At 43.5% G+C, this 60948-nt stretch overlaps 5 protein-coding genes and 1 long non-coding RNA gene across 9 annotated transcripts in view; 3 read left to right on the plus strand and 3 right to left on the minus strand.

Moving 5' to 3' along the window:
- LOC306779028 (uncharacterized protein) overlaps positions 1 to 1593 on the plus strand; it is an 8287-nt gene extending 6694 nt beyond the window's left edge. Inside the window, exons 10-12 of the mRNA XM_079270768.1 lie at positions 253 to 340; positions 457 to 713; positions 984 to 1593. Of these exons, the coding sequence (XP_079126894.1) occupies positions 253 to 340; positions 457 to 713; positions 984 to 1397 (759 nt within the window). The 3' untranslated portion in view covers positions 1398 to 1593. The remainder of the gene's footprint in view (positions 1 to 252; positions 341 to 456; positions 714 to 983) is intronic.
- Positions 1594 to 2715: 1122 nt separating this feature from the next.
- Positions 2716 to 9085, plus strand: LOC306779141 (uncharacterized protein). Of its 3 annotated transcripts, none has more exons than XM_079270932.1 (6): positions 2716 to 2799; positions 3302 to 3687; positions 4915 to 5056; positions 6087 to 6206; positions 6552 to 6642; positions 6953 to 9085. In XM_079270932.1, exons 1-6 carry the CDS (start codon positions 2748 to 2750, stop codon positions 7149 to 7151), a joined length of 990 nt encoding a protein of 329 aa, XP_079127058.1. In that variant the 5' UTR covers positions 2716 to 2747; the 3' UTR covers positions 7152 to 9085. The 3 variants fall into 3 exon arrangements, with proteins under 3 accessions (XP_079127058.1, XP_079127059.1, XP_079127060.1); XM_079270933.1 differs by having other exon boundaries at positions 6956 to 9085; XM_079270934.1 differs by having other exon boundaries at positions 3302 to 3615.
- Positions 9086 to 20827: 11742 nt separating this feature from the next.
- aqp3a (aquaporin 3a) lies at positions 20828 to 26228 on the minus strand. Its single transcript, XM_079270462.1, has 6 exons — positions 26107 to 26228; positions 23127 to 23253; positions 22825 to 22962; positions 22539 to 22654; positions 22206 to 22423; positions 20828 to 22075 (listed from the first exon to the last, which is right to left on the minus strand). Exons 1-6 carry the CDS (start codon positions 26212 to 26214, stop codon positions 21874 to 21876), a joined length of 909 nt encoding a protein of 302 aa, XP_079126588.1. The 5' UTR covers positions 26215 to 26228; the 3' UTR covers positions 20828 to 21873.
- Positions 26229 to 31974: 5746 nt separating this feature from the next.
- On the minus strand, positions 31975 to 47201 carry nol6 (nucleolar protein 6 (RNA-associated)). Its single transcript, XM_079269496.1, has 26 exons — positions 47061 to 47201; positions 46511 to 46705; positions 46245 to 46361; positions 45944 to 46123; positions 44649 to 44817; positions 44350 to 44484; positions 44064 to 44227; positions 43830 to 43950; positions 43616 to 43674; positions 43419 to 43520; positions 43199 to 43314; positions 42694 to 42871; positions 41921 to 42043; positions 41370 to 41518; positions 38287 to 38362; positions 37784 to 37924; positions 37497 to 37614; positions 37062 to 37216; positions 36710 to 36873; positions 36311 to 36463; positions 36109 to 36206; positions 35839 to 35963; positions 33533 to 33622; positions 33214 to 33414; positions 32453 to 32554; positions 31975 to 32306 (listed from the first exon to the last, which is right to left on the minus strand). Exons 1-26 carry the CDS (start codon positions 47097 to 47099, stop codon positions 32157 to 32159), a joined length of 3420 nt encoding a protein of 1139 aa, XP_079125622.1. The 5' UTR covers positions 47100 to 47201; the 3' UTR covers positions 31975 to 32156.
- A 2343-nt stretch (positions 47202 to 49544) lies between these two features.
- LOC306779174 lies at positions 49545 to 51942 on the minus strand. Its single transcript, XR_013772096.1, has 4 exons — positions 51813 to 51942; positions 50792 to 51041; positions 50423 to 50629; positions 49545 to 50328 (listed from the first exon to the last, which is right to left on the minus strand). It is a non-coding gene; the product is annotated as an uncharacterized lncRNA (long non-coding RNA).
- On the plus strand, positions 51313 to 55041 carry wdr54 (WD repeat domain 54). Of its 2 annotated transcripts, none has more exons than XM_079270974.1 (9): positions 51313 to 51942; positions 52387 to 52449; positions 52666 to 52732; positions 53224 to 53298; positions 53384 to 53511; positions 53645 to 53745; positions 54018 to 54180; positions 54410 to 54484; positions 54626 to 55041. In XM_079270974.1, exons 1-9 carry the CDS (start codon positions 51718 to 51720, stop codon positions 54755 to 54757), a joined length of 1029 nt encoding a protein of 342 aa, XP_079127100.1. In that variant the 5' UTR covers positions 51313 to 51717; the 3' UTR covers positions 54758 to 55041. The 2 variants fall into 2 exon arrangements, with proteins under 2 accessions (XP_079127100.1, XP_079127101.1); XM_079270975.1 differs by having other exon boundaries at positions 53242 to 53298.
- Positions 55042 to 60948: the final 5907 nt, after the last annotated feature.

A 60948-nucleotide genomic window follows, 5' to 3' on the forward strand; every position in this document is an offset into this window, starting at 1 on the left:
TGAGAGTATTACATTAGAGAGTGGAGAGAGCATTCAGTATTGCCCAGCCCCCCTCTTAAACTATAGTCTGGAAGGATTCATTTTGGGATGTTAGAGTTCCCTTTTTTTGGTGATAACCGACGAGGATGGCTTAATCCACAGTTTAACAGCATGATGACAATATTTTCTCCTCAACTTTGAATTTGAGTCGTATGAGTAGCTGCATTGATATGAACTAGTGTTTGTTTGTTTTTGTTGTTCTGGTTTCCACAGTCTGGTTCAGTGGATAAAAAGATGAGCACTTTCTCCAAAGGACAGGTCCAAATGTCTGCTACCATAAACACAAACGTTTGCTCTCCAGGTAAAGTCACTCTACTGCATACAGTATACGTGTAATGTATCATTTTGTTATTGTATTGTGACATTTTTTATTTAAAAAAAACTGCATATCCAGATGTTATGATTTGTTTTGTATAGGTGACAATGTGGCTGTTGTTGCCAAAATCCACAATTCCTCTTCCAAACAAATGAAGCCCAAATACAGTTTACAGCAGAAAATAGTGTACCGTGCCAATGCCTCCACTAATATCAGTGACCAAAGTCTGTGCAAAATGGTTGGGGAGATAATTGCACCGAATTCAGAGGAATCCGTCTCCTGCCAGTTAACGGTTCCTGACGATGTCATCCCAACTCTCCATGATTGTGAAATCCTCACAGTTGAACATTACTTTAAGGTATGTAATTATGTAACAGTGATGTCACATCAACAGAGAAATTGAGTATTTGCATTTGTTTGCAAATATTGGCAGTTATGTATTTGTTGCACAGACTATTCTTGTCTTAAATCCCACGCTTCAACAACCGTTAGAATTATAAAACACCATAACCACACAACAGCATATATGATTACAGTACAAACAGTAAAATATCAGACGGCACGGCCAATTTAATTAATACTTGTAGTATTAACATAAATGGTAGTTTAATATGCTTCTCTTTCTCAGGTGTATTTGGACATCAGTTTTGCCATTGACCCGGAGGTGGTGTTTCCCCTGGTCATAGTTCCTTCTGGTTTGGCACCCCTTCAGCCTGGTGGAGCTGGGGGTCCTTACCCAGCTGGGGCTGTTGGGGCCCCAAGTTACAGCGACTTCCCTCCCCCCGCCTTCCCGATTGGTCCTTATCCTGTACCTGCAGGTTCAGGTGCTTATGGGTACCCAGCACCAGATCCCACTCAATATGCAAACATATCAAGTGGATATAATAGTCAGTGGCCTGAACAGGCTGCTCCATACGGGCTTCCAACTGCAGCGTCATCCTCAGTGCAGCCTCAAGCCCCTACTGCTCCTCCTCTGTTTCAACAGGGAGAAGAAGCTCCACCGTATATGTCCCCTTTCTCCCCTTCTCAGGACACTCGGTAGGACTGGGTCAGATCACAAAAGCTGAGCTTCTAAAGGAACAGATAATCTTGACTTAAACAATACTGACAGATGATGAGGGCATTTGAGCTATTCATATTGTAACGTATTTGCTGTTTTCGAATGTAAAAAACTGCATGCTGTATTTCTGCTGCATGAAGTATAAATTACATATCTGTGCCCCTCAGTCATTTCACTTTCATTCATTCATGTCAATGCCTTTTACCTCAACTTGTTCTCTTCTATATGCAATCTCTAAGTTGGCCAGGTGCACGGGATATGGCTTTCCAGGGTTTTCAGTCGTGGTGCAGGCAAAAAGGGAACTTCAGTTCTTTGTCCCCCTGTCCATAAAAGCCTTACATGGCAAGCTAGCCAGAGCCTAACCCCTGTAACGCCGATTTGTGTTCTTTATTTTTATCTCAACTATACACTAAAGGTGTGTTGTACGATGGGCAGTGTGCAATTTATTTATTGGCTGGTGGCAGTCTGTGCATGTACTGTAGGTACTGTGTGCATGTGGACTGGCGACAGTCTGTGTATGTAGCCTGCACTATGTTATTTCTGTATTTTTTTAACAGGAGACACTGTATGTTTCCAAGACAAATTTCCTTCGGGACAATACATTCTATCTTATCTTTGTTGGCTGTGAAATGTTTGTTATTTCAATATTTAATGTAATGTGTTAATAATCAGAATAAAAATAAATGTTATTTGAGACTACGGTTTGAATCATTTTAAGTCCACTGAATATGTTTTATGTGTTTAAGGTCTTTCACATACCTTCCGGTGCATCATGACAGAGAAAAACATCATGTGACCACGCAGGCCCCAAAAGCTGTCCCATTTCTCACAGTAACGAGTGGGCTGTCCTATTCAGCTTGGAACACTGTTTTCTCCTTATAACTGATTTATGCTCTTTAAATCGAATTGGTAGTCCATGGAGCTGCAGCACACTGGTTGCAAACGCATTGCCTTTCATGTGATAGTGGTAAACAAGGGAATGTCTATTTAGCTGTGAACAAATGAACACAGCGTAAACAGTGACCACCGTGTAACAGGTGGAGAGTAGAAAGTCGAAAACAGCCAAAGTCATCCCTAACATTAAGCAATCGCTTTGATCCCTGGACAATAACAATAAATAGCATTTCAACGGAAATCTACATTTTGAACCATGTCCCAATGAAGAGTCATGAGGAGGAATGCGCGGATCCTCCATTCACTCGATCCCACTGACGGACGCGCAGTGGGAGGTTCCATGAACCACCAAGTTCCAGCCCACTTGCACTTGTTGCTCCACAGATGCAGGCTGGATTGCCACGGGAGACCCCCAAAGTATCAGTGCCTGTCCTCGCCATGGGGGAAAGGCTGCAGTGTGTCTATTTGCTTGTCTTCGTCATTTTCCAAGGTAATTTGAAAGCTGTTTTAAAGATTTGAAAGATGAGAAGACAGCGATTCGAAGCCAAGGAAAACGGCCGCTCGCGTATTCAGATGAACGTTTTTGGACGTTAGCTGTCCCAATAGCTGCATATTGTTCGTCGTATCTTTAGTCAGTTAGCCGAAAGACCCTTTCCACGTTAACGTTACATTGATAAATAACAAGCCTAACCCGTGGAGCCGATCCGGCTTTCACCAGAATAGCTATTTGCGTAAAGGGAGACAGGCTACGTACGTTGGAGAAGTTGTGTTGCGATAGAGGTACATTGCTTTTTTTCTATTTCTGTTGTATGCCGATTAGTAGGACACTTACCAGCTACTTGTCAAACTTTACTCTTCTGACTTGCGTGCTTTTTAATAAAACAAATGAAACGCAATTAATTGTAGAAGCTCCCTCCTCAAATAACAACAATGGCTGAGAGGATTATAACAGCTCGAACAATGCCTTTTTTCCCCCCGTGTCCCCTCCACAGAGTCGTCTGGCTTAAAGATTCAGAACAAGCTGCTGGCTAAATGTCTGCAGGTGCACGGAGGGACTTTGGGAGGCAGAGTGTCTCTGGGTGATTGCAGCCCATATTCCGCCTCGCAGGAATGGCGTTGGCTCCCAGAGAGCCAGGCCCTCAGCAATCACCACACTGGGGAGTGTCTGACCGCACCGAGAGAGCAGTATGAAGGCGTCCACCTGCAGCCCTGCATCTTCAGGGCCGAAAGTGACAACACTGATGATGCCGGCAGAGAGGCAAGCAGCCAGGCATGGTTCTGTTCCAAGAAGGGCCACCTCACTTTGGTAGGGAGGGGGCTGCACCTTAGTGCAACACAAGAATCCACTTTGGTCTTCCTTTCGAAGGAACACAAGCAGGTAATAATGTTTTAGAGCAGCGGTTCCCAAACTTTTTAGGCCACGCACCCCCTTCTACATCCCGACCGGGTTCACGCACCCCCCCCCCCCCCCCCCCCCACACACACACCTTAAAAAAAAAAAAAGCAACAGAGCCGCATAAAAATTGGACTAATGAGAGAACAGTTTGCTCGCGCGTGGCGTTTGTTTACAAGATAAAAAACACAAACTCTTCCTGCACCGTGCCTTCGAAAAGGTAACGGACGTAACGTTACGCAGGTACCGGACGATTGGCCAGATTGGCCACATCTGTAGGCTCGTCTACTTGCAGAGAGTAAAACTCACTCTTCTTCACGCGACCGACTAATGTAGCCAGGATGTCTTCGGACAAAGCATCGATGCGCGCGACAGTGTTGTTGGACACCGGGATCACGTCCAACTTTTTCGCTTCTCTCTCTCCAATCATACATTCCACCATCTCTTTAACATTTTTCCCTCTCCTTCTCCCTATTACGCGGTCAGAATACTACCACAACACGCCGCCTGTCTCCGGCAGAAATGCGCTCATCCACGCACGGGAACAACACCGAGTTGTAATATATAGCTCCATAACACCCCGCCACTCTCGGCTCATACCTCCCCAGCAACGAGGCACAATACCTCCAGAATGTCCCCCGGGTGAAATCCGGGACTTGGTGTTATGGTTCCGAGTGGCCGGCGCTCACCCGTTGGCGCCGGGACGCGAGGTCTCCAGCCGCCCCCGCCGCGAGGCACCCGATCGCCAGGTCTTCAGCCCTCGGAACAGGCCGCGGGTCAACAACTCGTGGGTGGCGGAGTAGAGGCGAGGCAGATCACAGAAAAATAATAAAGACTAGAGTACAGCAAAGATATGTTGATGAGAAGCGTATTTGTACGTCAAACACAAACGTAATCAGGGAGAAAATACGTTCATGGTAAAACGTAATTGAGAATGCATTTTAGTTTTGGGGGAACGTAATTTTTAGGAGATGGGACTGCACCGCCATTACACTTTTCCTCTCGCGCACCCCCTAGAGGCAGCTCGCGCACCCCCAGGGGTGCGCGCACCCCACTTTGGGAATCCCTGTTTTAGAGGAACGGAAGGTGTTTCTCTGATAGTACCTTTAATCAGATTACTTCTAAAAACTAGGGGGGGGGGGGGGGGGAGAAGCATATTGCAGCATATTTTTTACTTAAAAAGAGTATAAAATGGCTAATGTTCTTTCCAAGCCTGGCAGCAGGTGGCGGACGCTTGACAACCAGACACTGTGCAATGGGAGAGACAACCAACACCAACCTCACCACAATCTGGGGAAATCGTTGGAACCTGGGATTTTTCCAAGTGGCGTCTCTGATATAAAGGCTGACTCATGTAAGGACCTTTAAAAGTTTCTCACTAGCAGTAGTTTACTAAATCTTCCCACAGTATGTGACTAATAAAAGCAACATAAATTTCCTTTAAGGACCACCCCCCCCCCCCCCCCCCCCCCCCGCCCGCCTTAAATTACAAATGTTATTGCCAACAGTGTAAATACTTGACATTATTGTGACCCATATTTCAATCACATGAGTTTTTCGATTGATTTCCTAATTTCCAGTCAGATAGTTGGATCAGGTCATGCTAGTGAAGTATACTTTTTTTTTTTTTTAAATCTTTGTTAATATCATGGTAGACCTGAGTTATAAAAAAATAACCATAGACTGCTGAAATCTAAGCATTAAAGCAAAAAAGTGTTTCCTCAACAAGCTATGTTGTCAGAAAACAAGAGCAAACGTGGACATCATGAAAAGGATAATGAATGAATTTGTCGGGCATGGAAAAGATTGAATGTTTTGATTTCTTTAAATGCATCGACAGGGAGTCTCTACAGGACGTGTACCCCTCTTCCCATTGTGATGTGTTATGTTAGTCAAGAGTATTTTGAAACCCTTGCAAGTTGTTCACACCATAGCAAAACTGACATGTATTGCACAATGATTTGCATTAAATATTGATGTGTGCAAACTGTAGTCTGTGGGCTAAAATGTACAAAACCCAAAATGCTCACGCATTTCAAAAGTGCATGTGATATATTAGATGTTGTTTACCTGATGTTAGATTAGATTGCAATATGCCTGCTTTTATCGTGATGATTGAATTTATTTAAGTGCACTTTTGACAAATCAATATGTTCCTCCTCCGGGAAGGCAGCCAACCACTCTGTGAATCAGCATCCCCGCAATGCTGACTCGTGCTGTTTTTATATCAGGCTGGTCCTGTTTCTACTGATTTCCATCTTACTGCTAAAGATGGACAAACAACTATCACTTCCTTCATCAGAAGGGCAAATAAATCAGACCCGTGAGGTTTAGTGTTGATCATTGCTTCTCGTTGAGTTGGTCCTTTCTTTTTCTACATCTAGTTGACGGTATGATGGCAGTTGAAGTCACACAAAGATATCCTGTGATGGATGTGCCTCTTCTGTCCCCGAGCACCAAATCCCCTTCAGATCCCACCATGGTTTTCTTCAGTATGGACTATGGTACGTTTGGTAGACTGAACTCAATAATCTAACTTCTGTATGTTAATTGTTTGAAGTGGAAATATTTAATTCCAAAATACTGAAGGAGTAGACATAACAGCTCTCAGTTATTCAGTGAAGATGTATTTACCTTTCCACCACTAGGTGGAGATGGGTGAATGTGAAACTGTGTTGCAATGTTTGCACAGGAATTTCAATGGGCATTTATTTGAAGGTTCAGAGTCTTGACAGAGGTGTAACAAGTGCTTGAACAAGAATCACAACTTAGAAAGAGGTAAATATGAGTTGAAATGTGGGTTGTGTAAAATGAATGATGTGTTGCTTGGTCTGTGTGCATGTGTACAGGGATGGGCTGGAAGATAACCATGCTGGTACTTAGCTCGTTGGCTCTGGTTCTAGGGACTGTGATTCTTATCCTCAATGTTTACTCCAACAGGTGAGTGCTAAACACACACACACACACACAATACACAGAAAATAACATATATTTGATCTATTTAAGTCTATCTAATGTGCAGTTGTCACCCTGCTCAGATTTGTATTGAATGCGGGTCTTCAACGTGCATTTTATATAGAATTTGAGAGACCCACATTTAATAAACGTCTGCTTTGATGATTCTTTTTTTTTAAAGAACATAGAGACAATGAAGCAAACATTGGGGCAAAAACATTTCAAAGAGCTTTGGTACAAAGCAAACTGTTGTACCTCCACCCACTTTCTGCCCTTTTCTGTCTAACTCTGCCAGAAGGAAGAAGGTGGTGTGTGTTTTGAAGTCATACACTCCGAGGCCCGAGGTGAGCGTTCCTGAGTCCCCGGTGTCCAGTGAAAGAGCCCCGCTGACAGAGCATGCCATGCGCCTCCCGCATTCCTCCCCCACTTTACAGCGAGGAGAAATCCTGATCGAGTGGAAGGACGGCAGTGTTACTCCACTGTACGAGGCCTGAAGGTTGTGCTGTTTCGGCATTTCTGGACACTGCGTGTTTCCTTGTGCAAGGTTCAAGTATGCGTGTTGTGTTCTGAATCTATCTGAAGGGGAGGAAAACAAAAGGCAAAATAAAAGCGTACCTGCTCTGTTGGCATCAAAATGATACGAGGCAAACTGTGTGGTTTTCATAAAATGTAGAGGTCATGGATCCGAATCAGACCGGTTCTGTTTGACTTAGCTACCACAGGAAGATAAAAGCTGTTGTGAAGCTGCCAGAGTAGAACAAAGTGTGTGAGTTGGACTATAAGCTTTTAAAAGTCTTGTCTTCTGGTGTTTGAGTTTAAAGGGATTTCTTGTTTGATCAAAGGGCTGTTAAAGCATTCAGACATCTTTTTCTAGGCTTACTTTAAGTACAATTCAAGGGCAAAGTAGTTTAGGGCTTTAGTTGGATAAATACTTAGGGAACTAATCTTTGTTTTTAGTTTTTTTACCTCTGCCTATATGAAGATCTGACCATCTAGCCCCAGTTTAATGTTGAACACTGTTGAGCTGTGGGATGAGCTCAGGTGAGCCATTACATATTTACTTGTCTTAACATGCCGAACAAGAAATCCAAACACACCTTGGCTCCTGAGACGCACCCTTAATTAATATTGGGATTATTTGAGGAAAATATAATTACCGTACTTTTCGGACTGCAAGCCGCTACTTTTTACCTCACGCTTTGAGGCGTTTGCTCAAGGACCCAAATGTTTTTTGTGTGCGTGTTTTTGAGTGAGAGAAATAAATGTTTTGTAGAACAAGTTTTGTAGAACTGGAAAAAAATAAAAGGAAAAAAATTAGTCTGCATTTGGGTCATTGAACACACCACATCATGAACCGGGGCAAATCCGCCCTTGAGCTTGTGTTGTCCTCCTCATTGCGCTGTCCCCTTAATCTCATAGTATCCCAGCCTTTCAGAACCCATTGGTGATGATGGATTCTTTCACACTGTTCCGCGCTGTTAGGATCCACTGGCAGACTTCAGAAAAAGCTGATCTTCTCTGCTCATAGCTCTGAATAGCATTTATGGCTAACTGGCTTAGCCAGTTGCTGCTAGCACAACAGCTATTCAGAGCTATGAGCAACAACAGTTATTGACTCATTGCTTTGCGTTTGGTAGCCGTGAGAGACCTTAGTCTGTAATGCAAGTATGTCTGCATGAAAAGATGTACAAAGATATATTATATATTTGTGAATGCTAATCGCGGTTAGCATTTCCCCATTGGCCGTAATGTTAAAATTATCTTAGAAGCTAGCAACATGTTATGATGTTCATAGAAGAAGACAACTTTAGTACTGTTAAAAGCATCTTGCTGTTCAACGGGGACACCTGCGGCTTATAGACCAGTGCGGCTTATCTGTGTACACATTCTTTTTTCTTTTCTTTTTTTAACTCAGCTGGCGCGGCCTATATCCCGGTGCGCTCTATAGTCCGGAAAGTACGGTACAGATGTTTCGCAACTTTGTGGTGGTGTGTTGCAAGCAACACTGTTAGATGTAAGATGTTTCAGAAGGAAATCTGTGCACGTAGCAAATTTCAAAAGTCTGACACAGTATAATTCAGTACTGTTACATAAACATTTATTCATTTGAATTGTGAAAAGAGACCTTGCTTATAACATTGATTTGAGCTTGACAGTTCATTCTCAGCCTTGGAAACAGCAGTTGACGAAAAACAATCTCCACTCAAGGTCCACTTGAGCTTTTTAACCTCGCCACACATTCTTCATCAGCAGATGAAGTTTGCACAGTTGACATGGACCTAAAGATGTTTAAACCTTTCCATCAGTCTGTGTTCACTGTGAAGATGATGAGGTTGAAAGCTGCAGAACCAGCTTTTGACTGGAGATTCTTTTGTCAACTATCGTTGACCGTTTGTGTTTGTATGTGTCAACCTGGTGGACCATTCATTTGAGGTAAATGTTGGGGTTTTTTTTACTAAAAAGTATTTTACAATGTGAAATAGCTAATAAAATGGGATATATAAATGGTATATGCAATTGGCTTGTGCTTTTTATGACTACATAGTGACATGATGTATCATCTGAAGCGTATGTTTTTCAATGTTTAGTGTACATCAGGCAGCCCTCCTCCATAGTTTAATGTGTGAGGGAGAAAGGGAATGGTTGCTGACTACAGCACCATTTATAGTAATTACTTCAGACAGTCTGTCGGGATTCAGTAATCACAGAAATGTTTTGATGTTGACGGTGATGAGGCTTCTAGAGAACATGGCCTTCCCTGTGGCACGGAAACTTCCCAGCAGGAGGAGTCTGTTTACAACGGAGAACCAAAGGCTGTTTTACTGTTTTTTGGGAGAGGCCGAGGTGTTGTAGTTGGGTAGGTAAATTTAATCTCTCCTTCATTTTAACAATAATGAGCAGATATGTGTTTGGACAAAACACAGCCAGAAGGAAATAATGTCCATGTAAACCTGCGTATATGTGCTTTTAATGGACATGTTTGTGCACCAAACCTAGAGCTGACACCCCGTCTGCCCTGCTGGTAGTGTTTATCCTAATGAGAGGGCACAAAGTTTAATGAACAAAACACAGCACCCTAAAATGGCATGGCACCCCACACCCTTCTAAACCACATACACATGCCTGATGTTGTTTTCTTTCTCTTTTTTTTGTTGCAAACAAATCCTTTAGCTTCCAAAATAATTGGCATTGAACTGTGTGTAAACTACATCGCAAGAACATTAGGTTTACTTTTTACTTATGTTTTGTTGTAGACCTGCCACACAGATAACAATGCAGTTTATATTTGGGTGTGAATGTTTTCTTTCATGTTTTGGGTCGGTACTCCCGCACAGGATATGAAATACAACACTGCTTATGAAGGTAAAGTGCTGATTTCAGCTTTATAATTCTTGTGTTGGGTGAATAGTGTTGGGATCGTACGCCCAACCTGTGGTTATCTAATGTGGCTCATGTGATCACCCTGAAGCACCTTTACAGATGAAAGTCAGCACTTTAACCACATTGTCAATGTCATTTCTAATCCAGTGTGCTGGAGCCAAAACTATTAGTAACTGTATCGCTATCCAAATACGTATAGGCTTGCACAGGTGTGTCTGCTTGCAGGTGAGCCAGAAGACAGTGGTAGAGACACCTGTATGAAAAAGAGGTGTGTTGTAAAAAAAAAAAGATTCCTGTCAGAGATGTGTTTTTACTTGGTTTTTCAGCAGCAAAAACAAAATATGGCTCAGTGAGTTGGGTCGTTAGAATGAACATCTGCATAAAGAGATGGAGGTGCCTACCTCCTTTCCACAAAATACACATTGAATAATACATTGTCTGTACCTTTTTTGTGCATGTGTGTGAGTGTGTGTGTGTATATGTCATTGTGTTGACTGTCAAAGGTCTGAGCTGTTGCATGCTCCATATGATTTCCATTTTCAGATACCTCTGCTGTCCATATCAGCTTGTTGTATTATATGTGTATCTGGACCATGCAGTTCAAACAAGTATTGCTCAACGTGTGTGACAGAGTATTTAATGAAGTGGCTGTAATGTTATTGATATTACTGTATGTGTGGTTTGTTCACTGCTCTTGGATCCACTCTGTTGAATTTTCCAAGAATGATTGTAAATGGATAGGAATCCCCAAGTTATTCAAAGTCGGTGTATTAAATATGCTGATGTTGAGCCTTCTGTTATTTGGATTCACTGCAGCTTCACAGTAAAAGCTGCTGTTTTCACACACGCACATGGTACGAGCTCTTCCCTCAGGTGTTACCAGCCTGAACCAGACACTCCATACAACTGTGTGAGATACATTTTACTGCTCTGTGAACTATAGGGTGAAAGTTGTGAGAACTTACCAGAGCAATTCACCTCTTTTCTTTGCGTCTTTTGTTCTTTCTATATGTATCAGTTTTGAAAGGGAGAAGACTGCTGATGTTTCCACATCAGCTTGTTTTCTCTGTGAAAGTGTGTTATGCAATGCTGAAACATAGCCAGGTGCAAAGACTTTGATGACACTCTGGCATGAGCAAGCTGGCACAGATGGTGATTTTACAGGTATACCCAGCACCAGCTCCTATGAAAAGGAATATGTTCTGTTTTGGAAAGAAAGGGATTTTTCTTTCTTCCCACAAAGCCTTCATGGGATGATTCATACTGGCTTATCCTACGACAAGTGGCGACTGGTCATTAGGGGCAGTCAGAGTGAACTGTGCATACATATTATGTTATTATGAATTCTCAAAGCTTACTTTCTGCTATTATGTAATATCTATGAATATAGCATCTTCCTAAAGTGCATATCATTTGTGTTGGGATTTAATGTTGCCATCATGTTACCCAGTATGTTGCTGCTTCAGACTGCGTTCTCCTGGTTTGTGGTGTCCACAGTACGGTGGCCTGTGTGGCATACAGCGGCCGCGGGCTGTGGGGCTAGCCCCTCTCTCACAATGCAATGTGTATTGTTTGTGGGAAAGTCTGAATACGCATGCTGAGAGTGCGTCTGTATTGAATGTAGATCACGCAAATGTGATGTCTAGTGGGGCTGACAGCCCGTAGCCCCTTTATTGCGTCATTTCAAATTTGATTGGCTATCTGTCGGCGCACACACTAGCTTGGAATTGATGCATCAACAGTTGAACTAGCTTGTCATTTTGTAACTTGTGAAATTGCTTTTTTTTCTCTCTCTCTCGCGCTCTCGCGCTCTCTCTTGTTTTTTTTAGCACCGACTGTTGCAACTGCAAAAACAAGATTTTCAGTGGTCAGGAAGGCTCAATGAGTTGGGTCGTTACATGTGTATTGAATGTGTTGATGTAGCTGTTTGTTATTTGGATAACTCCAGCTGCTGTTATCACACATGGCCGGCACATGTTAAGAGCTCTTCCCTCAGGCGTTACAATTGTGACAGCCCCCGGGGTGGCAAGGGGGTTTCACGACAACACGGACCAATAAACACAACCAGTCGGTAGATAAATGGTGCAAGTGAGGTTTTTACTGAAGATAGAGAGTGGATAGAGGTAGGATAGACACTCAACAATACACTGTCCGCTTTCCAGAGGGATGGTCGGGGTTCACTTCCACGGTTCGGTGCACAACGGGTATTCCTCATACGGTCCAGGGCGCGGGCAGGAGCAGGGTAGTCGTACAGGCAGGGGTCGGGAGCCGGGCGGGTAGTCAGACGTTCCAGGGTGATCAAGGGGTAAGCCAGTTGTCTCCAATGCGTTTGCTGTGTCTCCGTCTCTTTCCACTCCTACTCTCTCCTAGTTTCCTGTGTCCGGGGCCCTTTTATAGTCCCCTCCTCCTCCTCCGATAGGGTGTGGTCGCTCCCTCGGCTCTCCTCCTCAGGTGTTGCTTGTTTGGGCTGATGGTGGTTTGGCGCTCTTTTCCACTCCCTGACATGGGGCTCCGCCTCCATGTCCGGCAATATCGTCCCTCTACCACTTCTCCTCTGAGGTTGCCCCTCCGGCTGCCACATACCCCCCCCCTTAAATCCGACCTGGGGGGAGGACTGCTCCAGGAACCTAGGGCGTCCCGTCTAGACAGGGCGTCCGCGTTTCCATGAGCGGCCCCGGATCTGTGGACAACAGAGAAAGCATATGGTTGAAGGGATAAAAACCAGCGTGTGACCCGGGCGTTATTGTCTTTTGAACGGGACATCCATACCAGGGGGGCGTGGTCCGTGACCAGGGTAAAGTGTCGTCCCAGCAGATAATATTTCAACTCCCCCAGAGCCCATTTGATGGCCAAACACTCCTTCTCGACCGTGGCGTATCTCGTTTCTCTCGGTAATAATTTTCTGCTTACGTATGTGATCGGGTGCTCCTCTCCATCCCTCAGCTGGGACAGGACGGCACCCACCCCGGTCTCGGAGGCATCTGTCTGTACCACCAATGGTTGCGTAAAGTCCGGGGTCACCAGCACTGGTTCAGAACAGAGTACTTCCTTCAGCTTCTCGAAGGCGTCCTCGGTCTCTGCCGTCCATACGATCCGATCTGGCAGCCGGTTTTTTGTTAGGTCCGTCAGGGGGGCTGCAAGAGCAGAGAACTGGGGAACAAACCGTCGATAGTAGCTAGCTAGCCCAATGAATGCTCGTACCTGTTTCTTTGTGCGGGGGCGGGGCCATTCCCGGATCGCCTCGACTTTCCCTACCTGGGGCTTGACGCAGCCGCGGCCGATGGTGTACCCCAGGTAGTCAGCTTCCCGGAGGCCGAGGCGACATTTCTTGGGGTTGGCTGTCAGCCCCGCCCCTCGCAGAGCTTTCAGGACGGCTTCCAGTCTTTGGAGGTGAGCCCCCCATTCCTCCCCGTGCACGACGATGTCGTCCAGATAGGCTGCCGCGTATTCTCGATGGGGACGTAGTACCTGGTCCATCAGTCTCTGGTACGTGGGGGGGGCTCCGTGGAGACCGAACGGCAGCCTCTTATAGTGGTACAGTCCCATGGGCGTAGTGAAGGCCGTTTTTTCCCTGTCTTCGGGGGCTACTGCCACTTGCCAGTAGCCTTTAGTCAAGTCGAGGGTGGTGATGTATCTGGCCCTCCCGATGCGCTCTATCATCTCGTCCACCCGGGGCATCGGGTAGGCATCGAATTTTGAGATGGCGTTGAGCTGCCTAAAGTCATTGCAGAACCTGACCGAGCCATCGGGTTTCGGAACCAACACTATAGGGCTGCACCACTCGCTCGTCGAGGGTTCGATGATGTCGGCCTCCAGCATACTCTGTACCTCCCTCTCTATCGCCCCCCGGCGGGCTTCGGGGATGCGGTACGGCCTTAGCTTCACCTTCTTCCCGGGCTCGGTGATTATCCGGTGTTGCACCAGTGTGGTGTATCCGGGGTCCGGGGAGAACACGTCCCGGAACCGATCCACCATTTCCCGGACGTCCTGCTTCTGCCGGGGGGTCAACTCTTCTCCCACGGGTACCTCGACTGGCTCCGTTTTTCCTGGGAGGGTAGAGAGAGAGAAACAGAGCATGGCATCCCTACGCACCCATTTCTTGAGCAGGTTCACATGATAAACCTTCGTCGGGTGCCTCCGACCTGGTTGCCGGACTCGGTAGTTTACCGGCCCCAATTTCTCCATTACTTCATACGGCCCCCTCCATCGGGCTAGAAACTTACATTCCGCCGTGGGTACCAGGACCAACACCCGATCCCCTGGGTTAAACACTCGGGGTTGGGTTCCCCGGTTGTACACGCGGGCTTGGGCCGCCTGTGCCTCGGCCATGTGTTCTCGGACGATGGGCCAGAGGGATGCCATCCTCACCCTCATCTCCTCGACGTGGTCCACCATGGTGCGGTAGGGGGAGGGTTGGTGTTCCCAGGCTTCTTTGGCCAGGTCGAGTAGCCCCCGGGGTCGTCGACCGTACAGGAGCTCGAAGGGCGAGAATCCGGTAGATGCCTGGGGCACCTCTCTGATGGAGAACATCAGGAAGGGTAGCAGTTGGTCCCAATTCTTCCCGTCCTGGTCCATGGTTTTTTTCAACATTTTCTTCAGTGTCTGGTTGAATCGTTCTACTAGTCCGTCCGTTTGGGGGTGATACACCGACGTCCTCAGTTGGGTCACCTTCAGCATGCCACACAGATCCTTCATGATCCTAGACATGAACGGGGTTCCTTGGTCGGTGAGAATCTCCTCCGGTATTCCGACCCTGGAAAACAACATCACCAGCTCCCTTGCAATGCCCTTGGTGGCCATAGAGCGTAGGGGAATGGCTTCGGGATACCGGGTGGCGTAATCCACTATCACCAGGATGTACCTGTGTCCCCGGTTGGTCTTGGGTAGGGGCCCCACTAGGTCCATCCCGATCCTGCTGAAGGGGACGGTGATGATCGGCAGGGGCACCAGCGGGTTTCTGTGATGGGGTTGTGGGGCCACTTGTTGACATTCGGGGCAGCTCCGGCAGTAATCCTCCACGGCTTTTTTTATTCCGGGCCAGTGGAACCTGGCCCTCACCCTTTCCAGGGTTTTCTCCACTCCTAGATGGGCACCTAAGATATGGGAGTGGGCTAACTGGAGGACAGAGGGTATGAAAGGACGTGGTACCAGTAACAACCTGAGGGGGGCCCCGTCCTTTATTACTACCTGGTAGAGGAGCCCGTTATAAATGGAGAAATGTGTGGGAGGGAGGTCTCTTACCCCGTCCAGTGGTCGTCCGTCTACGGCGGCCACCTGCCGAAGGGCGTGGGCTAGGTTGGGGTCCTCCAACTGGGCCGTCCCAAACCTCCCTGTGAGGGGCCCGGGTAAGATGGGCTCCTCCGGGTCCTGGGGGAACAGCCCGGCCAGCTCCTCTTCTTCGAGGGAGGGGGTATCTGCCTCCTCGGGGATGGGTGGCGCCTCTCCTTCGGGCTCACTGGGGCTGGAGGGTCCGTCGTTCTCGACGGCTGTGGCATATACGTCCTCGGGGTTGGGTTGGGTGGCCTCCACCAACGCCCGGGCCACGGCACTGGCGACTCCTTCCGATAGGGGATCGGTGGAGATCTCCTCCCCCAGCCCACAGATGGCTTTCTTCTTGGACTTTCGGTGAGGGGTCGTACCTGGTTTCACCACCAGGCTGCGCCACAGCTCCTGGAACACGGGCAGGTCTCGGCCGACCAGCACCTCTACGGGGAGTCCTTCCACTACTCCTGCAGTGCCGACGTATCTACCCCTCGTCGTGTATATTTCGAGGGCGGTGGTGGGGTATTCGCGGGTCTCCCCATGGATGCACGTGACCGCTCGGGTGCCGGTTAGGAGCGGGTACTGAGCAAACGTAGGTCTCACCAAGGTAATCGCGCTCCCGGAATCCACCATCGCGGAGGCGTCGCGGCCGTTTACTTTGACCGGGGTGAGGGGCATGAGGTCCTCGTGAGTGGCCCAGCATCCGGTAATCAGTCCGCATGGGCGACTCCCCTCACTGGCCGTGGTCATGGGTGCGTCCTGGCGGTGAGGACATTCCCATGCGATGTGCCCGATCTCGCCGCAGTGGTAGCACCTCCTCTCTTCCGGTCCACCCGCCGGCCGACGTCGGGGAAAGCCTGGGGGAAAGGAGGGAGACACATAGGTAGTTTCCTCCGTTCTCATCTTTTCTTTGCGGGTGGACCCCTCCACTTTCGGGTTTCTTCCCCCACGCACTAACGCTTGTGCTGCGTGGTAACCCTCCATGATCTCTACCAGTTCCTCGAGGTTGCGGGGGTTTCTCTGGCCGGCCAATTTTTTTGCCTCATACGGGAGGGATCTGAGGAATTTGTCCATGACGACACGATCGGTGGGCGACACCTCGGTGGGCTCTGCGTGCAGCCAGGCCGTCGTAATCCTCTTGATCTCATGCATCTGGGCTCGCGGAGAAAGGGAGGTGTCATATGTCCATTCATGAAATCGTTGTGCCTTTAGTACCAGCGTGACCCCGCATCGCTGTAACGCTTCCGCTTTCAACACCCGGAAGTCAACTTTTCCAGCGCGCTCTAAGTCCTGATACGTTACTTGCGTTTCGTTGATCAAAAAGGGGGCTATCAACTCAGCCCAGTGCTCTTCTGGCCATTTTTCCCGGAGTGCCGTTGTCTGGAATATCTGAAAAAATATTTCCACATCGTCAGCTGCCGTCTGCTTGAGAAGGAAGCGCGCTGGGTTGGCTTTCTCCACGGTACGTTGCTCCTGTTGTGTCTGTAACATGCCCTTGATGTCACTTTGCATCGCCTCCGCGCGTTCGGTTTGTACCGCCATATACTGCTCCATGTGTACTTGCTGTTGGTATTGTTGTTGCTGCTGTGCTTGGAGGATTTGCATTTGTACTTGCATGGCTTGTTCGTGGCGTTTTTGGGTTTCCTGGTTGCTAGCGATTAGCCCCGCTAGCAGCTCTTGAAATGGCACCGGGGTGGCCATGCTTACTGGGTTGGTCGGTCTATCGGTCAGTGTTGCCAGAACCGGAAGGTGCCCACATTCTCCACCAAATTGTGACAGCCCCCGGGGTGGCAAGGGGGTTTCACGACAACACGGACCAATAAACACAACCAGTCGGTAGATAAATGGTGCAAGTGAGGTTTTTACTGAAGATAGAGAGTGGATAGAGGTAGGATAGACACTCAACAATACACTGTCCGCTTTCCAGAGGGATGGTCGGGGTTCACTTCCACGGTTCGGTGCACAACGGGTATTCCTCATACGGTCCAGGGCGCGGGCAGGAGCAGGGTAGTCGTACAGGCAGGGGTCGGGAGCCGGGCGGGTAGTCAGACGTTCCAGGGTGATCAAGGGGTAAGCCAGTTGTCTCCAATGCGTTTGCTGTGTCTCCGTCTCTTTCCACTCCTACTCTCTCCTAGTTTCCTGTGTCCGGGGCCCTTTTATAGTCCCCTCCTCCTCCTCCGATAGGGTGTGGTCGCTCCCTCGGCTCTCCTCCTCAGGTGTTGCTTGTTTGGGCTGATGGTGGTTTGGCGCTCTTTTCCACTCCCTGACATGGGGCTCCGCCTCCATGTCCGGCAATATCGTCCCTCTACCACTTCTCCTCTGAGGTTGCCCCTCCGGCTGCCACACTATGTATAACAAAACAGGCCATTAATGTTACCAACCTGAACCAGACACTCCATACAACTGTGTGAGATGCATTTTAGTGCACTGTGAAATATAGGGAAAGTTGTTAGAACTTACCAGAGCAATTCACCTCTTCTACTTTCTTTTCTTCCTTTCTGTCTTTCGTTCTTTCTTTGCATTTCAGTAATAAAAGCGAGAAGACTGCAGACTTTTCCCACGCATTTACCAGCTTATTGTTTCTGTGAAAGTGGTTTACTCAATGCTGAAATATATCCAGGTGCAAATACTTTGAGACTCTGTCATGAACAAGCTGGCCCAGGGGATATGATGGAGATTTGACCGGTATACCCAGAACTAGATCCTATGAAAAGGAATATACTTGGTATGTGAGATACTATATTGAGGTTTAGCATGAAAGCATTTGGTTTTGGGAAGAAGGGAACGTTTTTATTTTTACACAAAGCCTTCATGGGATGATTGGTTACACCAAGTGGTTGCTGGGGTCAGGTGGGGTATGACTGCTCGGCAGGGAGAAGGGAGACTTTCTTCACGGCCGCCAGTGAACTTGAGAAAATTAATGAAAGTGGATTATATAAGCACAAGTTGGTCGAATACGGGTTATAAAGATTTGAGAGGATCGCGAAACATGAGAGCAGCGGGAGCCTTCTGGATAATGCTGTGAAACTGTTTTATTGAGCAGCATTCAGACAAGTGGAGGAAAACAGGTATGTGCTTAGTCGGATCATAACGTGAAGTATACTGTGACAAATGTGAAACAGTACTGCAAGGTATTAATAATAATTTGAATGGTAACATTATGACACATCAACACTTTGAACTACTTGGTACGGCATATAGGCTTAGAAAACGATAGAATATTGCATTCTTGATTCAGGCTTGTAGTTTTGTAACTTGTGAAATTGCTCACTCACTCTCCTTTTCTCTCTCTGACCATTTATTTTACATATAAAAACAACATTGGTTACATCACACCCTTGGGCAACACTTTTGGGGCGAACAACACTTCACCACTGACCCAAATCAACCCCAGTAAACCACCTTAAGAACAATCAAATCCATGGGTTTTATTAACATGAAAACATACAAACAAGGCAATACAAACGCCTAGGTTGAGCGGCAGCAAGACCAGAAGTCCCCACACCAGAGCCTCTCTCTTCTGGAGCTGGCACAAGAGCTTTTAAGCACTTCCTGCCCAGGCCAGGTGCACCTCGTTGAGCAATGCAGCACACCTGAGCAGAGCTCCTACAGAGGGAAAAGGTGCAGCGCAGAGACACATACAGCTTTAACAGCTTGCCAGAATCCAAACTCTGCAAGAACACAATTGTCCTTTGTGTGATTCTCCTCAAATTCACATTTACATGTGTAGGACATTTGAGTGTAGAACTGTGTGTTTAGAAGTTATAATAAAAGTGTTTAATGATTCATATTTAAGAATTCATAATTAGTCATAATCATAAGTGTTTTGGAAATGCATAATTAAGATAAGCATAAGGTGTTTTAGGATTAGTAGCTAGAAGATGTTGCTTTTGCCAAAGTTGCAAAGTCTTATCTATTATATGGAATGATTATCGTAGAGGGATTAAGCCATAACAGACAGTCATTGAATGTGTTAAGAATCCAGGGACAGAGAGTCATGGAGACAGGCGATTACAGAAGTACACCTGGGAGTTAGCCAATAGGAATTGGGATAGACGGAAGGGGCGGAGTTTCGAACGGATATGAGGGCGGGATCTAGAAAAGTCTTTTTCTCTTCGTTAGTTATGGCCCCAGGGAACGGATGTGTCCTGAGGAGCTGGAAGAGTTTTTTGCACCGGGTGAGATAAGATGTTATTTCATAGAAATAGTGTACTTCACTGTATAATTGTACTTGCATCAGTGGGATTAAATTCCTTTTAATTGTAAACCAGTTTTGGTAGAGTTATTATTGCAGGGTGTCCACTGGAAACAGCAGCTGGCCATGCGCTCTGGCCTTCTCGCTCTGGGGTGAGATCCAGCCCCACACATGTAGCTTCCATGTTCTGTTGATAAATGGAATGTTGGCAGGAGTTTCTATCAAAATGAACCCCATGGCATAGAAGACCAGAGCTCATTTGATTTGATATACAGTATGCACTGAAGGACGGTGGCCCAGTTGTGGTCTGTGGGTACTGAGGTATGCTTGGAAATAAACCGAGGCCTTTAAATGGCAGTTCAAAATACTGCTTTGCACTGCATAATGAAGGAGGTCTCCTTTTGGGAACATGACATCATTATCAAAGACACAGCTGAGTGAACGGAGCGATGGCTGTGGTCTTGTTTTCTGCTTAGCCCTTAACTGTGGACACGGCTGGTTCATTCTCTTAACTCTGTTCTCTTGTAAATGCACATTATTCTAAAAAGAGTAATTAACACGTAGTCTGCTGGGGAGCAGCATTGGAGCCGGAGACTCCAACAGACTTAACAAACTGGTTAAGAAGGCCTGCTCCATCATTGGCTGCAAACAAGACAATCTGGAAGAGGTGGTGGAGAGGACACTGAAGAAACTATTATCCATACTGGATAACCCGGACCACCACCTCCTGCAGGGACAGCGGAGCACTTTCTCCAACAGACTGATTCAGCTCCGCTGTCACAAGGACAGATACAGGAGAACGTTCCTGCCCGCTGTCATATCACTGTATAATAAATCACCTCTGGCCAAGTCAAACACAAGACTGTAACACTGATACACTGTTGTTGCTGCTGTTGTGCACTACTGTTTTGTTTATTTTTCCTACTTAGTTAACTTAATACAATTCTATTCAGTGTATATACACTGTGCATTTTTATTACTTTGTTTTCTTAAATTGAATAGGTCCTGCTCTGTTATTTTATATAGTGTGCATTTTCCATACCCAATATTTTATTTTATTGTGTAACCCTGTTTGCTGCTGCCACAGACAAATTTCCCCTTGGGGATGAATGAAGTACTTTTCTTTTCTATTCCAACACTAAATGGAATGAAAATATTTTTTTCAATCTGCTGAGAAGAGAAGTTGCCCACATGTTGCTCACCCTACCCCATTTGACCTGATGTTGTCCCTGGTGCCCTGGTGTAATCTGATTACATGCCACCCCCTCCCAGAAAGAAAAGTATTAGTGACAAACTCTACTAAAGTGTAACAAGAACGTAACAGGAGCCACATTCATGCAACAATCAAAAAGAGAACTTTATTGTATCAGTACGAAATCATTTCACCTCAACCTACATACTTTCTAAGAGGCTAACAGTCCAGTTTAGCACCCAACCAAGGAGTCATACACAACACTACAATAGGCATAAACTACATAACAATTTAAAGACAGATAGTTAATATAGTCACTTGTTAACACATTGATATTTTAAGGCATCAAATTAGAAGGCTACAATGATTCCTCTAGTAACATTGAGTTCATATAAAGGCCAAATGATCAAGTTTGCTAGCTGATGACATATCAAAATAATTGGAAGTTTCTTTAAGAGTTGCTGGTTTGGACGTAAACAGGGCAAAGTCAGCGTATATAAAAAGTCAGCAGCTTTATTATGGCTGCTTTTAGATCGCCGTGATGAAGTGAAGAATGTTGTGGGAAGGATTTAGCGTCACCATGCGTCAGCTCTAAACAACAGAGTCGACGTAGTCGACATGGATAGCATCACTTCACTTAAAATGTACAGTATATTTCAATGTGTACATTTTTAAGTTGAAGATTGAAATTTGTATTTCCCAGTTCCCTGATAATTTTCCTGAACTCAAATGTTAATAGTGAAAGTGAAACGTTGTGGACGGAGGAAATGCAAATAAATTGGTTATTGTGAACACACGTCTGTCTAAATATATATATATCTACAATGTGAAAACTTCTATAAAACTACATTAGTATGAAGCATACAATACTGTTCAATCTGGAGTGCTATAGACTAGAAGATCCAAATGTTCATCTCCTAAAAGAATTAATGTAATTCTGTGTTTCTGAAGTTGTGTTTCTCCACTCTACACACACACTCATTCTCTATAATATAATACATGATAATGTTAAGAGAGGGGGCTTTATTCACAAACACACAGCTAATTTGAGAGATAACCCAACAGCTGTGAAGATAGTTTGTGAAAACAAAATACCAGTTATGGCATGGCTGGAAGGAAAAATGCTGAAATGTGTCGGTATTTACAGAATGTGCAAGTGTTAAGAGTGTGTAGCTCTCGAACACAATCAGTGCACGGTTTTGGTTTTGTCATTGGTTTTGTCATTAGTGGCGACGTCGGTGAGTTGGACATTCTCCTCCTCGAGGCCTTTGTGGTCACGCACTTCTCCCTCCACATGGAAGCCAACCATCAACTGGTAGATGATCACACCGACGATGGTGCCAAGGAATGGGGCAAAAACAGGCACCAGGAACCAGCCTTTTCTAACCCTGAGGAGTGACAAAAAAAAGAGTTGAGTTTTCTTCTTTGTCTGAAGGGGACAAGGACAGGGAGTACTGAGAGTGTTCACATAGAGATAAACAGTGGATGCAGAAAATACTTTAAAATCTCTGCACTTACGTGAAAACTTCAACGCCCCACCCAGCAATAGCGGTGAAAAGACGTGGTCCGAGGTCTCTGGCAGGATTGACAGCATAGCCAGAGTTAAAGCCCATAGACAATCCAATGACCAGAACCACAAATCCCACAGTAAAGGCTTCCAGTCCTTGGGGGATGGGGTTGTTGAATGGATCCATAATAGCCAGAATACACACAATCAGCGCTGCTGTGCCAATGATCTGTGTTGGAGAGAGGTACATGTACGAGATGATCGTGAGTTGGACACCTGAGTTGTATCACCTATATTTTAAAATGTTTTAGAGTATGACAGCTGTTTTCATTTCAAAGGGGTACCTGGTCAAAGAATCCATTGACAATAGTGAGATGTTTTCCAGGGTACGTAGCAAAAATGCCAGCTGTGGCATTAGGCCCAGTCACATTGAAAGCTCCAGGAAAGTCCCACAGGGCATCTAAAGGGATACAAGCAACAAAATATTGCATGAAATATTTTCTTGTTTAGATAGGTTGTCTAAATAACACATGTAGACTGTGCGAAGCACTAAAACACAAATCTGTTCACATATGGTTGTAATAAAATACATTTTTGACATGTGGCTCCACATCTGGAGTCATCCCTTACCGTAGTACATGCCGAAAATGATAGCAGCACCAAAGAAACCACCGATTGTCTGAAAGAGGAAGTACACGGGGAACTTCCTCCAGTGCTCTCTTCCGAGCAGGCATAGGGCAAAGGTCACTGCAGGGTTCAGATGGCCACCTGTAAATGTACATGGTGACAGTATGTCAGTACATATTATCGACCATGAAGTGAAACAACATCAACGAAATATACACTCAGACTCCAGATGTACTTAACACAAGGTACAAAGCTGGTGAAAATGTGCTCCTGCATATTGAATTTGTCTGAGAAACGTTGTGTACCTGATATCTGGCCACAGACCAGGATGCCTAACATGGCAGCGAAGCCGAAGGCAAAGTTGACTGTGAGGAACATGCCATGGGAACCACCACTCAACACCAGCTGGGCCACAGCACCGCAACCGAACATCTGAAGAGAGAGAATGAATGCAAGTTTACACGGGGTCTCAACTACATTTTGTGCACATAACAAAAGAAAATCGGATTCCTTATTGGATGAGGGTGTAGATGAAAATATGTGATCACGGGCACATGACTGATTCTGTCAAAAGAAGAAGGATTTACAGAACGTGTTGCCTTTAAATGTAGGAGCTATACTGCCAAGCAGGTGCCATACAGTTTATTCTGCATCCTGTGTCATTATGTGTGTGTGTGTGTGTCCATTTCCTCTTTGTATGTGTTGGGTTTAGGAACATGTGTGGTCCATGCATAGACTGCTGCTCTTTAAAGCCTCCTGATGAGGATGCTTTTCAGCTGTAGACCGCAGGACTCAGATGTTGAGGTTAGCTTGGGGGAACCACACTCAGAGGGACTGGCGCCTGAGAGGAGTTCATCATCAGTGGGCTCAGTCTAAACTCTTTTCCACTCCTGATGAAGCCAGCCGTGACTGGAAAAATTCGACATAAAACCCCCATTACTTAAGTGGAAGGAATCCACCCCTCTTTCCCACTCAAGCTCGATTAAAGACATTATGTCTAGAGAAGACCCCATTAACCACTAACTGGGGAACGGACAGTCAATTTTGCAAAGTGTGATGCCCCTTCATAATATATTTATTTGATTTGATTTATTCATTCATTTTTCTTTTCCTATATATACACATTTTCTGTGTCCATTATTTCTCTACTTACTATTTCTGTTACTAATAAGGTATATTATAGATATTTTTTCTGTTCTTTTATCTGTAATTTTAACTTTATTACCCATATCTTAGAATATATGTGGTTGTATGCGTGCTTTTCATTGTTTTAGCAGATGGATGTGTTGTGTACAGTCACCGTTTTATTCGTTATTGAGAATCAATAAAAAGACCCTTGAAAGAGAAAAAAGCGAGACCACAAAGGTCTCATTTCAATCTGACACTGAATCTGGGAGCAATAACTCCGACGTGCTGATATTCACCAGTGACTGCGTGTTCACTCTGTTGAAGACTTCCAGCCACTTGGTATGTTGCTGTCATTATGTTAAAGTTAGTGAACTAGCCCCACAACACCTCCTCAACCAACATTCAATTGGCTGATTCAGCAGGTTAGGCATCCATGCAGCTACTACCAGCTTTTAGCACAGTAGGGGAGCTTATAAAAATAAAAAAACACAGAAGTGAAACACACATGTGGCTATTGTTTAGGAGCTGAATGCATACGAATATGCTGGCCTGGAACCAGTCTCTAAATCACTACCTGTGTGAAGTTTTCAAATTCAGGATGAAGAGCCTCAGAAGCCCCCCTAAGGCTACTCAGAGCAGGGCACAGTGTTTTGAAGTGGAAAATGAAGTGTGCCGTTGTGAGAGTGCAATGAGGGTTTAACAAAACAGTTACAGGAGGATAACCAAAGACATTCGCTGCCTGCAGGTGACCCTCAAGGACTGACTGATCCGTATCAGATACTATACATTCCACTTTGTCCACTTTGAATGTGAACAGCAGACATCCAAACACACTATAAAAGAATATAAGTAATTTTCTTCAGCATGAAATATCCTGTTTATAGATCCTAACAGGTTGCTATAGGAGCTAGGTACACATGCAAACACAATACAAAGAATTCCACACACCCTCACGTCATCTATCCCTCCAGGCCATCATACACTTTTAGCCAATCACGTATAATAAATTTGACATGTTTAGTTTGTCACTAGGATAAAATGCATTGACAGGCTGATACCTGGAGAGTGACAAAGCAAGAGAGACTTCTGTATTTTGTGACAGAGGAAGAAAAACTACGTCAGTCATGTCAGTGATGTGATGCCTATTGTTCTGCCACAGACTCTCCCAGTGCTGCCATCGCCATGTGTCACCAAATAATCAGCCGCCGCACCTTTCTGTCCCATCAGCAGTTATACCCGATGCTGAATCCTCTGACAACTGTGAAATATTTTCAATCCTCGGCTCTTTTGTAAGTAGCAGTCATTTCTTTCTTCTTTTGTTTTTTTTTACATTGACTTGGATTATGCATCAGAATAAAATGTTCTTTTCAAACAAAAGTAATCTGCTTCTACGCCTTTATTAATCACTGAAAATGAGTCACTAAAGCACTGGGAATGTTAAACCGTTACAGGAGCCTTTAACCCACTAAACTGGTTGTTGGACTAGTATTTAAAAAAAATGTTAAAACAAATTTAAATCCAAATGCCAAGTTTCTGCCAAGACACGGGTAAGATAAAATACTTATTACAGTACTGTAGGCATTGTTGGTACATCAGGACAGCATCTGGATCTATTTTACTCAAGGAACAAAAGAAGTGTCTGTTTCTCTTGCGATCTAGTCTAATGCCCGTGATCCTGGATCCCACCTTCCAAGCAAATATATATATGGCTTTGTCCACAGAGCATGATGTCACTTACCTGTTTGTTGTGAACTCAGTAACTCTACATTCACACTCTTTGTCAAACACAAACAGTGTCCTTTTGCTCGCTTTCAAGCCCATGAATGGTTTATAAATGACAAGCAGTTTCTGCAATCACTTCTCAAACACAGCAACAACAAAAAATGATAGAATACAAATGCTGTCATATAGAGTGTAATTGATCACAAGAAAATTGAATATGAGGGTACTTCGAGAAAAAGTAAACGCTGTGAGAGGGGACAGAGTTCAACTATTAACAACATGCAATATATTTAACAGTATGACCATTTTAAACTCTTCATCTAAAGCGTGGAAGCTTTAGGAAAAAAAGACAAAAAAACAACGATCTATTTCAGCATGAGATGATGCGACATAAGTTCCATGCATATTAACACACTTGTACACTCATGCACTTACCACAAGGATGAGAGTGCCAAGACACTCTGCCAGGGCCTGGCGAAGCAGCACGTTACGGATCTGGAAGAAGCGGGACAGTTTGTCCAAATACACCTTCTGTCTGCCCATGTTTTCTTGCAAAAAGGCTGATAAGACTGTGAGAAGACAGGTACGGTAGTGTTTCCTGAGTAGCTGTGAAGCTGGGAGGAACGGGCTCCTCTTATAGAGCCATGATGGACTTGGATTGGGCCGGTGCCAAGCCTGAGCACACCCTCTGGACCACGCCTCCTTGTTTCTCACCAAGTGATTCAGCCTTTGGATTTCTCACTGATCAACTTTCCACCACTCTCCTTCAAACACACGCACGTACACACACCTTACATTGTTCTACCTGTGAGCTCCTTCCTTGACCTCACGCATACCTGCAGCCCGATACTTGAACCTCCTCAACACATGCCTAACCATTAGCGTAGCTTTGCAACATTTAATCCAGTGATCACAGATGTTCATTGAAAAGTTCAGCCAAAACTCAAATAATACTCAATGAATGCATGAATGCAATCGAGGCTTCTTAGTTTGCTCAGCTGGTTTTAAGGATCGCCGTGTGTCTCACTTTACATGCATTTCCGGAACTCCCGTATAGCCCCCGATATATGCGCAAGCGCATTAGACTACCGTATATGACAGGAGCTTCTTTCTCCCTCAGATTTAAACTTGGAAAAGGCGACTCCATAATAAGTGTGAGAAGGTTTGTTTGCATTCGAAGAACTGTATGTATCGTGTGCTTTGGATTCTGTTTGAATGTAATTACTGTAAGAGCACATTTCCCTGTGCTGTTATTTTGCAAACGTATTATGGCAATACCTGGTTTACAGTGTAAACATCAGTGTTGCCTGCCCTGATGTCATTACTGTCTCATATTATGCAAATAAATCACATCTGGGAAAAACAAGATGGTAAGGATAAATCATGTAAACACTTTGTGTACCCACCTTAATCCACCAAAATGAAAATGTCTGACACAAACATATTTGTTGAATCTACTTTGGACCCAAGATGACTTAACTGGTTCATTCTCTCTCTCATTCGCTCTCCTTTTCTGTCTCTCAGGTCGTTTTCTCTGACCTGTTCTTTTGTCCCCCGCCTGAAACTTCATCACCACATATTATAGCCTCTTTGTCTGGTTTCAATAGAGGTGTGAGAACATTTCCAGTTTTAAAAGCCCAGACATGCCTCTATCAGTAGGAATCAGTGTACCATTCCTTTACTCTGTTTGGAGTTATTTTGCTCTGCTCGGGCCAATATCATTGTGACGGGTGGTGCACGCTATCAACTTGGATCATCTGAACGTTAAACTTGTGTGCACATATCATAGAGAATACTTGCTGCAGAGAACTTAAACATGCTTTACACATTCAAAATTGCACAAAGATGCACAACCATGCTAAATCCATCAAAACAGACGGGGGCCTGTTTCCGGGGGAGTTGGCAGCCACAATGTTGGGTGCATTGTCGGGAACACATGCAGCCGCTTCAGACTCCCACCACATCAGTTCAGGACAACCGTGGCTAAGTGGAGAGCAAGGCCGTCCTCCAGTCAGAGGATCGGCGGTTCGATCCCGAGCAAGACACTTGTGCCTACGGTGTGATAGAATAGGATCTGAATTGTAAGTCGCTTTGGATAAAAGCATCAAAGAACTTTGCTCTGTTTGCACCAGGAAAACACAATGTTGAATGGTAAAATGTCAGCAACAAAGTTATCGTTTGAACTGTAATGGTACTATTAAATAAATAAGTATATTGGTACTCGACATTGTGAGGAATTTAAGTTTAAAAGCATTCCTAGTATGTTTAATAGCACCCTAGTGGTGGATATTATATGTCAATATTTACTTATGGAAGTTTTAAACCATGGAGTGTGGTCATTGAATACATTGAGTGTCTGTCAGGGGCGTTTCCAGGTCACGACCATAGAAAGTGGTGAGTGAGGTATGTGCTAAGAGCGGGGGATGGACGAAAGCTGGCTGCAAGGAAGGGTGTCTGACCAGAACAACAGGTCAAAGGCCAAGGAGGAGCTTATTGGATTTCAGCCAATCATTGAGCTGATCGATGGGCCAAGCCAAGGAATGTGTAATATAAAGACGTTTCAGAGACTTTGGAGGGACAAAGGAACTGTGAATCCCCGAGATAATCAGACCTCCTCCAGACCATGGCGCAGATACACATTATGTGAATATATGTGAAAATATTCCACTTGACTGCCATACGGAGCGTATCTCAACGAGCACATGGCTAAAACAGTGGTTGGGAAAGTAAAAGATACAGCATGTGATATGTTTCACCCATAGACTGTATATAAGAACATTGAAAGACCCCAGGGCAGTCTGAGTCACGTCAATCACAGCGCCGGCGTCAAAGCTACATGAGTCAGGCATGTTGCACAACTGTTCACAGCGAAATGTTTCTGTGTGACGTCCATGAAGAAGGGCTGGACAGAAGGAGATGACAGGTTTATAGGAATGACATCTTCATCACACAGAACACATGTGATCCAAGTCGACACAAGTAATGCGAACGTTAAATGTTTTACAGAAGAATTCGATGAAACTTTAAGGTACTTTTGAGTTTGTTAGTATGACAGGGGTGATCACTGATATATATGATTTGATATATTTGTACTGGCATATTTGTTGTCAACATCTTTACCTGACCAGAGCGGCCAGCCATCTTCCACAAAGAGATTCAGTTTACCTTCATAACCCCGAGGTCCTTAGATGAGGGGTCTTCAACGTTTTTCAGGGCAAGGACCCCCAAACTGATAGAGAGATGGAGCAGGGACCCCCAACTATATATATTGTATAAAATTGTTTTACCGTGTATACCTCAAAATAATACACAGGTTCATATATTCATCTTTTTCTTTTAAACATGTGCAAGGTACAGTGAGTAGGGTGGCCGAGCCACTGCCTTTTATAAACATACCTTGTCAACTGATACCAATATCAACATTGTCTGTCAATTGCATGATAATCATGCATACAAGCTATTCAAATTGATGTTTTCATTTTAAACGTGGAAACGAAAAATGAGTGATGGCCTATTCGTACCACTGCCATGCATAAAGATACCTGTTATCTTTCATACAATACTGAACTATTAAAATAATAGACAGATTCATGTTTAGTTTTTTTTTAATTTTTTTAATTGTCCAATTAACCAAAATTTTTGCGGACCCCCTGCAGTACCCCCGCGGACCCCCTGTTGAAGACTTCTGCCTTAGATGATGGCACTGATCACTGATTTTGTTTCTCGTGTTTGTGATTGATGGCCATATGTACCGGATGTGTTTGTTTCCAGTAAGAGTGCCGATGTGTCAGTTGTTTATCATCAGGTGAAGAAATATTGATGCCTCTCATAAAGATGGCACAGGTTGTCACACTGCCTCGAGGCAGACAGAGCTGATGTTAGCAGCAGCTACACGCTGTAATTAAAAAGGCTGATAAACTTCCCTGCAGGTCAAGAGTCCTCGATGTTGCGCAGGAAACGCTCACATTTTTATGATCTCTTAAGCCAAAGTAGTGTTTTTTAAAATAAGTTAGTCCTCCATTTAGACTTTTAGGTTAATAGTTTTCAAAGAACAATAAGGCCCATGGGATCAGTCTAAATTGTGTAAAAGAGAAATGCAGTCATGTCAGGTCTTGATATCTGACGATTACACAAATTCCCAGCACCAGATTTCTGTGTTATTTTGCAGCAATACGTGATATCACAGATCAAGTTCCTCTGTAAAATCGTGGCATTGTTTTGGGGAAACTCCCCAGTGGGGTGCAAACAAGATCAGAGATAGACAGATGATTATGCAATATGTGTGACATGCATCTTAGCGATCACCACTTTGTCAAGATTACACAATAGGACATACGTTGTTCAACTGAATCTTGTGTGCGATGCATTAAAGCCTGGCTCTGGTACATTTCCACTGTCTTCACTTTCTCTATAATTACGCTGGACTGCAGCCAAAACAACATGCTTTCTGTCAACAGCTGCAGACATGCACATCCTATGACACAGCCGAATGTGCCAGCTCGGCAATTAAGAACTTTTATATGTCTACATTTACGATGACGGGACAAACAGGCTGCAAACCTATGCTGTAAAACAAATGGATATTTCTCGACATTTATTAATGCCTTAGACTCAATAGTCTCTAACAAGCTGCCTTTTTATTATTTTCAGGAATGAAATCACTCCCATCTTTGAACTCATTTTCTAACAAATTATGTATTCAAAATAAAAACTAGAAAACAGCAATATCATCTTGCATTTTGATTTGTCCAAACCATTTGCATACATGTTACTATTGTGCTACATAATGTTAGTGACAAGTATCTCACACTTGATATAGCGCTAATAACAACCCTCAGCTGCATCTCAGATTTGACTGCCCTTCCAGTAACCGACTCCTAGAGAGAGTTTGTCACACAACAAGCAGCCTCAAGCACTGTACACATTTAATTAAAACAAGCCTACCTGCATCCAGGTTATTACCGATCATAACACACAGGTCCATTTATATTTATTACTATCAAAGGACCAATGAGTACAGGCAGTTGTATATACACAAGTCCGTACAATTCTGTGCTTAAACATTACAGAAAAAACGATTGTTGGATCACTTGCCTGTTGATCGTCACCGAGGTTGCGAAAAGCTCACATTCACCTGTTTTTGATGAACAGAAATGACAAGTACACACATGAACTGGGGGTGGTGAACTCAAAGCCCCGGTCTATCAAATGACGATTAAAAAGTGATTCAGTTTCCTGGTGAATCAGTGTGTGGGCCCAGAGCTGTATGTTGGAGACAGTGGAGCAATACAGGCCGTGACTTATGAAGCAATCTTTGTTTTTTTCACACCAAACTCACATTTTACACCAAATTTCTTAAGAGACAGTATTGCTTGGGTGAAAGTAAATTAACTGGTACTATAAATAATTGCGACACGATCATGCTGGAATGTGCAACTAACAAGTCATTGAGAAGAGAGATGCAGCATTTAACATGTTTGTCAGATTCTTGGTGTTCAGTATATGTATATTCATATTTAGTAGACTTCAGACACAACAGTATACTTTGCTGTTTGTCTAGTGTTTTTCTGTATTCAAGGGGCTATGAGTGCAAGCTGTGATACCCGGTCTAGTGTTTCCGTGATTAGAGATTATTATTTTGCATCAATTCCTAAGAATTTAAAGCCTGAGTCAGTTTTCCTAGAAATGAGAGGCAGCCGGACAATCCCTTTCCACAAATCCATTGGAAGCAAACCGTCTGGCACGTCTCTGACGATCACCTGCCTCTACTGTGTTTGTTTGAGAAATGTGTCAGAGAAACCGATGACTTTTCATTGCATCAACGGCAATGATAAAAGATAGTGACGGCCATTTCAGTGTCCTGCTTTGTTTTTAACCACCCGTTTCAAGATCAATGGATTTAAACAAATCTGACACATATAGCTGCAACTAATGGTTACCATTTCCCAAAGCTTAAGCTGAAGCCTTCAAATTGCTTGTCTTGTCCAACCAACAGCCCGGGTCTAAACAGTTCAGTTTGCTATGATAGAAAACAATCTTCACATTTGAGAAACCAAATTTAGTTTGTAAATAAACTATCAACCTATTATCAGATTTGTTATTGATGAATTTTCTAAATAATCAGTTCAGCTCTCCGGTAACAGCAAGACTGAATTTAAAGATGTTGATTTGTAAATGTACATTAAAAGTCCCAGTCCCTATTATTTTAATAATTACCGATAAAAAGAAAATCTACTAAATATTTAATTTTGTCAATTGTATCCACTGATAGAAGGAATCATATAAAAAAGAAAATCAAATCAAAAGAGTAAATATCCATTTATTAGACATGATGCAGTTTCACCAAAACAATCATATGGCTCATCTTTAACCACATTATTAACTGATAATATTGTTAATAAAATTCATCTGAAAATTCATCTGAAAATCCATTTATTTTTTCCGTTCTGTTTTCCATTGGAATGCACCTGGTGAAAACAGTGTGTCTAAAATGACCATTTTTCAGTCCTGGCTTCCACTGACTTGATCAAGCCCTTCCCCATGACCCGGAAGTCCTCCAGTATTGCTTCCACGTTGGGGATGCTATTTGCTTCCTCCCCAGTCACCACCACTCTCCGAGCAGACATTTGTGACGTCTGCCATGAAGGGAAACGGAAAAAATCAGGTCACAGTGATGGAAGTGAAGGAGACACATGATACATCGAAGCAAGCTGTTGGCAATCTAAAGGGCTTCTGACCTACATTCATGAGTTTTAAATCGAGGAAATAACTTAGGCCTTACCTTAAAGGGCATTGGGATGAAGGCCTTTGGCTTCCATAAAACTGCAATCACTGTTCCGCCATGGGGGTCACAGAAGAAGAGGGCCAGGTCTCCGAAAGCATCCTGAAAATGAATTAGATTAGTAGATGTTCATGTTCAAAACTTTGTGCACGTTCTCTCGATGCCGAGAATAAAGTCAGAATATTTGGGGATTAAAGTCATGAAAGTTCAAGAAGAATTCTACTGACTCTATAAAAACACTTTTGATCAGGCATAAATGTCACCATTGTGTGAGTTATTGTCAACATAAAATATTAACTTCACCGCCTCTGATAAAGGGCGGGCTAGATGTACTTTATCATAGACATTCAAAGCTGCAGTTCAAACCCGACTTCATGCTACAGACACTTGTGGTCAGCTGTGGCGCGCACTGCAGCTGAGGAAATTATCACCATCAGTTATAAATATTCAAGAAAACATCAAATAACACTGAAGAATGGCACAACAGAGCTTCAGTAGTTTCCAATGACATCTTCTCATACTGTGCACATGAATAGTTTGTCACCATATCATGTTTGTTCCGCTGTTCTTCTCTCGTTGGATTATGTCAACGACTTCACTCAAATATTGGCAGGGACCATTCCGTCCTCCCAAAATAATGGTGAGGACGTGTCCCTACAGTGCAAATCCTGCTGCATAGCTTTCCTCACATCCTGTGTCAACACGACATTATAAACACCACGCCTGCCTTTTAACCTGAAGTTTATGCCCGACACACTCACTCTGAGCTCCGCCAGGTAGAGGGACACGGGGTTGTAGTCGATGACAGGCAGGGCCCTTCCAGACTGGGCCACACTGCCAGCCATGAGGCCCCTGCTGAAGGTGACAGTGGGTGGGTCCACTGCCTGAGGGCGCAAGGGAACCTGCTTTGGGTTCAGGTGAATCAACACATCGTAGGCATCCAGAGGAGGACGCATGACCACCTGCACGACACACAGACAACGCGCCACAAGGCTGAAGTATTAAATCACAATTCATTCAGATAGTGGACCATTTATGAAGACGATAGCAAACGAGAGTTTTCAAGTGCTTTTCACTGACCCTGACATCTTGTATCTGCTCTCTGTCCATCAGCTGCTGTTCCAGTAACTTAAGGCTCTCTGCAGCCACCATCACCACACGCTGCAGCATCTGAAGACACACAACCAGAATAGAACATTTGATGGTGAAACACAGTGGCTTTGGACATTGCGTTTCATCTGAAAATATATTCAGACATGTCATATAATGTAATATATAGACCCCCATTGTAGTTGTACAAATCGATCAATTAGCACCAAAATTTCAAATGACCAATTTCCCAGAACACATTAAATATGACCAACAATTGTAGACACAAAAAGACAACGTGTGTATATATATATATATATATAAATATATATATATATTGCAATATCCACTAATTACAATGAGCCGCCTACTGTATTTGTTTCAGCTCGTCTGATGTTTTTTGCATTAGTGCAACAGGGTCAATTACATTTACAGCTGGAACAATGCACAGGTAGTAGGAGGTCACATTTTATGTGGCCGGCGAATCCGCCAGCAAAAAAAAAAAAAAAAAAAAAAAAAAAAAAAAAAAAAAAAAAAAAAAAAAAAAAAAAAAAAAAAAAAAAAAAAAAAAAGTTAGACTTGATAATAAAGATTCCCATAGTCGAAATGATGAGATAGAAAGTCAAAATGATAAGATACTTAAACACAACAGTCACAGAAGCAGCTCTTTGGCTGGTTACTGTACACTTGAAATGTATTGTGAGTACATTGAAGACTACTTTAAAAGTGGCTTTACAACACATGGAATACGTCACGTGGGATTGTGCAAACGCACCCTTGAAAGGATTTTACGTATTGAACAAAGTTATTATAATAACTTGTCTGATATTTTCTTTAAACGTTTGATAGAGTAATGTGGGTTTCTCAACCCTAAATTAAAAGGATTTAAGTTATAATAACAGAAATGTGCTGAAATATAATTTTACATTTATATTACTGCATGTACAATATTTGTACACTTGAATAAACAATAATCAAATGCAGACAGTTATTTAACAATATGTACCAATATGAGTAGTTACATTTACAATGTCTTACATTTACAACCGGCCCTTTGAGGGCGACCGTGATGCTGATGTGGCCCAGAGTGAAGATGAGTTTGACACCCCTGGTTTAGAGAGTTAAGAGATTCACTCAATAACAATGTGCTCCCTAGTGGTCATTCAGAGGTATTGAGACAACTACGAACCCCACACTGAGCCAGGATCAGCCACTCAACTCAGCTTTTTGTGGTGAACCAACTTTTAGGTTTTGATAGTCCGTGAGGGTGGGTATGAGCATTCAAGAAGAGACGTATATATGCAACCCGAGCAACCAGATAAGGTAAACTCGTCCTGAACGTTGTGATTAGGCAACGATGACGTCGCTGTCAGGACGTCACAGAGCACACGGTTCCTGTTCTCCACCACCGTTATAAAGGAGGATGCTGGGAGACGCTCGGTGTTAATGTCGGGCTTGTAGGGGGAGTGAGCTGGGACAGCACAGGAAGCTTATCTGGGTCAGCTACGCACCATGGGAAGCTGGCCCGTTTACCTTTTCTGTACACTACTGTGTGCCACTGGACTCTTTTACAGCCACGGTCACATCCAGACAGAGGAATACAAAACTACACACTCAACTTATTTCACTACGACAGAGGACAGCAATGAAAAGCAACTGGTGAGCTACACCTCCCAATAAACAAGTACTGCTTGTGGAAATTTTTCAGAATGTTGTTTATTATTTCAAATTCGGACTGTATTCTAATATTCTAAATTTTCCATTCCAGATCGATGATTTGCATGGAGTTTTGGAAAGACTTCAGAACAATCAATTTCCAGCTCAAAGAAAAAAACATGGCTTTCTGCCTGTGGTACGTAATGCAACAACTCTATTTGGAATCCTCTCAATTAATAACATCAATCTAGTGAATCTCTTTTGAGAAATATGTTTACATATTTTCACGAGTCAATACCTTACTTCAGTATTAATTTGGTTGGCGGTCTATATTTTCAGTGTGATCCAGGAGACCAGTGTGCACTACGGAAAGGCTCCAGAATTGGGAAACTATGTGACTGTTCTCTGCCGAGGACATGCAACTCTTTTCTACACCGCTGTTTGTGATTCTCACAAATCATCAACAAAATAAAAGTAACCTATAAGCTTGTGATCTAGGCTTAATTATTCCATTTTGTCCTGTGTTCTTGTTACGGACCAATTGTACGATTCAATCATCTTCAAATTCAGCATTGATTGCTATTCTATTAAACGTGTAGTTGTGCGAGTTGTGTACGGTACTTGTATTTGTGTCAGCTGACCTGTACACTAGGTGCTCGCTTGGTCCACAGGGATTGGTTTTTGTCTTTAGGCGTAGCTACAAACAGGACAGGCAGAGACTCCCTGGAAGCCATGAAGTCATTCTTGATCTCTGTGTAGTCGGTGGCTGCACGTGACAGAGAGGTGAACAACAATCAAACTTGGTGTTGAAACAGTGAAGCATACGAGCAGGATATGTGTATAAAATGAGGTGGGGGGGGGGGGTGTTTGTGTGACACAGAGGGAAAGGGGGTGTGTGAGAGTGTGCTTGCCTGCAAGCTGGTTGTTGAGGTTGACAACCAGCGGGTTGTTCCTCCAGTCAAAGGAGGAGAGCAGATGAAGGAAACGAAGCAAGCCGACCTGAGGAGAACTGAGGAAGACCGAAATGAATTCACATGACCTATTGAACATACAAAAGGGAAGATACAGACAATTCCATCCACAAATGAGTCTGATGAGATAGGCGGCAGTTACCCCGGAGGAGTAAAGGGTGCAGGCTGCAGGAAAAGCGACGCCACCAGCAAGTCTGCTGTGTCCTCTGTGATGTCTTCGCTGAAGAGCTGAGACCCCAGCCAGCGTTTGGCCAGGCGACACACTCCCCCGAAACATTGGTGCTGCTGTTGGAGCCTATCAACAACAGGATGACATGTATGAGATGAGGAAATGGTGAATGCAGGGCAAGCAAAATAATGAAGGAACAGGAAAGAGACAAAAACATGGTGACAGAAAGGAAGGACAGAGGTTAGAGAAAGTAGGAACATATAACCAAAAATGACTGTCTATAACTTTTATAACAGCAACATATAGGGTTGAAAAGAGGGAACCCTGCTTTCCCACACAAACCAACAGATATTTGTGTTACTGTAATTTTACCCATGCAATAGGCTGGTAAGTAGAGGCTTATGCATGGTGGCCATCTCTAGAGCTTGAGCCTCCTCGTTGTCCCTTACAACCAGCAGCCCCTCTGCATTCACACTCTCCCTCAGCACCTGAGGCTCACGATGGTAGGCCACCTGGATGCGGAACACCAAGCCATCCTGGATGCATAAAAAAATGGAATTAAAACAGTGTAAAAATGAATACTGAAAACTGATAAAAAAAACAAAAAAAAACAACAATTTGCCTCAACATATAACGATACTTAGAAAGAAAAAAAAACACAACAACAAAAAACAGTCAAGAACACAAACAAGTGTGCGACTTGTAAACTAACTCAAGAATATACCTTCCAGACATCTAGGTGAGCAGGGCAGGGCCTGCATGTATAATTATGATGCTTCTTCAGTAACTCTCCCAGGCGGATGTGGAAGGCAGCTCGGATGTGGCGAATGGCAAAGCGATCGTGAGGCCACTTTCCACTCCCTTCCATGTGACAAATCACTGCAAGAGCAGGGTCACCAGTGATATGAGTTTCAATAAATGGTTTTGTATAGTTTAATCTCTGTGGTTAGGTGGCTGTAGTGTTCCTGCTTTGAATACATGGGTTGTAACTCAGTCATTTAGCAATCGTAAAATCACCAGGTACATTGCAGAAAACAAGGGAAGTTGTGCTTCAGAAATAGTGTAAATTCATAAAACATTTTCTATGGCGGACAGTGCAGAAATTAAACAAGCGTTAAACACTTCTTAACAAGTTGCTGGTGGTTAGTGTCACTGTTACCTGTGATAGGGGTGATATAAGCAGGGCAGGGTTTGCCTTCCTGTGGCACCAATGACCGGGAAGCCTTTTCTCTGTCAAAGAAGGAATAGTCCACCTTCAGTGGCACAGGGGGAAAGACCTGCAAGGTACAGATGAAATGTTAGAACTGCCATAAAGAAAAACAACCAAAGCACACAACACAGTGTAGTGATGTTTTAAATAATGCAATTGTTGTTATATTTTACTGACACTGCTACTAGTCAGTGCAATAATGAGAGCAGTTACCTGTTAAGAGCAAGATGCCTTACCTGTGTGTATCTAAGTGCAGGGTGGGCTCCTTGCACTGCTGTGATGGAGAGAGGCAGACCTTCCAGCCTCCACAGTTTTCTACTCAGGTCATCATAGGACTGAACCACCAGTAAACTCCCCTCCTCTCCAGTACTGGGCACCTGAACAGCACAATAGACATCAAACTTACGCTGTAGTTACACATTAATATAGATTATATATAGACTATATATTTTTAATTATTAAACAGCAACAATTTTGATTCAATAACAAGTAATAATAATAAAAACATTACAACATTCCAGGCCATAAAGCACAGAATATAAATGAAAAATACCATTAATTAAATTCCAATAGGAACAAAAACAAACAAACATAATATTATAATATAATATTTCACAAAAGAATATTCACAACATAACACGTAAAAAACGTTATTTATTTTCAATGAATCCCATCGACTTTATTTTGAATTTGACATTAAGAATAAATCCAGATTTGATCGCAACAATTTGCCATTTACCTCACGTCCCGTTTTGATGACGTCATCCACCATCGACCCCACATACCGCATACAGGATTCAGGGATATCTGCATGCCTGGTGGATAATAAATACATTAGTTTCTTTATAAAAACGAGGCTTCAATAAGTTCACACTTACCTCATTGCATTTTCAGATATTGCATATACCGAGGTGAAATCGCCTTTTTATTAACCAAAAGAGCTTTTTTTGCGACGACAGTTGGCGCTAACATTAGCTAGCTTGCTAACTGCACGACAAAAACAATGAAGCGTACGGGCAGGAGACGGAGCTCTGTGTGGGACTGTTTTGAACAAGTGGGGAACTTTGTCCGCTGCATGAAATGTGACGCCACATTGAAGTACTGCGGTGGAGCCACCAGCTCTATGATGAACCACATGAGCAGGCACCACCCGTCCACGGCGCCGTCAGACGAAGACGAGAAGCCGGTGATTTGCACCGTGCAGTGCATCGAGGAAGAGAGCGCCGCTAATTCGGACATCATGCAGGTCGCCATCATGTCACCCAACATGAACACGACCACCAACCTCTCCGAGCGGGACTACGGGGAGAGGAAGCGCCTGAAGAGGAGCTCTGTGTGGGACATTTTCATCAAAGTGGACGAGGAGGTGCACTGCACCATGTGCGACACCAAACTGAAATACAGGAGCAGCACCACCAGCATGATGTACCACATCAAAAACAAGCACCCCGACACTATGCCCAATGACGGCGGGTCAGTGGCAACACATGCAGAGGTGACTGAACTCATCTCCAGAATGATAGAGAAGGACATGCTTCCCATCAACGTGGTCAGTGGGGATGGTTTTCGTGAGCTACTTGCATACACTGTGCATCATTATAAAATCCCATCTGCTGCTGATATCACACGCCTTATTGAAGGCCACTTCCATGAGAAAGTGGAGGAGCTTGTAGTGCAGCTGGGGAAAGTGGAGAAATTGGCGCTCACTGCCGATTTGTGGACGGCCCTCCCATTTCAGAGGTACATCACAGTCTTCTGTTCGTTCATAACAGAGGACTGGCAGGGGAGGTCTGCTGTGCTGCAGACACACAAGCTGCCGTCAGACAGCCACACTACTACAGACAGTGTCACAGAGAGGCTTCTTAGCACGGTGCAGACCTGGGGTATTGCTAGGAAAGTGACTGCATGTATTCATAACGGCACACGGGGCGTCTCTGCACCCCACGCGTTTGTCCGCGTCACCTGGGACTATGCCACTTGCTTTGCCACTACACTGCAGCTAGCAGTCAGTGACGGGCTGAGTGAGGATCTAGTCCGCATCATCGTTGCCGCGGGGAAACTAGTCAAGCACTTCAACCACAGTCTGCTGGCGAGTGATGCCTTGGAGCTGAAACAAGTGCAGATGTGCCTGCCACAGCACAAGCTTATCCAGTCGTGCAAAGCTAGGTGGGACACCATCTGCGATATGTTTGAACGGCTACTGGAGCAACGGTGGGCAATTAAAGCTGTGCTTTCTGATCGCACGATCACTAACAGACAGGAAGCCCAAACCCTCGAGATCGAAGATGATTGCTGGCAAATTATTGAGAATTTTACACCTGTGCTGGCGACGCTGAAATGGGCAACAACAATCATATCCGCAGAAACAGAAGTGTCCATTTCAAACATTTACCCAATCACATTCAGCCTCATTCAGACGCACCTTGTGCCAAAAGAGAATGATGTTGAACAAGTCTCTGAGTTCAAGCTGAAGGTTCAGGATTCACTTAGAAATCACATGGAGGTAGGCATAAATATATCAATTTGGTTGAACAGATTGATGCTGAATAATATGAACATACTTTTTTTTTTTTTTTTAACATAACTATCAATTTCATTTGACTGTTTGCAGGTTGACTCTAACGACCTAGCCTCCAAACCAGCTCTGATTGCCTCTATGCTGGACCCTCGTCACAAACACCTCAGTTTCCTGACGCCAACAGGGAGACTGGCTGCAAAGGTTAAACTGCACGAACTGGTTTCAAAATTAGACGTGATAACTACGACTGTGGGCCCAAAGGAGGAACAGCAGGAGATCCTGGTCACACCTGAAATTAGCCCGGTGGCAATGCCCTCGCAACTGAGAAGTGACACCAAAAACACCATGATGTTGCTCCTAGGAGACAACTACAGTTCCTCGTATGCCACAGACTCTGAAGCTCAGGTAGATTACTACTTGAGAGACATTGCTCCGTCACTGGACATAAACCCTCTTGAATGGTGGAGGTTGAACGGACCGAGATTCCCAAAATTGGCCACTCTGGCGAGGCACTATTTGTGTGTACCTGGGGTATCGCTGCCGTCTCTATTGTCAGAGGCCGGACAATCATTTGCAACAATGCGTACTAGACTGAGCCCAGAGCATGTTGACATGATGATCTTTGTAAACAGAAATGCATAACTTCCATGACAGCACATGATGGAGGTTTACTCCAACTTCCCATGCCAATAATAGAAAAAGGTTACTGAGGGGGGCAAGAGGCGGTAGGTGCACATTAAGTAGACATCTTGATTGGATGTTAAGATAAGAGGATGGGGAAGATGGGAGCTACTCTTCCACTGTTGATGTGTTGCATATGCTGAATAATGCTTTTTAATTTCAGTCAACAACAAGTTAGAAAGCTGAGCTGCAGTCAAATGCTTAACGTTAACTATACCTTAATGTAGTTCCCAACATTTAAACAGTGCTTTGCCTCAACACCTCACTTGACTTGACGGCTGGATTAAAACAGTGGACAGTGAGCCAATCATAAAATTATGTTCGTAATATCCGAGTAAACATATTGCCACTATCTAGTGGAGGCAAGAGTGTAACCTTTACCTCAACACAGCTATTACTCTATACTTAGATTAGATATCTATACAATAGTCTACAAATCAGGATAAATCTCTGGAGGGATAAAACAATGAAGAAGAAACATCTCTGGTTTGTTCATTTGTTATCATGACAGCATACTAAATATTTGTATTAATATAGCTAGAAACTCAGTGACCAAACCAACACTGTATTGTTAACAATATTAATGTGAAAGCTGTCTCAGTATGCCAAGATAAAATACATACAGCTGTAGCAGGTGTGTTATGATCTGTCTGGGGACCAGTCTCTTTTGGCACATGCTCTGTCCGTCCCACAGCACCGCCTCGGTGATGGAGCCGTCCTGGAAGCGACGCAGCTCGGAGCGAGAACCCCACAGCTGACGAAACTCAGCCGCCTTGCAGAAGAACACCGCCGTTATTATTGAATCCCGACACAAGCGTGGTAACATAAATGATAAAGTCAACAAAACAAATTCTATATGGTCATGTGACAGGTTTGTCTCTCTTGCAAGTGACAAGAACAGCTGCAAATGCCTGCCATATCAAAAGTGTGTATTAATTACATAAATGCTGCATAATAGTATTACATTCTTAAAAATGTTTACAATCATATCAGATGAAGCGTACGTGAATATTTACATTTAAGGTATTCACTAATCAAATACACTGTATGGCAAGTAGTAAGTACAGATGTGTTCCTTCTTTGTTGAGTTAGGTAAAATGACCATGTATCTTCAATCCCGATAAAAAATAAAACCCGACACACATGCACAGGAAGGAGAGAGCGGTGAGGTTACCGTGGGGCTGTTTGCAGCGGGGCCTCTTTCCAGAACAGAGGCCGCCAGCTCCGGACTTAGGAGCAAACCGAAGGAGAGAGGAGGTTGAGCTTTGTGTTTTGGGGCTTCACTCTCCACAGACCACTGTGATGAAACAAAAATGAAGAGAGTTCAACGAAAACAGTGATCTTAAGATTGTTAATCATACGTACATGTGTTGTAAGACGCGTTCAAAGTGGTTTGAGTCAAAAACATACTGTTATAGTAGCAGTATTACGGCAGGTGTGTTAACGGTAGCTTAGCAGAATCATGAAATGAAGCACTTTTTGATGTTTACGTTCTGCTTGTGGAGCACGCCAGACGTGGATGACTGTAACCTCTGAGTGTTAGGGCTGTAACGGTACGCGTATTGAACCGTTCGGTACAAGGCTCACGGTTCGGTACGCATGACGAACCGAATACGTTTGAAAAAAAAATCTCTTTTGCAAGATGTAAGTACCAATACTACATAACATTAAGGAGCAGTTTTTTGTTTTTTATGCTTGTGTTGCTAAGAAGACACCCCAGAAGATGGGTCACTCAGGTATAGTTCCATCATTGTTCAAAGTCAAAGAATAACTTTATGATGTTAGTTGTAATGAATAAATATATTTTAAAATCAAGTACGTTTCTCTGGCATTTATAGTTTTCTACTGTACCGAAACATACCGAACCGTGGCTCCACTGCATCGTACCGAACCGAACCGTGAATTTTGTGAACCGTTACACCCCTACTGAGTGTACATCTTTCCTACCTCAGGGTCAGGCGAGAGGGAGTGGGTGAGGAGGTGGATCCTTTGGCCCAGTCCACGCTGAAGCAGGGACAAAATAAAAGGGAGTGCAGTGTGGACGTAATCTCCACTGTGGTCCATCAGCTCACTGAGGAGATTCATTTTCTTACAGCTGGACTGAAGCTTCACCAGCTCACACAACCTGAGTAGAGGATGAAAAGCAGGATGAGAATGGGAAGTCAAAGACAGAGTGAAGGAGATCTGTTCTGAAAGGAAAACAAACTATTGTGATGTTACACTAGCAGTAGGATGTTTTTTTCTTTCCACTACCCTATTTATTACCTGACATTTGAGAAGGTGTATAAACTATCTTTAGCTGGAATCTGTAACGGTGACGTGAACACGTGTCATGCTAAGTGGAAAATGATGTGTGTTGAAGAGGAGGTGTAAGACTAAGCTGATAATGTAGTACACAACACAAGGACTGGATAACATGTTTTGTTGCATTAGCTGATAAACAGAGCCTGACTGGAACACGTGGTCGCTTGTCCTGATCATGGGTTTGGGTGTCATGAGGAGGCAGTGGAAGCCGTCCACCGTAGGGTTGTCCCAGAACTGCATCGATACAGACGCCTCATGCTGCAGCTGAGAACCAATGCAATGAAAAGGATCAAAACCTGCTGCTTAATCTCACCAGTGTCAAAATAATCTAGTTTGCACTCACATCGCAACACTTTTACAGTATTTACCTGTTTGTAGGTACAAGCCGTCATGTCAGCACACATGTTGAGATGTCCTGACGGGTCAACGAACACGACCTGGAAAGCATCGTGGAACTCTGGAAGAGATGGCTGCAGGGAAAAGAAAAGAAAGGGACCAATAATGATTCATTTAGGAGGTAAACTAAAGAGTGAATACACTTGTTGCACAGATGTAGACCACTCACAGCTGTAGAGTCAGGATCTCTGGCTAAGCTTATTCCATTCACTGTCAGGTCTGCAGATGCTGAGGTTTGAATGAGAGGTGGGTAAGTTGCAAAATATTCAAAAAAGTGATAAAGTAATTTCTGTAAGGTCATCTTCCATTTACCAAATTGTGCTACACATCACTATTATTCAAAAAAACAAGACTGTGGTTTAGCTGATTTTAAATGTTCTTACCCAGGAAGTTCAAGCTGTTCCGAAGCAGCTGATAGGCTGTCATAGAGTTACTGATTCTGTGAGTGGTCAGCAGATAAGCCAACAACATCGAAGCCAGGAAGCCATTAAAGCAACCAGTGCCCTATAACACATTGAGAGAGCAATACAGTGGTGAGGTGAGATAAACAGTGTCAGAAGACGAGTAAAAGAAGGAAGTAAGCTCTGGAAGCAAAATAACCCTCTCAAGCCTCCAACCTGGTCAAGCTCTCTTTGGCGAAGCCAGACTTTGAGCAAAGCCACTCCATCAGCAAAAGATGAGCACTGGGAGCTGACAGCGAAAAGAAACTGGAGGTGAGCCCTGGGCAGCAAATCCCCCAGAACAGAGCTGTTGTAATGCGGAGTGGGGGGTCCGCTGCTCTCTGCAAACAAAAAAACAAACAACAGAAATTGGTCTGATATTTTGATTGAACCGTCGCCGAAAATGTGGTCCTGAATATACCTATGATCGAGTGATTAAAGGTGGATAAAATAACACTCTTACCACACTGGGAGGGCTGCAGTTCGCTGTACCACTCGGTCCGGATATTATTCCTCTGTGGGTGGAAACGGCTGGGCTTGAAGAATCCAGGAGGCGGACAGGCATGAACACGTAAGGTGAAGCTGGAAGAGTCTTTACCTGAGATACGGGACAACATCACAATCATAACCAAAACTAAATACTGCTAAACAAGCACATGCAACGAAAATTAATTGCTGGTGAAATCCATACAACGATAACACAATACAATGAAGGTTGGCAGTTTGTGTACAAATACGATGTTAATTAAAAAAGGTAAATACCTGGAGGGGTAAGCAGCAGAACGGGTCGGAGTCGATTGCCATGAAGACAGGCGTAGCGCATGCTTCCGATGTCAGAGGAGGACGCCAGGTACTGGGCCACGCCGGCCAGGTACAGGGCCCTTTTCCTCGGATACCTCTGGTTCAAGACGTCCTTTGGGTGGAGGACATCCTAATAACGCACGGATGAGCGGACAGAAGACACCGGAGTCTCTTACAATCTCGAGAATATATTCTCACATTGCATTCAGCACATTGCTCTCGAGGCTTCAAGTGTTGTATTGAAATGAATAAAAAAGGTTGGCAGGTGACTAGGACTGCAACTAACGATTATTTTAATCGATTAATCGGGTGATTATTTTTTAGATCAATCGGATGAGAAAAAAAAAAATTAAAAAAGCATTCATTTCCAACCCTTTATTCAAAAACAGAACCAATCTTGATCTGCTTTTAACCTCTAAAGTCAGTCATGTATGTTTTCTTTCTTTCTTTTTCGTGTTGAACATCCCTGAGCTGTTGAAGTAATAATTAAAAAACAAATGGACTAACAAAAAACACACAAATATGTATATTTTTGTTTAAAGGGACCTGAGCTGTCAGAACAATAAATAATTTATAAAAAATAAAGAAAAATACAAATCAGAAAACTTAACAGGATTTGTTTGAACGTCGGAACTTGTTCTCTACACTACACTCACAAACTGAATCATCACCGTGGTGCTCCCGTGCCATATCATGTCGCTTTTGCATATCTTGCAATGAACACACTTTTTTAATTTATGAAGTGTGAAATGCTTTATCTGCCTCCACCATGTTTCAGAACAACGTTACGGGTCCGATGCTCTTTCCTCTGTTGTAAATTGTTTGATCGCATGTTTACTTTTATTGTGAAGAGCATGAAAACGGAAGTGATTTTACTGTGAAGAGACAGGAAGTAGCATGATACTTGCTTATTCACGGCAACAATGATAACGATAAGTGAAAACCTAACATATATGTCGGGTGCAAGAGCGCGGCCTGTTCACTGTAACAGTTGTTAAACTGCAGTTTTCAGGAAGTAAAGTGTTCCGTTCAAAACCAGACGTGTCTTGGTCGTCATTAGAAGCTCCACTTCACAACAACCTGCGCTGCGCTCTGTTTTTCCTTTTTTTTTTTCTCAAACATATCCGCAAGTTATTGAGTGGCGTAATAATCGCGGGACACAACAAATCGATAATGAAATTTGATAATCGACAATGAAAACTATTTTAATAATCGATTATTATCAATTCGTTGTTGCAGCCCTACAGGTGACTTACAGCTGGGATTGTGACAGCCAGGTCCACCGTGACGCGTGGTTTGGTGCAGGTGCCCAGGGGGTAGCTGCCGATCAGATCAACAGAAGCAGGGGGTGCCATGTGGAACTTGCCTTTTGTTGTTTTGGGCACCAGGAGGAAAGGGACCTTGACTGCACTTGACAGCCATGACGGGTCACTCACCTGAACACACAGAGAAAAACAAAATGTAGTTACGTGTTTATATCTGTGGAAAGCTGAAAGAATGAAATTGAGGTTCTATGCCTAATTATGACGCTGTTCTTACAGATAAAGTGCTACATACCTCAACCTCTGGTGAATCTGGTACGGTCTGGAGCAGCTTGGTGACCGTCTGAATGAAGGCATCGATTTGCTGTTTCCTACGCTCACTCAGGGCGACCTCCTTCAGCAGCTCTTCCATCTGTTATTGGGGGTAGATCATAGACATTTACTAGTATGTGTGAAAGTGTGTTATTGTTTACATGGGACAACAAGCTTGACTTAAGGCATAACCAGCATTCATTTTCATGTCCCCGTCCGTCCCCATGTGAGCAAGTCAAGATGTCTCACCTGCATTTTGAGCAGGCTGCAGTGAAACAGGCTCTCCGCCTCTTTCAGCTGGTTGAGCTCCTCTGCTGTGGGAGGTCTGTACAGATCACTTTGGGACAGCTTCACCGGGTGATAGACCTCCTCCCCAGGTTTGCTCCTTTTGGCTTTAACCGGAACCTCGTCATCTTCCTCCTCATGACCCTCAGAGGGAATCATCTGTAAAATAAAACATGTTGTAGCAGTTGAGTCAACTTTGAACGTGTCTTTTACTAAGTGTAAGGAATCAGATAATCAGCATTTGATATAAACCCTGGGCCAACCAAAAATGCTATTAGAGGGTTAATTCTGGTATTTGTCAAACAATTATACATTAAAAGTATTACTGACTGTATCTGCTGTACATTCAGTTTCTCTTAAGTAGACATTAAGCAAAGTCTTACAAATGAAACGTGCAGTTGGTAACGCATGCAAGCAACACCCGTGTTACCATCGAGTAGACTGTACCGTGTGCTAACTAAGCGGTAGTTCGTCAGCAAGCAGCTAAAATCATAACACATGTCGCCAGTCTTACCTCTACCGGGTCCTCAGCCAATGCCAGCTTCTTCTTCATGTCTGATATGCCTTCAATGTGGTGATAATTCCGATATTTTTAAAGTTTTGATCAACACTGCTTTCACTTCTTTGCGATCTCACATGTGCAAAGGGTCAGACAAACTTGCTACCAAAGACAATATTTCCCTGATTGGTGTAGAAGCGTCGCGGGTGAATGGTGATTGGTTCGCCGCTTCTTGAGCCGCCTACCCAACCAGGCTTCAACAAGATAGGTTGCACGAGCAGTCTCCCGTGCGATTGGTGCCCTCTAGAGCCACTGGGGGAAAAAAATGCTCATGCAGTAAAAAAAACACGTTTATTTATGAATGCTCGCTATAAAACAAATCCATCATCATCATTTTCAGTTTGTATTGCTATTTTTAATTCAAATCACGACACATCTTTGCCAGTTGTTTGCAGCAGCTGCAGATTAGTATTGCTGTGTGCATACAGTCTGTTGATACAGTAGCCCTGCAATAAATTGTCTCTTCATGAAAGTTATGTTAGGATTTAGTTGGAAGTGTTGATTCAACTAGAATCATTTTGGAGGATGTAGTCGGTGATGTTGTTGAACTTTATTGCATTATACACAGAGGTATTTCCGTTATTTAGCCTACCCTCATTGATATAAATGGGGTAGACCAAATAATAGAAACACCTATCATTGAAGCATACCTACAGTAATGAACTGACTACATCTACAATATGGAGGCACAGAAAATGTATTTGTAAAATCATCATCGTGGGCAATCACTCACAGTCGAGTATGACTGTCATCCTGTTACTGAGATGGATTATTTGTGGGTCTTGGCCAATCTTGGATCCACAGGGTTCTGTTGAAATGTGGGCAGTCGTGACATATGTGGTATTCGTGGGTGGAGGAGCAGTTTTGATGGTCATCCTCTCCTTTCTGTGTTGCCTTTTAGCTTCCATGGCACATTGGAGATCCCTTTCTTGTTGCGCTGTGCCTTCATAAGTCATCCTTCTCCCAAGGTTCCTGTCACAGGCAGGTTAAAGAGGCGTTTCCTCAGGTAGGATAGGGGGTTATACTTGTCCCCCTTGGGTTGGCTTCCCCTAGGCCAAAACATGATTTGGCCTCACAGTTAGTGTTGAGCTTTGAATATGACAAGCACATAGACTTAATATTAATTTAGTCTTAGTCCATAATCAAATGTCCTTGTTTCACAGTGTTGTAGTTTTTATTTGAGGAACTTCTATCAAACTCTGTTTGCAATATGTTGTGGGAGGCTTATCTAGGCTTTCTTTTCCTATATTCTATAATTATCTCTTATTATTATGGCTAATTCTGCTCTAAATTCAGCGACAGTTGTGTTGTCACTACATTTTATAATCCATTGTCACAGTTCTTGGTCTGAAACAAAGGGGTGACTTGAGGCGGTGGACCTGTGGTAACCTGATCAACTGGAAGCAGTGGCACGGCAACATCACTTCGTATCAGCCTCAGCTTGGTTGACTTGGTAGGAGGGTTGCTTTTGAGAGGGTGTATTTCAACTGCCTGAGAATCCAAGAGAGAAACACCCTTGGCCAAAACCATTGTGTCCAGCCTCAGAGGCCCAGAGTACACCAGTCTTCAGCCAGACATCTGCCGCATTTCCCCTCTGAAACTTTGTTGGCTGATCCTTGGAGCTGGTTAGTTGCTTCTGTGAGGCTACTGTCCACTCAGTTTGCTGCTTGTTATATCTTGGTTCTGGTTTGGATAATCCACTTGGTAGGTTCAGAATCAAGGCACAATTTATGGTGGGTTCCTCCAGGTTTAACTTACACTTACTCTCACTGTGACCCTGACTGTGTGTTTTCCTCATTTCCTTTTAGATTGCCTATGTGTGTTAGTGGTTGGGTTTATGTTTGTGCATGCGTATGTGTTTAGTTTTGCCAAATATTTACAGTATTGTAATAATATGATTAGTAATAACACTGTAAAGAGATCTGGGATAACTTGTTTTCACAGCCTTCTTTCAATAAAGGAGAGTTTCTCATCAAAATATTATATCTAATTGTAGGACAAACCTAGACCGGCATGCTTTGTGGTTTTTTTCCACGTAGAAAAAATATAATATCAGGCAACAGCATGGTCAATTTCTAGATTTCTTTTGCTTTATGAAACTGATAATAATGTGGTTGCTTTTAATTCCCATCACTCTATTTCTCGCAAATAAACACCCCTCCCATTACCTCTAGTGTGTGGGTGAGAGTTATTGAGTCTTAAAATAGAGCTGCAGCAATAATAACGGCAACATCCTGGCAACCCATATCATTGTACTCTGTCAGTGAGACTGCTAATAGGGTAAATATGAAAGAGATGAATGGGCGTCTTCGGGGCGCAACCTCAATTTGAAATGCATAAATATTTCCATCAGGCATTGGGTTATATGTGTTCTATGCTTCTCTACACAGACACATAGGAGTGTGTGTGTGTGTGTGTGTGTCAGTAAGAAAAAGAGAGAAAGAGAAATAAAGGCTTTATGAGTGGACCAACTTGGCATTCACCTCAGTGCGCACACAACATTGGTAATTGGCAGCCATGGAGAAAGCCTCGGCAAACTAACACTGCAGAAACGTCATACAGAGTTTACTGGTGCACCAATGAAGAACAGATATGGAACCAATAGTCATTTTAATCATCTCAGTGTCAAGGTTGAGAAACCGGTTGAGTTTTGATGTTACCCTAACAGTACCACCACAGAGAGGGCAGTTTTATGAAGCACCTGCTGTGCTTCAACAGAGGGTCTTCAGTTCAGCTCTGGTGTGTGTGTGTGTGTGTGTGTGTGTGTGTGTGCATATGTGTGTTAGTGGTTGGATTGGAGTTCATTAATCAAAGCAACATTTGTTCTTGCAAGTCAAGCAAAGCTCCATCAGTCCAAACAAAAATGGATCTACTTCATTCAAATGTCAAATTCTTGACTAAACTGTCAATATGAGGTCCGAAATGACAGGGACACTGAGATTACATAACAACACAAAGTTGGGTATGAACTTTGCTCAAATATGAATCTATTTGGACTGTATAAGTATGCGTGTGTGTACGTGCATGTGTGTCTAGTAATCGTGGTGGTCGAGCAACATTCACTATCCTATTGCCAGTAGAAACCTTTTAATAATGGGAGTGACGTGAGGCCTTCAATGAAAGGCCAAGACATTGTTTCGAGACATTGTTTCCATCAGCACCAGTTTCGTCAATATGTGTTGGTGGGTGTGGCAGGTACTGGGACCTGACCAATGTCATCATCCTGTTAGAAACAAATACAGACATATAGATATAGATACAGATAACCTCTTGGTTGAAATCTAAAGAGACTTGCAGAAGAGTCAAATTAAGAGTACCTGTTGTGAGGCGGGGTGAGGTCGAGGAGTAGCATTTACAACAGGCACACATCCTTGAAGCCAGGCATCTGAAAATGTTGGCATAGGCTCGGAGTCTTCTGTTTTAGATATTTCCTCGGGTCCTTCCCCTCTATCTAGGCACGTGATTTTCCGCTCTAGAGTCTCTGTGAGGTAGCTTTTGGCCCAGGATACGGTGAAAGGTACTACCTTGAGGGCAAAGACATGAACATCATGCATGTTGTACAAATATTATGTGTGGTTGAAATGAATGACATCAAGATAAATCATTGTATCGGTCTCTCCACGCATGTCAATCAGTGAGATGATATTCACATTGAAGTGGAATAAAAATAATCTTTTCAGTTTTACCTCTCTCTCAATGTCCACTTTGAAACAACCCTCCATGAGCTTGCTCATCAGATCATCCATGGTCTCCCCCACTGCCTCATCTGCATCCTCCCGGATCAACGTGTCTGTCCATTGGGCCCGAGTTAAGCAACCAGGGATAATATCCTCCACTTCCAGGTCTGGTATTGGAGGTGTGTTCCTTTTTACAGACCTACGACTTTTCTTGCCAGCTTGGAACTTATCTGCAGGACGTGACATCTTGGTTCAGAGGCTGGTTTGAAATATAAAAAGTAAACAAAACATGGGTGACAAGGACGTTGATGTATTAAGTGTGAAACAATAAACTATTTAACATGAAACAACCACAGTCCTCGTGCTAACAGTAATTCCTTTCAGAATACAAACAATAAATGATGTATGAGGCACAATATCTGAGAGGCACAGACTAAATCCACTACTAAAATTAAAATTTTACCAAACAGTCTTCTTCTTCGTACCGTTGTTTTCCGTGTAGTCTACGGTTGCGCGGCAACCGAGGACACAAGTATGACGTCTTACGTAGAAGTGGCGTTGGCTCTATGGCTGCGGACGACGCGGAGGTAATCTCGTTGCTAACAAGAGCTAGAACACTGCTTCGTTCCCGTGAACTGTATAGAAGCAATGGTCGATTATGACAGCGCCAATGGCTGCTGGGACGCTTGTTATGTAGTCTGAAGCAGGAGCGTGTGCACTTTGTCACACAAACGCTACGTTATTGCAGTTGGCTTCTCGCTAACATACATATGTTGCGCTAGCTTGCTGCGAACATTGCACTAATCGTTACGTTACGTGGTTTTAATTAGTTACATTGCTAATCTTATTTAACCAGACTCTTGAGAGTGGTGACACCAACACCATATTCCCTATTGTCATTGCAACTAACCGTGCAGCTAAGTGAAGATAGCTCGATGTATCACAAAGAGAAGAGCATCCAGATGAAAAACAGCGCCTCGGCGCTGTACAACAACCTCGGCGTGCTACGCATCGCCCCTCGGCGCCTCACCTACTTCACGGTGGTCCATGCCAACGTGGTCAACATGGTCAGCGCGTCGTGGGACGGCCTCAACTATTCCCACCGTCAGCTGCAGTCCAAAGAGCCCAATGTCGCCACGAGCACGTCTCTCATCACGCAGGTCAGGCCACAGTGAAACGTGTGCAGTGTGTTCTTCATTTTGCACAGCGACGAGAGGAACTTTCACAAGTCTCTAACAAGATCAAAAAGTGTGTATTATGACCCATTTAAACATAGTGCCATAAGAAAGTTATACATTGAGATAAACAATTCATGTGAAGTCAGTGGCTACATTCTGTCACCCAAAGATATTATGCAGACACTCTTCCTTGGAAGTAAGCAAAAGTCAGCACATAGTCATAGTCACTGTATAATCCATAGAATACAGTGCTAAAACAATAAAAGTACCATATCACAGAGTTAAGAAAGCAAACGTTATCCATCTTCTTTAGGTTGCTGGCACATATACAATGAATAATGTCAACATCGTGTTGTTTTGTCTTTTACTCTATATGCATTTCTCTGCATCATAACAATATAGAAATCCTGTGTTTTCTTGTAACAGGCTGCTTTTTGTGCGCTGCCCTCTCGTGATCTGCTGGTGGTGACCTCTCAGAAAGGCATCCAGGTGAGTTTTTGTTTATCTGCTCTTCTCTGCAGTCATCAGCAGTCTCCACATTTGCAGGAAGCACTGCTACTTCTGCAACTTGTATACTTATAGTGGCTGTGGTTGTATCAAGCCTGTGTCTCTGGACTGTGTCATTGACTGTTTTTTTAAATGTGAACCAGAGCAAAATAAATAATGCATGTTTTACTTTGATATGATATAAATCCATTGTTTTAGATGTATGAATCTGATGGCTCCATCATGGTGTACTGGCATGCCCTCGATACTCCAGAAACAACTACAGGTAAAGTTCCATATGGAATGGATTTGCTGCAAATGTAGACACGCAAATGTGTCCTGTCTCAATTACTTCCATGACAACTTTGAAAAGAATCAATACATTATATAAAGCAACACAATAACATACGATACAGTGTGATAAGATACAATAGATTATGACACAAGTATACTCTCTTGTCCCCAGAAACATGTCAGTGTTGTTGATCCATCCTCATAACACAAACATGACTAAAACAGTGGGAGGACCTGATTATTACAATGAAATCAATTATTTTCAGGCATCTACACCTACATTATTATACCTACATAATCACAAGTGGGTGTGAAGACATTGTAGACGTGAACAAAATGTTTTTGTTTTGTCAGATTTACTCTGCTGGCTTTTTTTGCCTGCACATTTACGCACATATATATGCATATTTGTGCGATCACTCATTTGTGTGCGAGAGAAACGTATTATTCAAGAGTTTCATACCGAATCTATTGCACTCACAGAACTCCTTTGTGTCCCAGCTCAAGCCGTGTTTGCTCGAGGAATATCAGCAGTGTGTGAGAGTTATATATGTGTGGGTAAGTAGTGAGTGGAATACATTTTTACGTATATTCAAAATAAAGGGCAAAACTCGACAGTCCATGACGCTTTCTCTCTCTCTAGGCCTTTCAACTGGTGCAATTCTAGTATTTGATGTTCCCAGTAAAGGCAGTAATATTACCTTGTCGGATGTCATGGAGGGGCACAAGGAGTCCATCACTGACATGGCTTCAGAATGCTGTGGCGGCGAGGTATGGCGTTTGTGTGCTCATTCAGTGTATGCATTGTCTGCTGTCTGTCTATTTCAACCTTTTTTGATATGGGTGAGCTATATATATATGTATGTATATATAATCCACTCTGTTGCTGTCTCCCTCCCCTCAGGTGTGCATAGCTGATCTGGTCAGTGGAGATGATGGGGGCAACCTGTGTGTGTGGCAGTCTGGGGAGGAGTTTAAGTTACTCAACCATATCCCTGGCTTTGAGTAAGAAGTTGATTGTATTATAGTTTTGATGTACAATGTTAGATTTAGCTAAAATAAAGTACTTACAGAGCGACCTATTTTGAAACGCTGTCATCACCAATCTTAAACTGCTCTTATTCTTCATGCGTTGCTGTACTTATCTACTCTACATTATGTAACGTTCCACTGTCTTTCGCGTCATTATTTCCCCTCCTAGCTCTAATCTAATGTCCATTATCTTTTCCCTTAATTCGCCGATGGCAATCATCCTCCATCTACCTGACTGCTCTCAGCATTAGCTGCTCATCTGTGAAGTTGTGGAAAGGTACAGTGGTGGCAGGTTACGGCACGGGCCAGATTCGTCTCTATGAGGCAGTGACGGGAATCCTGCATGCTGAGGTCAACGCCCACGCTCGCTGGATATACTCACTGGACATTGCTCCTTTTTCTGGGCTGGTGAGTTGTATCAACCGCATTCATTTTTTAAGCCTAGTGGGTTGGCATTTATTATTTGAAGGGGCAAACACAGATGACACGAAGAAGGGATTCATAGATTTTCCAGCTAAAGCCAGTCAATAATAAGTTATTATTATTTATTTGGCTCTAACGTATATTTAAGTGTATTTCAAATCATTTTTTGGAGCATATCTCATGCCATTGATGATTGATTTTGCGTTTGATTTAGCTGCTGTCTGCTGCTGAGGACTCGCTGGTCAGGGTGTGGCACCTGACAATGACCCCAGAGAGCCACAGCGTGGAGGTAACTGGATGAACAGAATACTACATTTATTTTCTTAATAGGTTCAGAATCAAGGCACAATTTATGGTGGGTTCCTCCAGGTTTAACTTACACTTACTCTCACTGTGACCCTGACTGTGTGTTTTCCTCATTTCCTTTTAGATTGCCCATTTGTACAATGAGTGTGTGACGGACACGCAAATCTGTGGCGCCAAGTTCTGTGACGGCGATGGTTATGCCTTTGCAGTGACAGGCTATGACCTGAGTGAGATTATCCATTTCACACAGTCATAGGACTGTGAATGTGAATTCTGTATATTGTGTTTCTGGAAAGATATCATGATCCAGAGAGAAGGGTCAACAGGAAAAGGATATTTAATGTAATCTTTTTTACGAGAGACATTGTTTTCACGGCCTTTCTGTCTCTATCTCTGTATCTAAGGTTTGAAGGAGATTAGCATATAACAACATATTTCAAAAGGAAAAAAGTATACGTACACATGTTTACATGTATGAGAATGTAGATTTAAAAAGTTATAAATGATTCTATTTTTCCTTCTGACATAATTGTTGTTTCAAGCAGCTGTAGCAGTAAAGTTTATCAACAAAGCAGCTGTGTCTGGGTCGTCATTCTTCACTTCACAAATGCACCAATAGATGGGGCTGTGGATCAATTATGTTTGAGCAGGGCAGTGACAGGCCAGCGTTAACAGATTTCACCAGAGGACAGAGTGGATAAAGGCTAAAGACAGACTATTTGAGAAACTCCACATTTTGGTTGGATACTGTGTGCCGAACACAAGACACAGACCACTCATGTCAAAATTGCAGAGAGCAGGTATTGTAATCCGACCCACCTTATCACGACATGATAAGAAGGATCAGGTCAGCATGAATTGTGTGCTGTTTGTCAGTTTAGGGCCAAGCGTGTATTAAATCCCCGAGTTCTAGTCTTTTCTGGTTTGCAGTCAACACTGGTCACATAACATCAACTGACAAGACTGTTTTGAACCCACACACAAGGCAGGTTATGCAACTCATCCATTCATCCATCAGCACCAGTTTCATCAATATGTGTTGGTGGGTGTGGCAGGTATCTGTAGGTGTGTTTGTGAACGCCACAACATGAATATCTTTCAGGCTGCTTGTTTAAATGTGTCTTCATTATTCTGGTGGAGGAAGAGCAATTTATCCCATGCCCATCCAGCGTTGTGGCAGCTGCCTAGGTCTGTGTTGCTAAGCCTACTGGGATGGAGCCTCACCACAGGGGATGAAGAGCCTGAAGCCCCTCCAGCCTGCTGCAACAGACAGACCAGCTCTCTGACGAGACAACCAGGAAACCAGCTCCTATAGACATGCTGTATAAATTGATCTTCCATATTAAACACACTGAAATGGGAAGCAAGGGGGGTACCACATACTGACGGACCTGAAAAACGGTCACTGCTGACTGACAGACCTATAGACATACAGGTGCAAAACCAGTCAAATAACATTTGCAAGTGATCATTGGTTTTTCTGGCCACCTGGTAAATGCAAGTCCAATTTTCATTCTCAGCTCTGTTGTTGGTCTCTACCAACTCCTGAGGGAAATATCTGTCTCTTTAGCTGCTAAATTCTCCACCATGTTTCATGAGCAAGTAGCATAGGGGGAACTTTTTGAGCTTTTTTGCTGAAAACAGCTGCCAGCTGCAGCCGAAAACGACACCATGGAGCAATGAGACTAGTGATTAAATCATTAAAGGTGCGTGCAGGGAAACAAAAAAACATGAGCTGAAACTTAAGCCAATGGGAGCCGCAGATTCAAGCAACTGCTTTCACATATTGTTTACCATAAAAAAGTTAAAATCATAGTTTTGTTTATTTCGTTTTTAATTGGGGCTATCTTGTCATATTTGAAGTCAACGATAGTTACACTCAATAATCTTTTTCACATGTAGATACTTTAAGAATTCGATGCAAGTGACATAGTCCAATGGTATGCAGCGCAATATATCAGGTTAAAAAGATCAAGTGAAGGGTGTGTACATATTTGTGATTACATCATGGTGATTATGATAATTGGAATGTGACTGAAGTGGCCTGATGACTTGGATAGCTCATCCAGTGTGCAAACGTGCACCGATGACAGAAATGGGTTGATAGCAGTGCACTGGTCTGGCTCTGTTTTATTGCTATATTATAGTTAGGCCTTGCCAACCCACCCACCGCCGAAGCCACAGCTTCAGTGCATCAAACGGCTGTACCATGGAAAACCCACACATGTCATGGCAGGACAATCCACCCTTCCTGTTTATGTGGGCTTCTGATTTGGGGGAATATCTTAACATACAGTGCTGACTCACATATCCCAAATCTTGTCTGAAAATCACGGCTCAAGAGAAGACAAGTCAAGGCTTGAAACTAATTTGAAATTAATTAAAAGTTTTGACATTTAACTCATTTTTTATTTTTAGGTTTCTAACATGTTTAGACAAGACGAGGCTTCTGATGAACCGTGTGGAATGATGTGGAAGTATAACACTGTTGCATCAGAATTGCTTAGAATCAACATCGAGGACATGAGGCCATCCTTGACTCCAGGACTGATTGGTATTATTATGTAATTTAAGTTGTTAAAAAATGGGAAGTAAATACAGAGTTAAGTGCACACTGACCTTTTACAGAAGCGATTAGTTGATCCAGCCTGACAGACAGACAGACAGACAGACAGACAGACAGGCAGACAGACAGACAGACAGACAGACAGACAGACAGACAGACACACACACACACACACACACACACACAAACCCGTCTTTATCCCCAGTAACGTCATTTAGACAGCATGGGTAGGCAATGGGACTTAAGTGCATCAGATTAGAATGAAATAAACATGATCAGACCCTGCCATCTGCACTGGGATGGTTGCCTAGCACTAGGCACTGTTTGGATTATCTAACGACGTCGATGTGCTGACGTTGGAGTGTGTGTTATTGTGTGTGTTTATGCCTTTGTGTGTATGTGGCCAAATGTGCTGATGGCATCATTCAAATGATGATGGACTCATTTTCGAGACAGTCTTCCAAATAAAGTCAGTCTGCTCTCAGACTTGAATCAGTGTGTCTGTGTATGATTGCGTGTTTATGTTTGTGCATGCGTATGTGTTTAGTTTTGCCAAATATTTACAGTATTGTAATAATATGATTAGTAATAACACTGTAAAGAGATCTGGGATAACTTGTTTTCACAGCCTTCTTTCAATAAAGGAGAGTTTCTCATCAAAATATTATATCTAATTGTAGGACAAACCTAGACCGGCATGCTTTGTGGTTTTTTTCCACGTAGAAAAAATATAATATCAGGCAACAGCATGGTCAATTTCTAGATTTGTTTTGCTTTATGAAACTGATAATAATGTGGTTGCTTTTAATTCCCATCACTCTATTTCTCGCAAATAAACACCCCTCCCATTACCTCTAGTGTGTGGGTGAGAGTTATTGAGTCTTAAAATAGAGCTGCAGCAATAATAACGGCAACATCCTGGCAACCCATATCATTGTGCTCTGTCAGTGAGACTGCTAATAGGGTAAATATGAAAGAGATGAATTCGGGGCGCAACCTGAATTTGAAATGCATAAACATTTCCATCAGGCATTGGGTTATATGTGTTCTATGCTTCTCTACACAGGCACATATGAGTGTGTGTGTGTGTGTGTGTCAGTAAGAAAAAGAGAGAAAGAGAAATAAAGGCTTTATGAGTGGACCAACTTGGCATTCACCTCAGTGCGCACACAACATTGGTAATTGGCAGCCATGGAGAAAGCCTCGGCAAACTAACACTGCAGAAACGTCATACAGAGTTTACTGGTGCACCAATGAAGAACAGATGTGGAACCAATAGTCATTTTAATCATCTCAGTGTCAAGGTTGAGAAACCGGTTGAGTTTTGATGTTACCCTAACAGTACCACCACAGAGAGGGCAGTTTTATGAAGCACCTGCTGTGCTTCAACAGAGGGTCTTCAGTTCAGCTCTGTGTGTGTGTGTGTGTGTGTGTGTGTGTGTGTGTGTGTGCATATGTGTGTTAGTGGTTGGATTGGAGTTCATTAATCAAAGCAACATTTGTTCTTGCAAGTCAAGCAAAGCTCCATCAGTCCAAGGCAGAAACAAAAATGTATCTACTTAATTCAAATGTCAAATTCTTTCTTTAAGAGACGGTGTGACTTGTGTCATCATGGTCAGGGAAGCTGGAGTTCAACTGCATGCTTTTCATTCATTGTTGTTTGGGAAACCTTTTCCATGCCAGAGGTATGTTAACTCAGCAGCTCTTTTCTGGCAATGCCATACATTCCCACCCCTATGCATGATGGGACCTTTTACTATTGGACACCGTGGTTCCCTGGCTCGTCATACGTTACTTCCCCATCTCTACTTACACAATAATATTGTTTTAATATTAAGAATTTGGAACTATAAACTGCTTGTATTTCGCATTGTTATCATGATTCTGATTATTATCAACACCTTCTTGGTTACATAGTATTTGTTCAGCTTTTTATTAGAATTCTATGTTTTCTATTGACTCCAAGAATAAAGATAGCATACATTAGGTAAGATGATTATAATGCATTTAGTTATTAAAGGCTCGGAACACATCATTCCCCAGCTGCTCTGTCACTCACCATGAGGGGTGCATGCACTACCAACACACCAACATTAAATGTGTGCCCACACCCTCATACTCACAACCTTATGACACATAGAGGTACTCAGAGTGGTTTAAACTTTAACTGACTGACTGTGACTTAATTATGACTAGTTACTATGTTTTCTTTCTAAGCTCACTGGACATGAACTTAAGCCTCCCATGACTGAGATATAGAGGACTCCTTTGAAAAGTGTGCAGAGTATCATGTGACAGTGCTCTCTCATGGTGTATGAGAGAGCGAGGCTGCCTCTGACTGTTGTCTGACTGACTATTGAACTGTTGTGCTTTGCTTCATCTGCCTATTATAGATAACAGTTCAATAGATGAATATGAACTTTTATGATAACACCGATCAGAAGATTATTTAGAGAGGTGACTGTATGATGTTACACGATTTTTGCCGAAATTGTCAAATGTTTAATCATGATGCTTAAAAAGAACATGAAAAGCTGGAGGGATATAAGGAAGATTATCATTGTTTTGATATGGACCAGTGAAATTTTGAAAGCAGGGTTCTGTGCCACACACACTGTCAGGATAATTAAAACTTCAAAACCACAATACAGGGCCGAGGATGCAGCTGCTGAGTAACTCCTGTCTCTTTGGTTTTGTTTCATTAAATGAATGGCCTACCTGCCCCATCCACCCATCTGGCCTCCTGCCTGCCGGCCAGGACACAGTGAGGTAAATGGAGCAGAAGCGCAAACACTGCAATCTGCTCACTTGTCCTGAGAAAGCTGTCGGACCTCCCTGACAAACGCAGTGACCCACACACGCTTCCATGAAGGCCAGTTGCTCCCACACCGCATGCCTCTGTGGATGGAAGGAGAGGGAGAGAGAGAGAAGTTTGGCGATGAGAGAAGGTCAGAGGAGAAGTGAGACGTGACAGACCTCATGTACTTGGAAGACCTTAAGAAGCTCCTGTTTTGGCCATTGACGCACAAGTGAACAAGACACACACTCAAAAACGCACTTCACACAGTATCCAAAGGAGACTGGAAGCCCCAGACTTTGCATAAATGCAATATGATCAGGGGGTGTGTTCCTGTATTTTTCATTAGAGTAATGAGAACGACAATTACAAGACTTTAACAGCTTATGAATATAAAGCCCTCTGGACAGAATCTCGAACATCTCGTTCCCTGCTGAGCGTCAGAAGTTACGTAAACAGGAGACAAAAATCAAAAAGAAAAAAAGAGAGAAAGAAAGAGAGAAAAAAGACACGAAGAAATAAGAAAGGTAGAGAGGGAAAAAAAAGGAGCAGGACGAAGATTGGGAAAGAAAGACAGTGAGAAATAGAGAGAGAGAGAGGGAGAAAGATCAGAGTTAGCCTGGAAAACAAACAAACAAACCAATGGATGTCAGGGCAGAGGTAGTTGTGCTCGTCCCTGTTTCCATGGCGACCCGAATGTGCTGTCGGTGCAATGGCACCAGTTGTGGCCGTGCTGACATGAGCCACACGTGCAACTGCCCAGCTGACAACACCGAGCATACGCCACCGTCTATTCATAGCACCTAAGTGACACCCAGGAGAGACACAGACAGCCGGCAGTGTGGGCCAAGGAGGCCAAGTGCCCAAAACTGTGTGGGATCTGGCGTAGGGCTGGACCCCTTGATGGAGTTGGATGGATGCATGGGCAGATTAAGGGATGAACCCATGGTTGGGGTTATGTCAGCTTTTATCTGATCTCTGTCCACACTGACAAAGTTTGGCCCCTCAGTCAACACAACGCGTTTCACAAATCCCTGATTTTTTGAGGTCTCTAAACATATGCACATATGTGGTGGGGTCATGA

Source organism: Melanostigma gelatinosum (assembly GCF_949748355.1).
Source record: "Melanostigma gelatinosum genome assembly, chromosome: 6".
NCBI classification, from domain to species: domain Eukaryota; kingdom Metazoa; phylum Chordata; class Actinopteri; order Perciformes; family Zoarcidae; genus Melanostigma; species Melanostigma gelatinosum.

What these genes read in the sequence shown, in the direction of transcription:
- LOC306779141 (XM_079270932.1), top strand. Translation starts at nt 2,748, where the DNA reads ATGGGGGAAAGGCTGCAGTGTGTCTATTTGCTTGTCTTCGTCATTTTC. An exon ending in TTTCGAAGGAACACAAGCAG is followed by an intron (nt 3,688 to 4,914) that starts GTAATAATGTTT and finishes GTTCTTTCCAAG; the next exon opens with CCTGGCAGCAGGTGGCGGAC. An exon ending in CTCAATGTTTACTCCAACAG is followed by an intron (nt 6,643 to 6,952) that starts GTGAGTGCTAAA and finishes TAACTCTGCCAG; the next exon opens with AAGGAAGAAGGTGGTGTGTG.
- nol6 (XM_079269496.1), bottom strand. Translation starts at nt 47,099, where the DNA reads ATGAAGAAGAAGCTGGCATTGGCTGAGGACCCGGTAGAG. An exon ending in GCAGCCTGCTCAAAATGCAG is followed by an intron (nt 46,362 to 46,510) that starts GTGAGACATCTT and finishes CCCCAATAACAG; the next exon opens with ATGGAAGAGCTGCTGAAGGA. An exon ending in GCACCCTTTACTCCTCCGGG is followed by an intron (nt 36,207 to 36,310) that starts GTAACTGCCGCC and finishes GGTCTTCCTCAG; the next exon opens with TTCTCCTCAGGTCGGCTTGC.
- aqp3a (XM_079270462.1), bottom strand. Translation starts at nt 26,214, where the DNA reads ATGGGCAGACAGAAGGTGTATTTGGACAAACTGTCCCGCTTCTTCCAG. An exon ending in TTGGCACTCTCATCCTTGTG is followed by an intron (nt 23,254 to 26,106) that starts GTAAGTGCATGA and finishes CTCTCTCTTCAG; the next exon opens with ATGTTCGGTTGCGGTGCTGT. An exon ending in CATTTTCGGCATGTACTACG is followed by an intron (nt 22,655 to 22,824) that starts GTAAGGGATGAC and finishes GTATCCCTTTAG; the next exon opens with ATGCCCTGTGGGACTTTCCT.
- wdr54 (XM_079270974.1), top strand. Translation starts at nt 51,718, where the DNA reads ATGTATCACAAAGAGAAGAGCATCCAGATGAAAAACAGCGCCTCGGCG. An exon ending in CCTCTCAGAAAGGCATCCAG is followed by an intron (nt 52,450 to 52,665) that starts GTGAGTTTTTGT and finishes CCATTGTTTTAG; the next exon opens with ATGTATGAATCTGATGGCTC. An exon ending in CAGAGAGCCACAGCGTGGAG is followed by an intron (nt 54,485 to 54,625) that starts GTAACTGGATGA and finishes ATTTCCTTTTAG; the next exon opens with ATTGCCCATTTGTACAATGA.